The sequence below is a fragment of the Pipistrellus kuhlii genome, unplaced genomic scaffold (genome assembly GCF_014108245.1).
Source record: "Pipistrellus kuhlii isolate mPipKuh1 unplaced genomic scaffold, mPipKuh1.p scaffold_m20_p_8, whole genome shotgun sequence".
Lineage (NCBI taxonomy): Eukaryota > Metazoa > Chordata > Mammalia > Chiroptera > Vespertilionidae > Pipistrellus > Pipistrellus kuhlii.
The window spans coordinates 62,932,582-63,004,670 of NW_023425584.1; the positions used below are offsets into that span (position 1 = coordinate 62,932,582).

Here is a 72,089-nt window from a genome sequence, read left to right on the forward strand (position 1 = left end):
GAAAATATGCCCTATCATTTCAGGGTAACATAAACATGCTTCTTTCTCGTTTGTGACCACATGGAGTGGTTGCTAAGAGGACTTCTGGTTTCTAGTTTGTAAAATTTCCACTATTCAAATTGTCACCCAACAGCCTGCTGCTTCCCTTACTAACCATTTAAGCTCTGCAATGGTTGGTTAAATAAAAACCCATGCATCATCTAGAAATGCATGCTGTTTGGGCTTTATTTCACTAACTTTACAGAAATTTTTCAAAGTTGTATGGGGCTTTCATAGTTCTAATTTATCTTAGATTTGTGAGAGAATTTTATAATATTTCACTCCTAAGCAGCCTATATCAGAACAATTTGACAACCCAAGGTCCTGGTTAAGTCTTAGTTAAATATGCTGGTAAGAATACTCTAATGACCCTTGCTCCTTTGAATATTGATATAAATTCCTTGGCTAATGGTTGTATATTTCTTTTAATAGAGTCTTGGATTATCTATTGTATATAGAAAATCTCCTTAAAAGACTTGCAATTAGCAGAATTAGTCCACATTTAATTTCATAATTGTACACATGAATTAAACATATAAGAAGTATGTGATGGTTTATTATAATTTAACCAAGGAAAGTTTTCATCTAATTTGGCCAATATAAAGGGAGGGAGAATTTATTTATGTTTTAGTTGTACTTCAAACCTGTAGTTAATTCGAACAGCAATATCAGACCAAATTTAGCATTGTTTAAATTGAGCTGATGATCCCCCATCCACACACACACACACACACACACACACACACACACACATCTCATGTCCACATAGTAGCATAAAATAAGACAGAAATGTAAGCTTATTGTTTTTAAAAGAGATGTAATGTTGTCATTAAATTATTTTGCCATTAAATCTCTATAGTTGCAGCAAAGATATTTTTATTCTTTCTTCCTTATTTGCAATGCTTATACTGGTCTATAAACAATCCATACCTAGACCAAGGGATTTATAAGGATATTACACCACTTATGTTTCATCCTTTTGATATTTGAATGTTGTTAATCCTGATCTTGTGTTTCTATAATGTATGCTTTTAAAAATATATTTTTGTGATTTTTTTAAAAGAGAGGAAGGGAGAGGGTCAGAGAGTTAGAAATATTAATCAGCTGCCTCCTGCACATCCCCAGTCGGTACAACTGGGTACATGTCCTTGACTGGGATCGAACCTGGGACACTTCTGTCCACAGGCCGACGCTCTATCCACTGAGCCAAACTATTTAGGACATAATTTATGCTTTTTTTATACTAAATCTAAACTCTCTCTCCCTAAGAGGTATTATAACACAAGTTGAATTTATTATAATTCATCTAATAAATTGCTAAATAAAGGAAATTCATGGCTCTTTTTTCCTACCCTTTTTTTGGATGGTTTTAGATATTTCATATCTCTTATGATTTAAAAAATTAAAATACCATTGAGACCCTCTGAGGGAACACTCTGAACTCTCTGTGACAACTGCAGAAATTTGGCAAGTTACACTTGTCTCCAAGTGTCCTCAATTTGCTGCTCTTCCACCGTTAAACAACCATAGATGATAGAGATTCCACCTCATAGGACCGCCAACATTTTTCTTTAGATTAAAACCAGAATTTCAGTTCTCTAAAATGACATTTTGTCATAGAAGACTTTCACAGTTTGAGTTGGGACATGAGAAACAGGATAGCACAACAGCCACAGGTGGCCCTCAGGCAGGAGAGAGAAATTCTACATCCTGAAGAAAACCTAACAACATGCCTAACCTGCATGCCTTTCTCTTCAGATAATCCAACTTCAGGCTCATAACCAAAATGTATATTCACTACTAAGTAAACAGGAATGCCAATTTGTATTGAAAGTACACACACACCCTCCCCCCCCCCCCCCCCGCACGCACACACACATCGTTATTGCTATAAGCATTTAACATTACTATCCAATCTAAACAAATAATCACAATCCTATCAAAATTTTCAGGAAAGGATGTTGAAGACTGAGTTAGGGAGCAAGAGGACTAAGCCAAGGGATTCCTCACCTTTCTAATGGGTAATTGGAATCCATACCAGTTTCCCTGTGAGGTGTTTTTTCTGATGACTCCCAGTGAAAAGAATTATTTGAAGCTAGGCATTTGATGAAAAATTAGAGTTTAATGGTTTCATATTATGGATTAAGATAAGTGAGCAGGTGAACATATATCAAAATAGCAATTAAATAAGTAAAATTGTATTTTAATCAGATACATCTTCTGGAATTTTAGAATTTTTTTTAAGATTTGATGAAGACTTTATTTGGGAGCTCAGGGGTGTTAGCAACAGAGTAGTTTAAATTCCCAACATATTGCATCTTAAGCATCCTCTATTTTTAATACCTCCATAGTTATAAATCATTCTGTGATTTGCACCATAAACTTAAAGCCCTGGACATTCTTTCCTAAGCTCTATTGGTTATGCCATAATAAAACCAATCTCCATAATACTGGCAAATAAAGCATCTGCAAGATTGTGCAAATAAAATTTAAAAAGAAATAGATAATGTATTTTGACATGGAATCTACACTAATAAAAGAGAAAGATGAAAATTGACTGTACTTCCATGACACCCGTCAATCCACCAGGAATGAGTATGAAAATTAACCCAACAAAGATGGTGGGTTAATTTGCATACACAGGCACAGAGCAAAGACTGAAGACCGAAGGCTCCCCTGCTGCCAGAACCAAGCCTGAAGGCGGAAAGCTTGGCTCTGCTGGGACCCAGGTCCCAAGTGCTGGAGGAAAACCAGCGCTGGCAGCCAGGGGAAGGAAGGACTCTTGCATGAATCTTCATTCAAAGAGCCTCTAGTAGGTTCATAATATATGTACTCACAAATTGAATTAACAGTGAACTGAAAATGGAATTTAAGACTTTCTGACTGCCAGTAATACTTTTAATACATATATCAGTCTTGTAAATTTTATTGACAAGTGTTCTGGCAACATTATCTTTGAATTTAACCAACTAGTATTTTTGGTTTGAGAATTTCAAGTATCTGAGAATGTACAAGCATAGGTTAGAGTTAACAGAGGTTAGAAGCATAGGTTAGAAGTTGTGACATTATATTACTTACTGAAAATATTTCTTGGTACCTTAAAGAAATAATATTTCCCACATGTACCAGCGATAGAACTTGCATCCTAGGTATGTGCCCTGAGAAGGAATTGAATCCACAACCAACAATGATCCAGCCGGCTGAGTCATCTGACCCAGAGCAAGAATAATATTTTCTGGCACATGATACATGTATGGAATTCAAGTGTCCAACCACCGAAAGTCAAATCGCCTTCTGTCACCATGTATTTGTCCCCTTTTCCACTTTACTACTTTCATGTCTTTGATCTTTTCTTTCTACATTTTGGTTGATATTTGTTATGCTTATGCTATGTAACTCTGGAGTTGAGCCTCCACCTGTAAACCAGGAGGTCATGTTTTGATTCTGTCAGGGCACATGCCTAGGTTTTAGGCTTGATCCCCAATAGGGGGCATGTAGGAGGCAGTCCATCAAATATTCCCTCTCATCATTGATGTCTGTCTCTCTCTCCCTCTCCCTTCCTTTCTGAAATAAAAAATACATACTGAAAATAAATAAATAAAATACATGAATGCAATAATTGTAAATTTACAAGACATTTGCTTGATGCCTTTTAAGTGATTACCGTATTTTCCGGTGTATAAGACGACCCCCTAATTTTACAGTTAAAAGATAGGTTTAGGCCTATATTCGCTGTATAAGACTACCCCCCACTTCCGAGGCAACACCAGTTCTTTTTGAAATAGACTGCCTCTCTGACTCTGGCCAATCTGAGCAGGCTTTTTACTAGAACACAGTGTCGTCTTATATGCCGAAAATACGGTAACAAGCTACCATCTCACTGATCCTCACCATTTTGGAGTACTCAGATAAGAAAACCAAGGATTGGAGAGAGATCACCAGCACTGCTGTTTGCTTACTCATATCTCTCAAAATGGAGATCAGGCTTTAAAAACAAGGCCAAGTAACTCCAGAGTTTGTAATCTTAACCAATATGCTTCTGTGATTACAAAATACATAATGAATATGTCCTGATTCTATACTCTTGATGTCAAATTTTAAATTCATTGATGTTAAAAAAGAATATCACATAATTATGAGTAGTCAGTATACTCCTGTTAACCATTTTCATTTGGATATGTTCTTAAAGGAGAACTTTATAAAAAGTAAAATGCCCAATTCACTTATATAGTTCACCTAATTTAATAAAATATTCATTGCATTCAACATTATCTTAGCACTAATTAAAGATCTTGGTTCTGTGAGATTAGGTAATGAAAATATACTTTTTTTTCTTCTTTGATCTTGTTCTATCTATCAATAAAAAGTGAGAAAAACCAGTTACACTTGCAAGTTATTTTCACCTGAGTGCTTTTAGCAACATTTGAAAATAGAATATAAGTGCTGCAATTTAAATTCCTTACATAAGTTCTATTTACCTAATTGTTACCAACTGACCTAAATAAAATTTCAACTTTGAGTTTTAAAGTGCATTTTACATTTTCTCACCTGTACAGTTGGGTGCTGTATTTTTGTCTGTTTTGCAAGTTTGGTGAAAAGATAAAAGTTGGTGCCTATGTTATATAAATTGATAGATAAGCATATTGAATCCAAGATGGATATTAAAAAGTAAAATTTTAATTTATCTGAAATTGTTCTTTTAACAAGAGCAAGTAAAAGTAGAGAAATGTAAAAATTTCATTGATTTTATTTTCAAATATAACTGGGATTAAAGATATCCAAGAATAAGTTAACTTTCCATAAAAAAAAAGCATCTCTGGGTAATAATAAAATAATTTAAATTTAGAAGATAATATAATTTATGAAAACCTATGGTTTCATTCAACATCAATTGAATATTCATAATCATTAGTTCTCTGTTGTTGATGTATCAAATTGGTACCAATTTAACACTTAAATCAACAAATATTTATTAATTTACAGTTTTTTAGTTTTGAAGTCTACCAGTCTTACTGAACTAAATCAAGATATTAGGAAGGTGTATTCCTTTCTGTAGGCTCTAAGAATAAATTTTCCTTGCCTTTTCCGGCTTAGAGAAGGCATCTGTATTCCTTAGCTTGTGACCTCTTCTTCCATTTTCAGAGCCAGCAATGTTGCATCTCTCTGACCCCAAATCCCTCAAATGCCCCATTCTTTCACTTTAGGACACTATGATTACATTGTTCCTACCTACATGATTCAGGATAATCTCCCTATTTTAAGGCTAGTTAGAAAATTTAATTCTGTTTTCTATCTTAATCCAATTTTGCCAGTAACATACAGATACCAAGGATTAGAGTGTTGACATCTTTGGGGACCATATTCTGCCTACCACAAAAAAAATATATTCTTGGTTTTAATTTAAACATTACTGATTCTAGATTCTTTATTCAAGCAAAGTGACAGTTATTACATGTTGTCCTGGAGTCATTAATTATTTCTATTTAATTTTTATATATAACTGATTAATGAATAATCAACTAGTAGAATACTTCATGATGAGCATGGCAAGGTAAATGGAGAGCTTGTAAATATCTCTTAGATGATCCTCAATATTTTCTCTCTGGGCTTGTATATCAATCAATTTTGAAATTTTTTTTCTTTATTGTTTAAAGTTTTACATATGTTTCCTTTTTCCACAATTGACACCCCACCCCACCCCTCCAGCCATTCCCACCCTGGGCAAGCCCCCACCACCTGTGTCTGTGTCCATTCATTATGCTAACAAGCTTTAACAGTGGCCAAGACACATAAATAGAGAGCATTTCATAGGATGCTCACCACAGTGGAGAAGGAATGGAAATAAACTATAGACCTCTCTCTTTCTTGCTCTCTCTACCTGAAAAAGATTTTTTAATGTTGACATTAGAGTCTTTATCCTGTGGGCCTCTAATGCCCCAATTATGCTGAAAGGACTTGCTGTAGACGTTTTCCTTTGGGCCTGCACTCAGCCGCTGAGGCTGGGGGCAGGCTTGCCCTTTCCTCTCTGGGCCTGTGCTAGGCTGTGGAGGCTGCAGGCCAGCCCCCCAGTCCCTGTCCTTGTCTGCTCTGGCTCCGGGGGGCCTGCCCAAGCCATGGTGTGGTGGCTCAGGCCAGCCCCCCTGTCTGTCTCCTCCACTGCACCTGTGCTCTCAACCTCCTCCTGTCTGGTTGTGACAGTTACAGTGTCCTGGTCCTTTGACTCATGGAAAATTGCTTATTTACTTTTTAGTAAAGATCAGAGGAAAGAAGAGAAGGATAAAAATTTGAAAAAAAAAAAAAAACAAACCCAAAAACAGAGTGCCTTAAATCCTAAACCATCTCACAAAGATAGGATAACTGACAGACTTCAGTCTTTGTAACTAGATAAAGAAGAGTTTTAATCTGATTTTTCATTTGTCACTAGTGTTGTTTTGAAAAATTTGCTTAAACTTACTAAATTTCACTTTCCTATAATATACTACAAGATTATAAAAATATAGATATATACTACAATTGGCTTTTGGTATGTCATCTCACCAATCTATACCTTATGATGCTATTAAATAAATAGACCTTGATTTTCAGAATAATTTGGTTTGAAAGCAATAAGTTCTATGGGAAGAAAGCTCAATTTTATTTTTTAAATATATTTTTTATTCATGTCACCTATTTGTTTATAGATGACCACAATTGTTCTATTGAATCTTCCATGTAAATTTAAGTGTTTTTATGTGTACAAATTTGCTTAATTTTTACAACTACTTTTTATCTCATTTAAAAAACAAAATAAGCCAAGACCTGTTTGGCTCAATGGTTAGAGCGTCGGCTTGGGAACCGAAGGGACCCGGGTTCGATTCCGGTCAAGGGCATGTACCTTGGTTGCGGGCATATCCCCAGTAGGGGGTGTGCAAGAGGCAACCGATCGATGACTCTCATCGATGTTTCTAGCTCTCTATCTCTCTCCCTTCCTCTCTGTACAAAATCAATAAAATATATTAAAACAACAACAACAACAACAAAAGCAAAATAAAACAATAACAAGAAGTGAAAAAAATTTAAGCTTAGAGAGTATAAGTAACATGCTCAAGATTATAGATTAATAGGTGGATTTAGATTTGAATTCATGCAGGCAAATCCTAAAGCCTTCCCATGCTCTGAAATACATATTTACTACCTCTCTCTCTGCTCTTTTGAACCCTGACCATTGTTATCACCTGGGTATACATTTGAACCATATCAGCACTGTGGTTGTATCCCCCCAAATTTCTGATACAATTAATTTGGGATAGAACTGACATTTTTGTTTTTTGTTTTAAGCCACCTGGTCATTAAATATGAATCTGGCATTGGGAGCTATTGCTCTAGATGACAAATAGTGACATAAAATAGACTGACGAAATATATAGGTGACTGTATGGAGATTCAGAATGTCACATAATCAATTCTGTGAACTACTTGTATACCAGGACAAGTGAATCAAGTTTAATTAGTTTAATTAGCGCTTACACAAGCTTTCAAAGGCTTTACTGCTAACTACTTTGGAGTCTAATAAGACAAAATTCTTGTTCTACCTAAGAACATAGAGGAAATCACTGGCTGTAAATTTCTTAATGATTAAGAAGATCTTAGCCTGTCAATCTGTAGAGTTAATTACTTTTTATTCATGCATTCAGATTTATTTCCCAAATAAAATTACACTAATGTCTAGTTACATGGAGACAAATGTGGGAGTGCAATTTAAAGTAAAAATAAGGTCTAACTTTTCAAATAGATTAAAAGCAGGAAGAGGATGTGATTAGCACAAAAACTTATTCTTAGATTTCTTAGGTCACTCATTTGAGATTTGGATCATTATTTTCTTTTATTAAAATATATTTTATTGATTTTTTTTTTTACAGAGATGGAGGGAGAGGGATAGAAAGTCAGAAATATCGATGAGAGAGGACCATCGATCAGCTGTCTCCTGCACACCCCCTACTGCCTTTGATTTTAATGGAACCTGGGACCCCTCAGTCCACAGTCTGACGCTCTGTCCACTGAGCCAACCAGTTTTGGCTGGAACATTATGTTCATACCTCCTTTAGTCTTGTTTATCCCTGGAAATGGGCCCTATACTTAAGTATTTTTCATGGGAGTATAATTTGCTTAAGTAATTTCTTTAATTCCTTTTCTCGGTGTTGGTAACCACATGGGGCATTGCCTAGATGGGACCATTGGTTCCTCTCCTGCTCTTGCTGATAATCTGTGCACCTAATTTATAAGACTCATTACCCTTAAAACCAATAAGTGATCCACTGTGTTTTGAACATTGCATAGACTTAGCAGTGTAAATGATTATTTGCCAATTTGCGTGATCTTCTTTTATTTTGTCTATTTTATGGGTTTTTTTAAAATGCATATTATATATTACTTCTCTTAAGCTGTTATGGCTCCACCCAAAATGTAAGCAATTATTCTACTTTATTATCATCCACAAGCTCTGCCTCTAAGTATTTTTATACCAAAATTATATTTTAAAACATGGTTATGATCATGTTCCTTGCATGCTGGAAAAAAATAATTAGAGAGGGATGCAGAAAGTGCTAACCAATGTGTGTTGAATACTATGTAGAGCATTTTCCAACCATCATAATATATTTTCTTTCTTTTGCCCCATGTATTTCTAAGTAACCAGAAAAAAAGAATATTTAATATTCTTATAATGGATCTAGCATTGTCTGTTCACTATGCAATTGCTCATGATTTGAAATATCCTTCTTTATCTATCCACTTGTTCAAATGTTATGTAACAGATTAAGTCTTCTTGGATTATAAAAAGAAATTTTTCTCTTCTTTTGATATACCCACAAAGATATTGCTCATGTGTTAATTAGTGTGCATATATGTTACTGCTTCCTTCATTAAATTTTAAGCCCCTTTGAAATTCAGCATCTTACATTACTCATCTTGCAGTTTTATTAAGGTTTATCATTCACAATAGGAATATTTAAATGCCTGTTCAACTCATTTGATTACAACTTATAAACTACATTCAGAAATAGTGTTTGAGCTGTTACTTGGGTATCATATGGTTGATACATATAACATTTTAGTGTACATTAAAATAACCTTTTCATCTGTAAAATCTATGACAGAATGGTGCCTTGATATTAAACATTTTTTCATTCATAAATTAATGGAGGGCTTCCATGAGAGAAAATAATGTATATTTGATAAAATATATGATAACATTATAGTTTAAGTTTAAATTCAATTATCAGTTACAAATTTAATTTTTAATTTATAATGATTTATTTAAAAGAACATAAACAACACTGTGTTAAATATTACTTATAGATTGAAGAATCTACTTTGTGAACATCAACTAAGAATGCTTTTCAACTAAACAATAAGTAAACATAAAAATTATAATTGTCGTCATATGAAATGTGACAAAATATTGATTGCAAATTATATATTGAGATTGGCAAAGCCTAAACCATGAGAATGATTTATTTAAAAAGACATTTTGTAAATATTTCCAAATGATGAGGAGTAAGATGTTTTCCCTGATAATTTCTTTTATGTTACCAATTAGATTACATTTCCATGAAAGGCTACTGTCAAGGAAAAGAGGACAAAACACTGGATGATGAATGCTGTAGGCATTTTTACTTTCCAAAAGAGAAAACATTCTGAATAGGAAACTCATAAATTTAAAATGCCCTTTCCTCCTGCAGAAATTTGATAGTTGAGAATGATTTGTGTATTAGGAAGAACCTCTCTATATCTAGTGGCACTTCATATTTTATATTGATGATCCTAAAAATGGATACATGTACTCATACCCCGATATGCATTTTTTAGAATCTCTATACAGTATTGTTGGGGAAAAATAATATCCGCTGACAGAGTAAATATATTTCTAGGAATAGTATCAATGGTTTCCCATTTATTTCACATTTCACATTGACACTTACATGATGCTGAATCTATAGAAAGTGAAAGTGACCAATGGGTGCCTCAGCAGTTTAGACCAGCTTTTAATAACCTCATCAACTGCCTGAGGCATTTCTCTTTTCTGATGCTCTGCAAAGGCAAACTGGCTAGTAATCTCCAAACAGAGCTCTGCAGGCTGCTTCGAATTATAATATATACAGGGATTTGCAGGGCCTAAAAGCAATCCTGTAGATAGTTTAGGTAGGAGAAGTATCCAAGAGATAATAAGAGCTGAATAAATGGTAATTTCCATTGTTATTTCTGTTTTATTTTCATTGATATTCCCATAAAACTGATGGTGAGAAAAGAGTCCTGGAGAACAGTCTCACTCTAATTCTGGGACACTTGTCACTGGTTAAACAGGACTATGATGGACCATGCTGTCATTAAATGTCATCTGACATGTGACAAGTGTTAACACTTGTTAGTGCCAAGTGGAGGTGGCACTAACATGATCAATAAGAAATAAATGGCTCTGTGCAGACACGTGTTATCCATTCTATAGTTTTAAAATATAAATTTTTCTATATGTTTTATGAAATCTTGAATATTTCAAACCGTTTTTGCATTAAGTGGTTTTTAAATATAGCGAGGTGATCACTTAGATTATTAATGGGTATCGTAGTTTGTATTCAGTGCACCTCTGGATATAGTTATTGCAATGTCAATCCATTCCTCTGATTTTTTTAGCTGAATATTTTTCTGGAAATGAAAATGCTTTAAGCTAGGGTGATCAGACATCCATTTTTTGCCTGAAATAGTCTTGGTTTAAACCTGTTGACATGGTGTCCCATATGGATTAGTAAGTACTGTTCTTGGTTGTGAATTGCTTTCAATCAAAGTCTTACTTAAAATACATTAAATGAAACCATAAATATTTTTAATAGACTCACATTGGTACATGTAACTTCTGCCTTGATCTCATTTAGGAGTATGTAAAAAAAAAACATGTGAAGATTGCTCTCATTTTAAATCATGATTAAAATTTAAAGATAGCCAAAACTGGTTTGGCTCAGCAGATAGAAAGTGAGCCTGTGGACTGAAAGGTCCCAGGTTCGATTCCAGTCAAGGGCACGTACCTTGGTTGCGGGCACATCCTCCGTAGGAGATGTGCAGGAGGCAGCTGATCAGTGTTTCTCTCTCATAGATGTTTCTAACTCTCTATCCCTCCCCCTTCCTCTGTAAAAAATCAATAAAATTCATTTTTTTAAAATTTAAAGATAAAAGATGAATAGTGAAAAATCATCTATTTTCCCTCACTTTTCTGGACATAATATTAGCAACTTTTAAAGATACTCTTGGAATAGATAGATCTTGCTTTGACATCAGAAGCCAGGGACAGTTAATTTCTTTTTGTCTTTAGGGTTGGAGGGAGAAGTATTTATCTTTGCTGCCTCTGTAGCCAGTTGTAAAGTGGCCCATGTTGTGGCCTGTGAGATAAATAGCACAACCAGTCACTTAGCTCAGAAGTACAAGTTGCAAATCATTTGATAATTATTTGTGAAATATATGGATGAAATAGACCTTGAGCAGTTCTTACTATAGGGGTTTTAAAATTTTATTTTAGTATGTTAATATTTAGGTACTTATTGTCTTAAGTTATTATATCCTTCAAAAACAACAATATAAATTAAATATTACATAATGGATTTAAGTTCTTAAAGACAGTTGATGAAAATTTGTAATGGATCTAAACCTTGATACCAATAATCTACCATGAGTGTTATAGTGGTATTGCTGACTATATTAGGATCAGAGGACATAAATATGCTGGCAAAGCATCAGTATCTACTGCAAAATTTAGCAAATATTTCAAAAAGAATGTGCTGGGGATAATGACTTAACACCTGTAGGTGTAGAAGGTTTAATTAACTCATCACTCTATGGAATATGAATCTTTATTTAGATGAAATAAACTGTGCTTCAAATTGATTTTACTAATTTTAAATTCAAGTTTTCTTATAATCCTGATTAAAATTGCAAGAATAGTTGTTAATATGTTCCTCCATTAACAGTTGAACTTTGTAAACCTTGCAAATATATCAGATTCATTATGTTTGATCAGATGATTCAAATTGAAAAGCAGTAAGTTAATTTCAGATATGTATGAATTGATTTTATATGGCATTATTCATTTTAAATATTTTTAGTGTGATTCTTTAAATATGGATTTAAAATTCAATATTGAAGATAAAATAATTTGCTTTGATGTTTATTGTATAAATAAATATTTTTATTGAATACTATTTCTATCAAAAATTGATATCCCACAAAATTAAGTATCTAAAAAGTGGAAATATCCTTGGAATTCACAGTTGCATCCAAACAGTTTGCAAAATTTTATCAATAGAAAAAAAAGACAGGATTTTCAAAATTTGTAGACACACATACAGGAATAATTCTACTCCATTATTTTGTGACAAAGCTGATACTGAATACAAATTATTCTTAAGCATGCCACAATGGTGGCTTTCTCTCTGCTGATAAAACTTAATTTAACAAAAGTTTGAATATTTAAATAACTACTTTTATATCAAACATTCATATAAAAATATAAAACTATTTTTTGTAAATTAGTACTAAAATTTTTTACAGTTTGTACAGTCAGTTGAAACTAATCAAATTATTCTATACAGAGATCACAAAAAATTTCACTTTTGAAGTTTTGTGTGTTATAATTATTGAAAACCATGCTTGAAATGCAAAAGCATTGAAAATTATCTCCAAAAATCAATAAAAACTGAAAAACAAACAAACAGGGATCATATAGTTTTATTTTTTTAATTTTGAAGTTCTAAATTCAGTCTTTGAAATGTCTACAATTTCAGTGAGAATCATTTTTATGGAACTTTTGTGGAGCTATTTTTAATTAGATAAATTCATAGTCTGTACAAGAATGGAATTTTTATAGATTAATTCTACAAATGCCTTGATTCTTCATTTCTCCCTATCCATGCATTTTGTAAGGTATTTTGGTAGCTTCTTCTATCCAAAGATAGGCTTATCTTATGACTTACTTTAGATAAATGGCCATGGAAAATATGTCATTTTGCCAATATTAGCCTAGGCCTCAAGAGGTTTGGCATACTCCTACTCTCTTAGAGACCTTCCTTTAGAACAAGTTAGTTAGAGGATTAGGGACATTATATGGTAGAGTTGAAGAGGATGTTTTGCTCCCGCAGGAGACATCTGAGACCAGCCAAATGATGAGATGAGCAACCACAGCAAAGATCAGCTGAGCTTCAGACAAGACAAGCAGAATAGCCAAACATCTCAAAGACTTGTGATGAGTTATTGTTTTGAACCACCGAGTATTGGGGTTATTTGTAACACATCAAATAACTAACTAAAGAAGATAAAAAGGTTCACTATTTATAGTGCCTTACTTCAGTGAAACATTCAAAAGATTCATAAAAACTTTTATAGAGTATTGATTTGGATAAACATTTCTTAACAAATGGATAAAAAGAAATTGTCTGTGAAAGCAGTGGGGTGAAATGTTCGCACATTTCAATCATTTTAAATATGTGGAACCAAAATGGAGACTATTTGCCAGAATGTTCTGAGTTCACCATGTACATCAATATCTAAGAGAGAACATAATTTAATTTAAAGAATTGGGACCTACAAAGAGGAATCAGTTGAAAGAGACATTAATTTCAATGAGTATCCTAAAAATAAAGCTTGAAAATTATAGACAATTTATGAAATATATATATATATATGGACTGGAAAAGATACAATATTCAGAAAATATAGAATCAAAGTCCATTATAGCTAAATGTGGGAAGCCGTGTTCCGTGGGGCCCGAGGGCAAGGATGGAGCATAGGGTAGGGACGCCTACCTGCTCTCCTGCAGGGGATTGAGCACAGGGTAGGGACGCCTACCCGCTCTCCCCTAAGCCTTCAGGGTTAACCAAGGACAGGGCAGACCATAGCCCCATTGTTAGAGAGTGCGCGTGATGCACGACTTATCTGGATGTTCTCAGCTAGGCTGTTCTCAATGATATCTAACCAGACGCTTGCTCTATGTATCTTTTCCAAGAATGTCTTGAGGGGCTGACGGGCGGCCTTGTCCTGGGAAAGGGGCACTTGGAGAAATGCCCAGAAAAGCCTCATAAATGTATGCTTGCAACTAATAAAGTTGCTGCAGTCTCATCATGGACTAGCAGTCCTCCTGAAGTCCCGCTTTCTCTTGTCTTTATTTCTCTTAAAACCTCCTAGCCCTACCTCCAGGACCTGTGATGCCGGCTGGATCCGGTAGCTAAAGAAGTAAATACATGAATACCTGAATCAAAAGAATAATTTTGATGCTATTATTTAATGCTCAAATAGCCATTAAAAAGCCCGTTTTTATATTTTTAATTTTTAAGACTTTATTTTTTAGAGAAATTTTAAGTTGATGGAAAACTGAGAAAGAAGTACAGATAAATCCCCCCAAAATTTTTCAGTGCCATCCCACTGCTACTAATACTTGAGTTTTCCCATTGGGTTTCAGACTTCATAATAATTTTCTTTAAGTTATGGAGCTCTGGAACATGCCTACCATTCAATTAAACCTCATTTCTCTCTATCACATTGAACTATCAGCTCCAGCCCTTTTATTTCTTCATGTACCCTTTTTTCAGTCCTGTATTTGAATGCTTCTTTTTCCTAGTATCTTTATCCTGCTCCCTTATACTAGTACAATAACCTAATTTATTTCATCCACGTTTTCAACTTAGTTTTTGCTTTATATTTAAAACCTGTTTTTTAAAACTTTCATTTCCAGGATAAACCAAACTTGGTAATGAAATATTGTCCTTTTCTATATGTTCAAATAGCAGAACAACAATTTTTCCAAATATTTTCTAATCAGTTGGGTATTGCAAGTGTATTTTTAAATTTTTAATACCTAGGTCTTCAAATTTGCAATTATGTGAATATCTGTAAGGCTTTTAGTGATATCCCTATTTTAATTTATTAAATTATTTGTTTATTCACTTTTTTCTGAATCAGTCTCACAAGAGTCAACAGTTTTTAAGTTTTTGTTGCTAATACAGAACTTTTGGGTTATGTGACATATTAAATATATTTTAAGGTAATTATACAATATTTATTGTAAGTCATATGGTTAAAATTGTTGATGGAAACAATGTAAATGAGGCTATGTTTATACTAAGCAATTGTTTACTTTTTTATTTTTTTTATTTTTAAATATTTTTATTGTTCATATTATTACAAATGTTTATTTTTTCCCCCCACCATTGCTCTCATCCACCAGGTTCCCACCCCACCCTCTGCCCTTTCCCCACACCCCATTGTCCTCATCCATAGGTGCACAGTTTATTTTCAGTCTCTTCCCACGCCCCCCTCTCCCCTTTTCCCCAAGAATTGTCAGTTCACTCCCCTTCCATACCTCTGATTCTATTATATTCAACAGTTACTATTGTTCATCAGATTTTTTTTTAATTTCCTTGGTTTTTAGATTTACTTGTTGATAGTTACGTATTTGTTGTTCATAATTTTTTTCTTTGTTTACTTTCTCTTCTGAAAGAACCCCCTTCAGCAATTCATATAATTCTGGTTTGGTGTTGATGAACTCCTTTAGCTTTTTTTTTTATTAGTGAAGCTCTTTATCTGACCTTTGATTCTGAGTGATAGCTTTGCTGGATAGATTATCTTTGGCTGTAGGTTCTTACTATTCATCACTTTGAATATTTCTTGCCATTCCCTTCTGGCCTGCATGGTTTCTGTTGAGAAATCAGCTGACAATCGTATAGGTGCTCCTTTATAGGTAACTACCTTCTTTGCTCTTGCTTCTTTTAATATTCTCTCTTTGTTTTTTGCTCTTGGAATTTTAAGTATGATGTGTCTTGGTGTGGTCCTCTTTGGATTCCTTTTGTTTGGAGTTCTGTGTGCTTCCTGGACTTGTAAGTCTAATTCTTTCACCAGGTGGGGGAAGTTTTCTGTCACTATTTCTTTCAGTATGTTTTCGATATCTTGCTCTCTCTCATCTTCTGGGACCCCCATAATTCTGATGTTGGTTCGCTTGAAGTTGTCCCAGAGGTTTCTTACATTATCTTCAATTTTCTGGATTCTCTTGCCTTCTAGCTTCTGTGGAGGAGTGTCTTCTGGCTCTTTATGTTCCAAATCTTTGACTTGATACTTGCGATCTCCCCTTCTGTTTTTAGGACTCTGTAAAACTTAAAATGATTCTGGTTCCATAGCTTCCTGCTGTCCACTGCACACTTGCCTGCCCCATTCTTGATTTTTTTTAATGTCTGTTTTTATTAAGATATAGTTCACATACTATACAAGCCACCTACTTAAAGTATTCAATTTAATAGTTTTTAGTATCTTCACATACCTTTTAATGTTTTTATCTCTTCTTTCTCCTGCTCTTTTTATTAGGCTTTCTCTGACCTACTTCTCAACTAAAAAGTCGTTTTATTAAGAAGCTAATGATATGAAATGACTTAGTATTGCTATTGGTGAAATGCCACAAAGAACCATCCCTAAGTAAGCTAGAATGTGCTACACTGGTGGCTGTTATCACTTCACTTTATTAAAACTTATATAGGCTAAGGAATAGGAGTAATAAAAGGATGTCTTGAGTGTAATAAGAAAATATCACTGGATACATTTGCTTCCAGTAGACTTTGCATCCAAATTAAAAGTACTAAAGGGAAGTTCAGAGTCCCTTTATATTATCAGTAGTGGTAATTCTTGTGAAACTGAATTTCATAAATGCCTGCTCTGACTTTACCTTCCATAATAGATGAAGTAGATAGTACTAACTTTACAGCAGTTTGAGTTTTTATAGATTCCTGAACACCATATGGAAGTGTATATAATATGGGCGGGTTCACATTAGATATACTATTCATGCCCTAGATTAATGAAACAAATCAAAATGAATCCGTGTTTCATATGAATTCATAATTTATAGGTTGTTGATAATTTCTAACACATTTCATATGTGATACTGAATCTGCATAATAGAACATTTTAATATAGGCAAATACTAAAACACTTTGAAAAGTCTTGTAGCCTAAAGATTCATTTGACTCTATTTTGCATTTTCTCCAAAACAAATCTGCAAGTGATAAGACAATGACACCTTAATCTCTACCGGATGTCTGTTATGTATAGTATAATGAAAAAAAACAAAAAAACAAGGAGAGAAATATTTCTATGATTGGAAGATACAGCCTTATGTTTTTACATGTAACCATCTAGAACTAAACCTTAATTTCAGAGTTAGCCTAATTTCAATAGGAGTTTTAATTTTTCACTAGAATAATAGAGTTAAGTTGTTAGAGAGATCAAAACTAGCATACATATTAATGATACATTTTATTCTTCGTCATACAGAGTTTTACCAATAGTAGAAGGCATAATTTATACATTGTTTGTATAAGGTCTTTTTGTGGGGAAGTTTGTATAAAATGGAAAAACAATGATATATAAGCAGCATTATTAGAAATCCAAGTGGTCCCTCTAAAAATAAACCCACCTATTAAATTGTGTCTAATGCACGAAACTAATTCCATGTGGGAAAAAAGAAAAACAAACACAACTAAACAGAATACATTTTAATAATGTACTAATATGCATGCTAAACTAATGGTGAGTATGTATTCATGACCATCTCTAATGACTCTAAATTATTGAATTAAACACTAGACCTAACTTATGGTATCAGAATGTCATTATCCAGTCTGACTCTTGAAGCTTCTAGCCCTTCTTTAAAATGTTTGCTCAGAAATATGGGTAGTGGGGCAGATTAATCCTCATTTTGTTGATACTACTCTAGACAATAAAACAGAAGTCTCACACTATATATTTAGCTTTCTTCTGACCTTCTCATTTAACCTGATATAAACTGTATCTTTATATCTATCTATCTATCTATCTAATTGCATATGTTTATCTATATCTCTAGATACACACACCTATATAGATATATAGATATACTAGAGGTCTGGTGCACAAATTCATGCACAATTGGGGGTCCTTGGCCTGGCCAGTTATTGGGGCCAATCAGGGCCACCTCGCCCAGTCGAGGGGGAGGGACCACTGGGAGTTTGGCTGCCATGGGAGATTGTCTTTGGAAATACACTGACCACCAGGGGGCAGCTCCTGCATTGAGTATATGCCCCCTGGTGTTCAGTGTGCGTCATAGCGACTGGTCGACCTGTCATTCACTTGGCCAGTCGTAATGGGCACTTAGGCTTTTATTTATATAACACATATGTGATGGGGAGTTACTTAGAGAAACTACCATTATACTTCAAAGATATACAGAAGGAATAAAACAGGAAAAGTCATTTGCATACAAAACTCACGTACACACATAAAGTGCACATAATTTGCTCTTCTTTTTAAAACTATGGTTTCTTCTCTTCTTGATTGAAATCCTTGTTATCAGGGCCTGTTGCTACCTCAGCATTATTATGCTGTTGTTGTTATTATTGTATTATATTGCATTGAATATAGCATCTTAATGTGAATGATCAGATAACCAAAATTTATTGCACCAGTACATAACCAAAGTTTCATTCTACAACTGCTTTTATCCCAGAAAATGGAATAAAGCTATTTTCCAGAAAATTATATTCAGGCAATAGTTGTTGGAAATCAGATATAGGTTAGGGTGAAAAACACAAAAACTAATCCTATTCCTAGTTAGCTCATCCCTTCAAAATCAATCAGGTTTTTATAAGCAGAAAATATGGGAAACAAGAGAAATAAAATGTAATATTATATGAAGCCATTATAATAGACCCTAGTGAACACAAGTGAGTTAGACTTGACCCAATGGGGAATTTCATTGTCTCATCTAAATCAATCGTAATAACATAAAAACAAGGCTTTTGGCAGCACTGTGTATTTTTCTGTCTTACCAGATGGACCAAAAGACAACTTATGTATACACAATATGAAGAAAAACTGTAACCTTTACACCCGTAGTAAAAGGAAACAGAAGGTATATTTGTCCAGTGACTAGTAGGGAAGGAGGAGGGAGACTGCTCTAATAGAAGCCACATCTTGGCTTGCCATACTGAGGTTCTTGATATTGACTCAGACATGGAACATACATGACAGCACATTATTAGCCATTGTGACTCCTTCACTAGTTAATACAAAAACAAAACCCAAAACCTTGACCTGATCAGTTCATAAAAATGTTCTTCCTTCTCAGCAATGATACACAACATTGGGTTAATGTCTCCTCTGATTAACAACCTGAAAAACTTAATAGGCAATCTGTCTGCATTTCTCTCCTACAAAAATTAGTTGACTTCTGGTTGAGAGTGAATGAACTTCTTTACTAGCCATTTTCAAATATTATCTATAACTGAAACAATGAAAAGTTATGGTTAGTAAATAATTCTTAACTATAATCCTCTCCAACTACCTAAGGACATTTTATACCTAAAATATCTTAAGTCTTATTGATCAACTTATGAATTTTTCTGTGAAATGGTCATCAAAACTATTTTTTTTTAATGCAGGTATCAGCAGCTATTAGTTCACATTTTAAAAGGTGAGAGGAAAGAACTTAGCAAACCAGACTTCTTTTTTTAAAAAAAATATATTTTATTGATTTTTTACAGAGAGGAAGAGAGAGGGATAGAGAGTTAGAAACATCGATGAGAGAGAATCGTCGATCAGCTACCTCTTGCATATCCCCTACTGGGGATGTGCCCACAACCAAGGTACATGTCCTTGACCGGAATGGAACCCGGGACCCTTCAGTCCACAGGCCTATGCTCTATCCACTTAGCCAAACTATCCACTGGTTTTGGCCAGATTTCTTATGAGAGTTGTAAGTACCTACCTTTTTTATAAAATAAAGAGGAACATTATTTGAGGAAAAATATTTTCAATTAATATTATCATTAAGGAGGAGCAATAGAAGCATGTCATATAAGCAGCACTAGATCTAAATTACTAATGCTGCATATTTTTACACACACAGGCACACGTAGAGTTTTCTAAGAGAAAGAGGATCGTGACATTTTTATGTGTATTTTCAAAGCCCTAAAGTACCTCAGGAGAAAAGAGGAAAATCAGCATCACTAGAAAGTAACATGCTGGCAGCCTGCTCTCAGCAGCGTGGTGGAACCTGAGGATGCCATTGCCACATCCCAGTGATTACCACTGAAGAGTTGAAGAGTGCTGGTGCTGAGAATGTTTCTTCTAAACATATTGAATTGCCTCAAGCTAGCAAGTTGTTTAATGGCATATTGAATCCATATGTTAAAAAAGTAGGAAATTATTTAGAAGAGAGCAAAGCTATAATTATCTTTTCTGATATCAGCCAGCATATTGTAAATCATATTTTTTCAAGGTTATAAATTCTCCACACAATACAGCTTAAGCCATAGCTTCTGCTTTTTTTGATGAGGATAAACCAGAAATAAGTCAATATGAAGTTTCAATAAAATTTCTTCTTGAGCCGGAACCGGTTTGGCTCAGTGGATAGAGCCTTGGCTGGCGGACTGAAAGGTCCCAGGTTCGATTCCTGTCAAGGGCATGTACCTTACTTGCGGGCACATCCCCATTGGGGGGATGATCTCTCCCATCAATGTTTCTACCTCTCTATCCCTCTTCCTTCTTCTCTGTAAAAAATCAATAATATATATATATATATATATTTTTAAAATTTCTTCTTGAGCCCTGGCTGGTTTGGCTCAGTGGATAGAGCATCAGCCTGCAGACTGAAGGGTCCCAGGTTCGATTCTGGTCAAGGGTACATGCCTGGGTTGCAGGCTTGGTCCAATGTGCAGGAGGCAGCCAATCAATGATTCTCTCTCATCATTGATGTTTTTATTTTTCTCTTCCTCTCTCTTTTTCTCTGAAATCAATAAAATTATATTTTTAAAAAATGTCTTCTTGATTACTTATGACATCATCTTTGAGGCTTTTTCAATCGAAGATTCATCGGCCCATCCCAGACCCAAAGAATCAAAATCCCTTGTGTCTACAGCTCCAGAGTTGGGAGTCCAGAACTCTACCCACAAGCAAATAGGGGTTTCTAAGGAGCCACTACATTGGATGATCACTATTTGCAGAACACAGGGCAGGTGGTCAACTTCAGAAAAGACTTAGACAGAGTTGCTTAATAAAATGTTGCTTAATAGAATTCTGTATGCGTAGGTCCAATTTAAAAGAAAATCTTTCCTACTCTTAAAGTGATTATGGTTGTGCCATCAAAGGAAATAATTGCCAGATCTTTCCTCTGCTCTTCATGCACCACCATGTTTACTGCAGAATAAAAGGAAGCATAGAAAGCTGTGCGCGTTCTATTTGGAAGCACGACCCCTATCAATTTTTAAGAACACACTTAATTGGCTCCTCTTGGTTATGTTTCTTTTCCCTTGGGGCTTTCAGGTTAAAAGGAACAGAGAACTGCAATCGACGGATCTTTTAAAAGGAAACAAAAAACAAAATACAGAACAAAAGCTGGGAACAGGAAGTATAGGGAACTCTTTATTAACCACTCAACTGTGCCTCATGAAATTAGAACAATACCCCTTATCTTTCCAGATAAAAAATCTTATTGGTACCAGAAAAATCTAGTAACCTAAACAGCAGCTTCAGGGGTTCTGTTTTCTTTAAATTTTCTCACGACTATGAAGCAACTGACAAGCAAGGGAAGACAGCTGTTTCCTAGAGATTTAAAAACTTTTTTTTGTTTCATTCTGTAGATTTGCTTTATCTGCTACTGACTCTACTGTCACTACTCTGGGTTTTATAGGCTCCTTCTATGTCATATCCAAAATTTCTTGAAATAAGTTATATTGGGTCAATTTGATCTTAGTCAAAAAGAAATCAATTAGTGGAAAGCTATCTCTGTCAGATCACTCCAGGGCACACACAGGCCTTTCTCATGTCCGGTGTGTGGCTGACTAGAGATGACAACAACCTCTCCAGAGTTCACCAGGTAACTCACGTCCATAAAACCTTCAAGAAGGTTACTTTGGTTTATTTGGGGAGTGGGTGTGCACTTAGAATGCTATTGGTTTAGGTTTACCCATGAAAAGAAAAGGGGCTGAAACAAGGGTGAGAAAGAGAAAGAGCAGAGAGAGAAAGAGAGATGGCAGTGATGCTTTCCATTATTTAGACAACTTATTCTGTAGGGGGGAAAAAATCCTTCATAACCAGGGTGGAGATATAGGTGGTTTGTTAGCTATCCAGCACTTGTGATTTAATAACATTATTTATCCTCTGTGTTCAGTACTTTGAGTTGTAAATATAAAGTTTTCCAACATTCCCTGTGGTTTAGAAGAGTGACTCAGGATGCTATTACATCAGAGGCGTTGGAAATTTCAGCAACTATTACATAGCAGCAGAATGCCAGCTTTTTCCAGCAAAGAGGTTGCTTTCTTCGAGTGACAACTGTGGTCATGATAAGAAATGTTCATGTAGTTAATATGTATTGCCTGACCCTATTATTTCCTATTTGGTCCCTGGTAATCTTTTGAAACCTGAGAGATACTTCTGAGTAAAACCTACAGAGAAAAGAATTGTGATTTTTCACAAAAGCCTTCAAATAATAGCTTTATATCCTAACTTGTATAAAACTTGAGTTGTGATTCCAGCAACACACTCCTTAAATCTTGTGAGCAACCTGTGGGGGAGAAGACTTATTAACACAGTCACATGATGGTAGGTAGCTGAATGTTATTATTTTATTTCCACTTAGGACCAATGGCCAAGGACCCTCTACCTATTTATTATATGTCCTACCTAGAAAGAACGAGACTGGAGATTATTACCAGTATGATCAAGAAATGAAATGTATCTCTTTGTATATTGCGGTTTTTGTGCTTCCCAATACAGAAAAAGCATCCTATATAATTGACGGACCAGTCACGATGAAGTGCACTAACCACTAAGGGGCAGATGCTCAATGCAGGAGCTGCCCCTGCATGCAAGTCCTGATGGCCCAATCCAGGCCTGCCAGCCAACCTGTCAGTGTATTCCCCTGACTGGCAGGCTCTGATCACCCAATGGGGAACAGGGAACAGGGGTTGGGTAGCGGCAGACATGGGCGACTGGCAGTGGGGGGTGGGGTCAGCAAGTGGGTTGAAATGGCCAACCTCTTGGTTTTTCCCCCTGGCTGGCAGGCTCCAACCACCCAGTGGCAAATGGGGGGAGGGGAGGTGCATGCATGGCGGCAGGGGGCAGGCCAGCCTGCTGGCATTCTTTCCATCAGCTGAGACACAGACATGCCCACAGCTGCAGAAGTTTGCTCCTCACTCCTCCCCACCTGCTCCCTGAACTGGAGGCAGAAGCCATCAGCAAGGTAGCAGGCTTTGGTAAGATGGGGTGTTAAGAAACCTGTCTCCTGATGCTGCTGAATTCTAACCCCATTCAGAATTCCGTATTCTCTGCTTAAGACACATGATCTTACCCTCCTCAGTGGTGATGCGATCTGAAATCTAATGAGACCTGTTTGTGGGATGGGTTGTCACACCCCAGGACTGTGCAAATAGAATCCTCCAGTGAATAAACACGGTGAATGTTCAGGCCTGACCAGAATGACCCTGATATCGTCACAGGCCCCCTGGAACTCTCAGGCATTAGGCCCACACCCCATCCCTTACCTGTAAGAAATTCCATACAAAAGCACGTTCTGCAGTGGGCCTCCACCAGGGGGATCACAGACTCCTACATGGGCTCCAAGTACATCCTGGGACGGGCCCACCTCAGGTGCAAGATGACGAACAAGGAACCGGGGTGGGTGGCATGGGAGGCCGGCCGGCTGTCAGCAGCCAGGAAAGATGTTCCTGATCGATCGCAGGCCAGGCCTAGGGACCATACTGGTGCACACATTTCATAAGCTGGGCCTCAAGTTTTCTATATTACTTATTGAAAATGCTGGTTTTCTTTTAATTTCCACTTAAGGACAATGGCTAAATCTTATTTATGTTAATATATTTAATGTCAGTCACAGTGTCTACCACAAAATAGAGTCATAAAATAGTTATTCCCAGAATAGATGGGCTAATGAATGAGTAGATGGATGAATGAATTGGAGGGATTCATTTAGTTTTTCCTCTCTCAGTCACAAGATAGTTTACAACATGGCTTCTCAAACTTGAATGTACATGTGAATAATCTGGATATCTGGGAAAAATTCATAGCTAAATTGGTGGCTCTAAAGTTGGGCCTCACATTTCTAGTTTGTAACCATACATGATTATATGATGTTGATACTTTAGGTGCACTGAACCATTTTGAAAAACAAGCTTGAAAGTATTGTTGCAAACAACAGATTCCTTAGTTTGGATTTTTTTTTAAATATATTGAGCAATGTATAATATTTAAAATGAGTGCTATGGTCCACTGCATGACAATATTTACACATTTTTTATTTGTTAATTAAATATATGATGTAGATGGCTGCTTTACAATCAAGTAATGCTTCAACATGGATCTGCATTTTATTTTTTTAAAGCATAAAAGTAAATATGTGCATTCAACATAATATTTATTAGTCTGCATAAAACATATTTAGTGCTTTAAATTCTGTTAAACAGCTAACTTTGTAGTGTTTTCTGTGGAACAGGGGAAATCCTGAAACAAAACAAATCTATGAGGTCAAACATATTTTCATGATAAAATTAAGATTTTTTTTTTACCACAGAAATATTTTTTATAAAACTAAGATGTAATTTGCTTTTTTTTAATTTCATTGACATTGTGTGATAGTGCAAAAGCTGGAAACAAGGCATCAACTGTACTAGTCACTGGTTTCTTGGCCACCATGTACCCACTGTTTAAATAATGCCAGTTTAAATAAAGAATGTCCATAATGAAGAGTTGAAGTTACATTATCTTAAATCTTGGCCTCCAGTATATGCCTTTGGAATATTCTATATGATGAAAGGGGAAGGATGCAAGGATGCATATGACACATTTTCTGCATAATGAAATGCAGTGTTTGTCTCTCAAGGGAAAGCACTTGTGTGTTTTTTGTTTTATTTAGCAAATCAGTTACTATTTTTCATAGAATACAAGTTAACTTCAACGAATGTCAAACTTTGACTTTTCTGATTTGGGTGTGTGGCAGACATTTTCTTGAAAATAAATGTCCTGAGTCTGTTATATCAAGGTAAACAATGGGCAGTATTTGTTGCCAGTGATAAAATTTGAGCTTTTCTAAGAAATCAGATATTGGGAAAACTGCATCAGCCACTGCATCAGTGAATTTGACAGGTTACTTGTACCTAACACTTTTCAGGTGAGAAGGGTGGTGATATTTTAAAATGTGGAGTCTTTTTGTAGTTGTTGTTATTGTATAATAATATCTGTCAACATTTGGAAGATCTGAATAACACAGAAAGCAATATGTTCTAAATGACCAATGCGTTGTGTAGAGAAATGATGTGTGATAAAAGATCTGTTCACAAGAAAGACCAATAGACTTTAATGTAACTCAGTACAAAAAGTTTGTTGATGATGTTTTAGATTACAAAGTGAACAAATATTGTTTAATAGCACCATTTGTCAAGAGATTGATTGTGCAGAAAATACAATTCTCTGCTGTGGTTTGATGGCTCAGGTTAGAGCATCATCCTGCACAAAAAAAGGTAGTGGCTTTGATTGGATTCCAATTCAGGGCACATACCTAGGTTGCAGTTAGAATTCATAAGGGAGGCAACTGATGCTTCTCATATCAATGTTTCTCTCTTTCTAAAATCAATACAAACAGCCGAAACCAGTTTTGCTCAGTGGTTAGAGCATTGGTCTGCAGACTGAAGGGTCCCAGGTTCCATTCCGGTCAAGGGCATGTACCTTGGTTGCAGGCACATCCCCAGTAGGGGGTGTGCAAGAGGCAGATGATCGATGACTCTCTCTCATCAGTGTTTCTAACTCTCTATCCCTCTCTCTTCTTCTCTGTAAAAAAATCAATAAAATATATTTAAAAATCAAAGCAAATCAAATCAATACAAACATATACTTGGGGGTAAGCATTTAAAAAGAAACCCATATAATCTATAGTTTCAGTATGCCCTGTTACATGAATTCATCTAAAAATTTAACTCTCCTATATAATAAAGTGGTAATATGCAAATTGACCATCACACCCTTACATAAGATGGCCGCCACAAGATGGCCAGCAAGGAAAGGGAGGGCAGTTAGGGGTGACCAGGCCAGCAGGAGAGGGAAGTTAGAAGTGACCAGGCCTGAAGGGGAGGGTAATTGGGAGCAATCAGGCCAGCAGGAGATGACAGTTGGGGGCAACTAGGCTGGCAGGGGAGGACAGTTGGGGGGGGGGCAGGACTTCAGAGGAGGAAGGCAGTTAGGAGGGAACTGGGCCTGCAGGGGAGGGCAGTTAGGGGTGACCAGGCCAGTAGGGGAGGACAGTTAGGGATGACCAGGTTGGAAGGGAAGGGCACTTAGGGGTGACCAGGTCTGCAGGGGAGGGCCATTAGAGGCAACCAGGCCAGCAGGGGAAGGCAGTTGGGGGTGATCAGGCCTGCAGGGGAGGACAGTTAGGCATTGATCAGGCTGGAAAGGGATAGGTTAGGGGGTGATCATGCTGGAGGCAGAAGCAGTTAGGGGCAATTAGGCCAGCAGGCAGGCAAGTGATTGGGAGCCAGCAGTCCCGGATTGTGAGAGGGATGTCCTACTGTCAGTTTGGGATTGATCCCACAGAGATCAGGCCTAAACCAGCAGTCAGACATTGTCCCAGTGGTCCCAGATTGGAGAGGGTGGAAGCTGGGCTGAGGAATACTCCCACAGTGTACAAATATTGTGCACTGGGCCTCTAGTGATTAATAAAATAATTCAAATGTTGCTTCTCTGCTTTTTGCTACATTATTGTCTTTGAGGTACAGCTTGACTTAGTAAAATGTCTGAGTCTTCTAAGCAATACTACATTATTTCTAAGCAATACTACATTATTTCTAAACTAAGTATAACTATACATTTCATATAGTTATACTTAGTTTAGCTTTCAGTCACTGTAAGTTTATTTGCAAATATGTGAGTGGGTGTTTGTGTTTGTTTTTATGTTTATTACAGTCACAGGCATATGGATTGATTCTATAAAAATTGTAAATATGCATATGACCATGTAATAAAAGATGAGCAGTAAATAAAAATGAGCAGACTTATTTTAACACTAAGTCAATATTTTCTCTAGTTAAAAGTAATTTGCTTATTAACCTAGCTCTTCTGTGTCTTTTAAAATATAAAAACAATTCAAGTATTTGTTGTTGCTATGGTTCAATTTAGAATCAAATGCAAAATATGCATTGATTTTATGAATTCTCAAAAATATTGATTTTCTCTTCTTTTCAATATTACCATGGTCCAGGCATTTTAGAGTAAAAATGAAATATTGGCATAAATTTTCTAAGACTTAGTATCTAAAAAAAATAAAATTTGAGTTACTTAACTTCTTCAAATGTGAATTAAGTATAATGACATTGAGCTATCCAATATAATTATGTTTTGATTTTTTGAAGATTATTATCCTATATAATAAAAGGTTAATATGCAAATTGACCAAACGGCAGAATTAATGGTTGCTATGATGTGTACTGACCACTAGGGGGCAGCTGCTCAATGCAGGAACTGCCCACTGGTGGTCAGAGTGCTCCCACAGGGGGGAGCGCCACTCAGCCAGAAGCCCTGAGCCTGAGCCGGCTTCACAGCCACCAGCGCAGTAGCTGTAACGGGAGCCTCTCCTGCCTCAGCTGCAGCATTAAGGACCTCCCTGAGGGCTCCAGGACTGCAAGCAGGTGCAGACTGGGCTGAGGGGACTCCCACCCCCAAGGAGCACAAGGGCCTCTAGTAATCTAAATAATTATAAATGAGTTGGCAGAAATTCTAAAGATATTTGGATCCCGGATTGTTTAGACAAATGGATTGCAATTTCGTATAATCTACATTATGATTACAAAAGTCTACCAATATAAGAGAGTAAAATAAATGAATCATTTCCTCTTTGTTTTACTCTAGAAAACAGGTCAGAAAACTTTTAAAATATAGTCAGTAAGGAAACACATTTGTATTTGTGGGTCATGCAATCTGTGTTGCAACTACTCAACTTTGTTGCAGTACAAAACAAACACAAGAAATGAATGAATGGGCGAAACCGGTTTGGTTCAGTGGATAGAGCGTCAGTCTGCAGACTGAAGGGTCCCAGGTTTGATTCCGGTCAAGGGCATGTACATTGGTTGCGGGCACGTCCCCAGTGGGGGGTGTGCAGGAGGCAGCTGGTCGATGTTTCTCTCTCATCGACATTTCTAGCTCTCTATCCCTCTCTCCTCCTCTCTGTAAAAAATCAATAAAATATATTTTTTAAAAAATAAAAAAAATAAATGAATGTTTGAGGTTGTGTTCCAATACAACTGTACTTACAAGAACAGGTTGTAGCCCAGCCAGAGTGGCTTAGTGGCTGAGAGTCAACCCTTTGAACCAGGAGATCACGGTTAGATTCTTGGTTGGGGCCTATGCCAGGGTTGTGAGCTTGTCCTCGGTGGGGTGGGGGAGTGCAGGAGGCAGCTGATCAATGATTATCTCTCATCATTTATGTTTCTATATCTCTCTCCCTCTCTCTTCCTCTCTGAAATCAACTATATATATATATATATATATATATATATATATATATATATATATATATATATATATATATAATTTAAAGATAGGTTGTAGGCCAATTTTTCCCAGGAAATTGAGCTTATTACTGGCTCCCTGGAACAAACAAATAAAAAGTACTTTAGGAAGAGCTTGGCTTTATTAGTCATTGCTATTTTTGGCATTCTTCCTGGTGGAAGGGAGGGAGGGAGGGCGGGAATAGAGAGAGAGAGAGAGAGAGAGAGAGAGAGAGAGAGAGAGAGAGAGAGAGAGAGAGAGAGAAACATCAATGTGAAAGGGACACAATGACTGGTTGCCTTCTGCACACACCCCGACTGGGACCTGGAATTGAACCTGCAAATGAGGTATGTGCCTTTGACTAGGAATCAAACCCGTGACCCTTTGGTCCACTGCCCAATGCTCTAACCATTGAGCAAAACTGGCCAGGGCCTTTGCTACTCTTTGGAAGTGATACATTTCATGCTTATGACAGTTATCAGGATTTTGAGAATATCTGATAGGTGTTGAGTGTACCTGACCTTACCTTTATTTTCTTAACTGTCTTATTTTTATCTGTAATGCTGAGCTGCCTTCCATGAGGACAGTTGCATTTTGTTTGTTGTTGTATCCTCACTTAGTCACTCTTTTGGATGGTTTGGATTTCTGGTGATGGGTTCAAAATCCCATGAGGATACTGCTTCTTTACTGGAATACTCTTATCAATTAAATAAAGAAAAATAAGCAGGACTTCTATGAGTTTCTGTGTCTTTGGTCATAATAGAACCTTATTTCATAGTGTTGTTCTGAGAATTAAATAAGATGATACTTATTGAGCACTCACAGCACTGCTGTTCTATCAATTCAATAGAAGTTACTCTTTACTATTAACAAGCTACAATTATATTTTTAAATAAACACTAATTGAATTAATGTGGAGGGTTTCTCATGGTGTTTTTAATTACTTTCGTTTATATACATGGTAATATTTAAAATTAAGAAAACAACAACACATTAGGCTCTTACTGTGTTAATGGTAAATTTAATTCTACTTGATTAGAATTATAAAGGAATCTTGAATTTATTTCTCTTCCATACAAAATGTTGACTTTTTATTCTTCTAATTATTTATTGTGATACTCTAATTGCTTTAAAGTTCCACTTAAATAGTTTTTAATTACTATTATCTTATTCACAATGATACTTAAAATGAAAGATAAAACCTACAAATATCGGTTCATACTCTCTTAATGGGAATTTGAATTGTACTTGTTTATTATTATAAGGGAAAGCTACATTTATCTACCTATTATATATGTTTGTTGTGGTACTGAAATTGGTTTAAATTTTTCAGTTAATTAAAAGCTATGGAAATAAATAGTACTTCATATAATCTATTATCCAATCCTTTGTTTAATAGATGATATTAAACACTTTCTGCTGTATAAGTTCTTTTTTTCCACCTTCTTACCTCCCATTTCTACCATTCCCCCCCCCACTGTGTGCTATGATAGATGGGCAGTGTGGACTCCCTTAACTGGATCCTTTATCCAAAGGCAACTACTGAGCAAAAGATAAGAAGAAAGGGTGAAGGGGTGGGGGGACAAGAGATCAACCAAAGGACTTGTATGCATGCAGCAGTTCTAAGACATCAACCAAAGGACTCTACAGCAGCAACCCACAGGTTGAGAACTGCTAGCAGGGTCGCTTAAGACCATCGGAAAACATAGATATTTACATTATGATTCATAACAGTAGCAAAATTACAATTATAAAGTAGCAACAAAAATAATTTTATGGTTGGGGATCATCACAACATGAGGAACTGTATTAAAGGGTCATGGCATTAGAAAGGTTGATAACCACTGCTCTACACAATCCTCTATTCTTCAAGTTCAAGCACAGGGAACATGTGCTTCCTTCTTCAGGTCTGGGGAGAGATAGCTGCTTCCACTTTTATTAAATTATGGTACTACCCTATGACATGTGGTTTTATTATACCCTACCACAACTTTGTAAATAATCATTTTATTGATTCTCTTCAAATCGTCCCAATTTGAATGACACTTATAGTTCAATTTTCAGGACACTGATGGCACACTTTATCTATATATATAAAAGCCTAAGTGACCAAACAACCGGTTGACTGGTTGCTATAATGCACACTGACCACCAGGAGACAGATGCTCAGTACACAGGATTGGGCTCCCACCTGTCTGATCGGGCTGAAGCTGGCTATTCAACATCCCCTGAGAGGTCCTGGATTGTGAGAAGGCAAAGGCCAGGCCAAGGGACCCCACCAGTGCACAAATCCATGCACTGGGTCTCTAGTGTATACGTAAGAGAAGAAAGGTTTTGAGAATAGGAAATACTTGTCTTTTACCCAGAAGCATTTGGGAGAACAGCCTACAAGAGAAGTCTTTCAGTTATAATTAGTAAAATCTTTTTAATTGCTTTCATTGGTAACTCTGAAAAAAAAAAAAAAGAATACAGCACTGCTTCTCTATGTATTATATTACACACATACACATGCACACTTATACAGCACATACTGCCTGTGGTTACAGGAGGGCAGTGATTAAAAAAGGGACTCTTGCTTTCTGGGCAAGTGCTATTCACAAAAGGACAGCCTCTGTTCAACAAAGCCAGGCTCTGAATGATACTAACATTCTAGCCCTGAAGAAACGAACATCTAAGCTTTCAGCCAGAGCCAATTAGGCTTCCAGAACTAGATAGGAGACTCCAGGAAGAAAGAGAACAAAAGCTGACTGAATACTTGTAAGGAACTCTTCTCAGAAACACACAGCAGTCTCTAAAACTCACAGAGAACCGCTGCTGAAGTTCAGGAGACCTTGGCAGAGATGATCCGCCAACACCAGAAGAGCAAACCCTGTAAAATCCACAATAAATAGTTTTAATAAATGACCCTGAACAGGAAGCAGGAGAGTCCTCTCTATTTCTCAGTGTCAGTGGAAAAGTAGAGAAAAATGGCCCTGTTTTACTGCCTGTATTAACCAAAAGGCTTACTATGAAGGTGAATGAGAGAACAGCTAAGTTTCCTTAAAAATGTTAAGACCTGGCCCTTCCCAAAGTGCTGGAGAAAGTGCTGAAGCACTGCCTGGACTTTTCCACCTCAGGAGGATCCCTGGGTCCTGGCAGCCATGATCCATGAAATGCAGAAACGGGCCCAAGAGCTTCCGCAGAAATACAGCAACACTAAAGTTTGCCAAAGGCACTGCCAGACCTGCACTTGAACTTTCAAAGGCCTTTAAGGTAAATTGTGCCAAATTCAAAACTTCTGACACCTTTCGCCTCTGCCAGATTTTTGCTCTGATCCCTAGATGTTTTTGCAGCGATCAAATATTTCAAAATGAGGGTCAAGTTTGAATCAACTCTACCCTTAGATCAGGGGTGGGGAAACCTCTCTTCTGCCAAGGGCCATTTGGATATTTATAACATCGTTCATGGGCCAAGTCAAAATTATCAACTTAAAAATTAGCTTACTACTGTATATTTGGTCATATAATTAACTCACCCCTTGACAGGCCAGATGTTCCCCACCCCTGCCTTGGACACCATAGAATCTGGCTTTGGACTCAGTTGTGGATTCCTATTGAAGGATCATCGAAAGCCAGAAGTAGTTATTAGAACTAACACTTACAAGAGTGGTTGTTGGTCATCGCTAACATCTTCTGTAGGTTTTACCCAAAGATGAGAAACTTTTAACCGCCCAAAGTGTTATGTTCTTTAACACATGCTGCCTTTATAAATGCTTCACCTGATCATAAACATGCCATTCTTGTTCCAGATACAATTGCTGCAATTTATGATCATTGGGACCATCTTCTAAAATTCTTTTTGTTAGCTTGTGCTCTCCTGCTACTACCGTGTTTCCCCGAAAATAAGACATCCTCCGAAAATAAGACCTAGCACATGGAAAGATAAGTCATCCCCTAAAAATAAGACTTAGCGCAACTTTGGGAGAACAAATTAATATAAGACACTGTCTTATTTTCGGGGAAACAGGGTATTACTCTCTCCCACTAAATGTGAAATAGGCCTTACCCATCATGTTGACTCTTTATCCTCTCTGAACTTAAGATGTAAAAAAAAACACAAAAAAAAACGGTTTTATTGTTTTGTGTAACTTATTATTTCAGCAAATCACTTACTAAAGAGTTAAAAGAATGAAAATTAAATAATAATAAATAAATTTACCCGTCACCATTTCCTAGCTGTATTTGGTTGAAAAAGTAAGTCTCTGATCTTTTTCAAAAAGTGAAGAAAAATAAGACTATCCATCTCATAGAGATGTTATGGAGATGAATAGAAACAAACCTCTAAAACATGTAGTAGAACTAAGCTTACAGAGAAAACCTAAATAAATGCCAGCCATCATATCACTTTATTAATAGTATCAGCACATACTATATAATAGTAATATCATTATTTTCATAAAGTGAATTGAAATAGAATCAAAGGGATTTTTTTTGTTCCATTTTATTGAGTTTGTTCATTTGAACTGAGAGTATTCAAATTTTGACTGTTAAAACTTCTGCTCTTTAATATATCCAGGGTTCTTAAAATACCTGACATTTTATGCACATTTTGAGGGAATGTATATTATTTGGGCTAAATGAAAAATAAATATAGCTGTATACAAATTAACTGAAAGCATGTTTTAATATTTTAAAACCCCATTATCTTCTAACAGAATCATTTTGCTTTTGATCAGTAATGATTGTCTTGTATTTGCTAGTCACAAAGATTTATGTAGTTAAAGAAAATGGCAATTTTGAATGCATATATATATATATATATATATATATGCAAAATTTATAAAATAGCTGTAATTGTTTTAAACAAACTCCACTTTGATAAAATCTGTATTTTCATATACATAAGTGAAAATTGAAAGGCAGACACATTCCCCCAAATTAATTTGTTTTAAGTCAAAATGGCTATGTAAATTAAGAAAAAAAAAAAAATATATATATATATATAATGCACTAGAAAGTCTCCAAAATATATTTTAAAATTTCTAAACTTGATGAAAACATTTCTTTTAAAAATATGTTCACATTAAAAATAACAATTTCCCTTGTTTATAGTCATTCCAAAAAGTTTGAGGTTATATCTCATTGTGATTTTGAATTAAATTCTCCTGATGATTAGGGATATTGAGCATCTCTTTATGGACCGTTTGGACATTTGTATGTCCTCTTTGGAAGAGTGTCTATTCAATTTCTCTGTCAATTTTTAAATTAGTTTTGTTATTGTTGTTTTTCGTAATGAGTTGTTTATATATGTTGGATACTATTCAATACATAGTTTGCAAATGTTTTCTCACATTCTGTATGTTGCCTTTCATTTTTTTTTTTTTATCATATCTGTTGTTCAAAAGTTTTGAGTTTGATATAGTCCCATTTGTTTATTTTTGCTTTTGTTACATGTGCTTTTGGTGTCATTGCCAAAATGGCACTCTTGTACATGGTTATGGTTAATAAATAATATTAGGATTAATAAGTAAGATTAGCAGCCATGAAAATTAGTATGGGAAAAACAACCACCACATGATCCAGCAATCTCACTCTGGGAATACCCAAAGGAAATGAAAACACGGTATCAAAATAATATCTGCACTCCCTTGTTATTACAGAGTTATTCATAATAGCCAAAATATGGAAACAACCTAAGTATCTGTCAACAGTTAAATGGATAAAGAAAATGTAATATACATACACAATGGAATATTTATTTTGCTACAAGAAAGAAGGAAATCCTGTCATTTGAAACTACATTTGTGAATCTTTAGGGCATTATTCTAAGTGAAATAAATCAGACAGAGGAAGATAAATACTATAGATATCACTTATGTATGGAATCTAAAATATGTCAAACTCAGAAAGAGAGAGTAGAATGGTGGTTACAGGGGTCAGGGGTGAAGGAATTGGGGAGATACTGTTAAAAGGCACAAAGAGTAATTTAATGTACAACATAGTGAGTTTTGTTAATTATACTGTGTTATATACTTCAAAGTTTCTAAAAAAAGTATATCATCAGTGTTCTCACCAAAAAAATAAAATAAATGGTATATGATATGATAGAGGTGTCATCTAATGCTGCTGTGGTAATCATATTGTAATATATAGATGGGGCAAAAGTAGGTTTATAATTGTTCATATAGAAAATAATACAAATAATAAATAATAATAAAAGAATGTACTCTATTTCACATACTCATAACTTTGAACCTGCTTTTGTGCACATTCAACTTATACAATATTATATATCAATTATATTTTAGTAAAAAATAATTTTCCCTTGAAAAAACAAATCACTTGATTAACTTAATCTAAAAACAAAACAAAACAGAAAATAGAATAGAAATGAAGAAATAGAAATTACTTTCTATTCTTGATATCAAGACACTATATTATCCAAGCTCAATCTTCTCTTCTAATAATGTACAGATAGATGGATACATACATACATACATACATACATATAGATTTCTTTTATTCATAACCCTAATAGACTATTAGTATGAATCTCCTCATTCACTTGACTGTATCATTTGAACCATATGGTGCTCATTGGAATTGCACTTACATTGCAAGACAAATCTCTTGATCTTTAGTGTGCTTTTTAGTCCTTCCTTCCTCCCTCCAGTATATTTATTGACAGTTTTCCTAATCTTCACATGGCTTCTGGATGAGGTTTCAATTACTCATCTGTATACCTGCTTGAAATTATGCCACAGTAAATATTAACTGTACAGCAAATGTGTGCACAAAATGAAAAAACCCACTTATTTGGTAGGTGAACTGGCGTATTGCATCTTTTCAGAATCCATATCCAAGCCTCCTTCTAATTTACCACAACAGCAAATGTCTGTTGCTCACTGACAAGCTCTTCAGTGGGAAGATGAGAATGACTAATGTACTGCATAAAATGCAGACATTCAAATGGGAACTATATTAGAAAATGCATCACCATCCTGTGTTTAATTATTTTTTTTTCTATTCCAACAGTCACTGAATAGTACCTCCAATCACACTGATGCCCATATACACTAGAGAGATGATGCCTTAACGTCTCTCATGTGCAGCAGAAAGAGGGTGTTATTTTATCCCAATAAAATCAAGTGCTGCCGTATTGTATCTCATTTTCCAGTTCCATTTTGCACCATTTATTTATTCATTTACTTACTTATTTAGTACTTTTTACTTGAATTTAGGGTGCATTCACACAGGATGCAAATATTAATACATTGGATGGGCATTATTAATGGTTGCTTACACTTTCACAACTGAATCTGTGGGTCAGTGTCCTTCATGCTGACTTTTGTTGTTGCTGCTACATTCTCATTTTATTCTGTTCACTGAAGCAGCTGACTTATTTAGTTATATTAAGCAGCTGTTGTGCAAGGGCAGCAGCTGTTTTGCATAATGTTTATTTACATTGCCATAATGTAATTTAAGAGGCTATTATGATTCCATTTTTTAAGGCCAATCTCATATTCCTTTGTAGATTCTGTGGCAATGAACTTCTCTTTGTCAGAGCCTAAAGTGATAAAGTAACCCAAATGAAACCATGATATATGCCTTTGTCTTTATTTTATGAGTTATGAACAGAAGTGTATAATGTATTCTCCAATCACTTAGTAATAACTTATCTGAAAAAGTGCGAGGATTATAAAACATTCAGTACAATAAACTATGTTTAAGCACTTGGTAGGACACAGCGTTTCCATGTTTCTTCAGCTTATCTCTGTGCTTCCTTTATTTTCGGCTCCTTGCTTGGCATGCCTTTCATGTGGGTTGCACTTCACTTTGAAACCCTTAGCTTGGTGCGTGAGAGGTTACTGATGGGCCAGTTGATTCTCCTGTAATCGTGATCAACTTAGTCCCCTGGGGGATGAAGCTGAACTTGTGAGAAAATGTATGTGGGTCCTCATTCTAATGAGGAAGATGCCAATTTTGTGAACTGTACTATGGAGACCCCCACGTAGCAAGACTCTCAGGGAAGTGTCTGGCCATCAGATAAAAAGGAACTGAGATAAGAACAACCTGTGAGCAACTTAGTCCTGTCAATAATCAGATGAATGAGTTTAGCCTGGAAACTGGTCTTTCCCTGGTTGAGCATTGAGATGATGGCAGTTCAGTGAACCACTTAGAGTTGTTTTTTAAATTCTTTTTATTTTTAAATCTTCAATCCTTACCAAAGGAAATCCTTATAGAGAGGAAGGAAAAGGAAGGGAGACAGAAAGAGAGAAAGAGAGATCAATTGGTTGCCTTTCATATGCCTCCACCCCCGAGGGGAGATCAAACCTGCAACCCAAGTATGTGCTCTCCCTTCTCTCCCATCAACTTAATCAAGAACATTTACTATTGGAGTGAAGTAAATGTGCTGTGAAATATATATATACCCCAAAAATGTATGTACACTTTAATAGCTGATAGATCAATTTTGAAAATCAAATGTATTTTAATAAATAATACCTTATCCGGGACCAGTTTGGCTCAGTGGATAGAGCGTCGGCCTGCGGACTGAAAGGTCCTGGGTTCGATTCCGGTCTAGGGCATGTACCTTGGTTGCAGGCACATCCCCAGTGGGGGTTGTGCAAGAGGCAGCTGGTCGATGTTTCTCTCTCATCGACGTTTCTAACTCTCTATCCCTCTCAATTCCTCTCTGTATAAAATCAATAAAATATATTTTAAAAAATAAATAAAATAAATAAATAAATATCTTTATAATTATTCAAAGTATGTGTGTACATATTTATTTGGAGATTTGTGTACATATATAAAATAATCAGTTATAATACTTCTTAACTTCCATTGTGGGTTTCATGCATGTGCTAATTTATAGCATATACCTTAAAAACATATTTCATAAGTGTCTTTATATTACCTTTTAACTTCATCACAGATGACAAGCTCTGTGTAATTTTAATCCTTAAAATTTGGTGAAATGAGTTTTATGGTTCAGTGTCTTAATCAATTTTGATAATAGTTCCATATATATTTAAATTTTTTTTTTACAGTTCTTGTTGAAAGTATTTGTATGTCTGTTAGTTAAAGTTTGTAACTACACTACCAAATTTTCTATAGCCTTAGTGATTTGTTTTATTAATTGTTCTAACAATAATTGGAAATTATATACTGAAGAATTTCACAGCATTGTGAATTTGTCCTTTCATGTTGGAATGTATTAACTTTTGCTGTGTTACATAATGAACTTAAACTGCTGAATTGAACATTATATCATCTATTTATTTAATATTAATATAGCTACTCTAGCTTCTTCCTTGGTAGTTTTTTGTATTATTTACTTTTGCTCCTTCTTTTATCACAATGTTTTGTATTTGGCTCTGTGTTTAACTTTGCTTTTTGTAGGCAGCACATTATTGGTTTTACTTTTTTTGCCTAGTCAAATATTACTTTATCAGTAAGAACATTTATTTCATTTACATTTTGTATAATTTTTGATAGATGTAGGTTAAATCTATAGTCTTATTTTGTTCTTAACAATTTTCATATTTATATTATAACTAGAGGCCTGGTGCACAAAGTTCGTGCATGGGGTGGGGAAATGTCCCTCAGCCCAGCCTGCACCCTCTCCAATCTGGGACCCCTCGAGGGATGTTGAACTGCCTGTTTAGGCCCAATCCCAATACGATTGGGCCTAAGTTGGACATCCCTCTCACAATCCAGGACTGATGGCTCCCAACTGCTCACCTGCCTGCCTTCCTAATTGCTCCTAACTGCTTCTGCCTGCCAGCTTGATTACCCCCTAACCACTCCCCTGTCAGCCTGATTGTTCCTGACTGCCCTCCTCTGCAGGCCTGGGTACCCCCCAACTGTCCTTCCCTGCAGGCCCGGTTACTCCCAACTTCCCTCCTCTGCTGTCCTGGTCACCCTAACTGCCCTCCCCTGCATGCTTGATCACCCCCAACTGCCCTCCCTTGCAAGCCTGGTTCCTCCCAACTTCCCTTCCCTGCTGGTTATCTTGTGGTAGCCATCTTGTGTCCACATGGGGGCAGCTATCTTTGACCACATGGAGGCAGTCAGCTTGTGTGTTGGAGTGATGGTCAATTTGAATATTGCTTTTTTATTAGATAGGCTAGAATCCTGGTGCACAGCTGAGGGCTGCCTGGTTTGCCCTGAAGGGTGTCCCGGGTCAGGGTGGGGGCTCCCCTGGGGCATGGGGCAGCATGGGTGAGGGGCCTTTGGTGGTTTGCAGGCTGGCCACATCCCCTGGCGACCCAAGCAAAGGCCCTGGTATCTGGGATTTATTTATCTTCTATAATTGAAATTTTGTAGCCTTGAGTGGAGGCCAGGGCAGGCCAGTGTTGCAGGAAACTTGGCTTCCTCCATTAGGCCTCCCTGGACCTGATGGGCGAGTCATTTTAAGACAGCTATTAACCGCTATGAAGTACGGTAGGAACATTTTTTTTTTGAATCATATGTTAATAAAGTTGGTATTTGGCTGAGAAAATAATTTATACTCGTAGTCTTTCAGCATTCTTCCAGCTTCCAACTTTTCTCTCTCTTTAGCTTCTTTAACTTCCCCCCTCACTTATGTTGTAAAATTTTTCTTCATAAGGGCAATAATCACTGATATATTCTAATAATTGCCTTACCCTTTAGAGTCTATGAGATTAGTGAGAACATATAAAATACAGATATTTTAAAATAAGAAGTTTCATTTTAGGTGTCATGACACAACTCTTGGTCTTCAATTTATGAGTACCTGGTTGAAAATATATTGTTACCTGAGAATTGCATGGATTGCCTTTCTCTGTTGCTGTGGGACTGGTGTGCTTGGGTGCTCCTGGAATAAGCATTTCTGGAGACCCTGGGAGTATGAGATGTGGTAGAAAACTTTATTTGCATAGAATTATATCCCTGGGTTTTAAAAGTCCCATTTCCCTTAAACCAGTCCCGGAAGAGGTGCAGCTGGGATTCAACAGAGCCAAAAGCAGAGCCTGATCCAGAGTTTCTGTTTCATGGTGGAGTTGAGTCCACCTAGCATCAGACTAGTTACAGTCCATTAGTCCATTGTATGGGATCCATGAGCCAGGCATTTGCCCCCATTCAACAAGGGAGCCAGGAGTCCAGCATGCTAGAGAGAACAAAAGGCAGGAGCAAGAAAGGGAACTTCTTTGTGTAGGAGTTTATATATCTCAGATTGCCCTTGCAGTGGCTAAGGTCATCCTTGCCAATGACCTGCTCCCTGGTGTGACCAACACACAATCATCTTCCCAACTTCTCCCACAACTCACTGGGCCTGAGTCTATTTGGCCCTCCCATTCCTTCTTTTCTGTTAATTGGTAATTGAGTTAAATGCAATGATATCATTATGACATCCATGCCATAGATTGGAATATGAATATAGTTATTTTCAGGTTTTACTTGTGGAAATCCAACAATTAGTATGATGTGGTGCTATCCACTCTTCAGTGCAAGGTAGGGCACTGCAGTTTGTACCACTGACAAGTTGCAAAGAATTGTTGCATGTTGAGTCATCTTAGATTTCAGAGGCAACACAATATATATTAAATGTGCCTTTTAGACTCATTTATCAAATAACTTGTAAGATTGCCCATTTTGAGTGTGGTCAGAGAAAAAAAATACTTGTAGATTTGTGTAATTAATAAGTTATTTAACTTGGTTATTATTCTGCCTACTAATGCTTTTAATCATATTAACTTGTTTCATAGCCAAAAATGTGGGCCAATGGGCTCTACATATATGGGTTTTGCTTACTACCATGTTTCCCCAAAAATAAGACAACCTCTGAAAATAAGACCTAGCGCATGGAAAGATAAGACATCCCCTGAAAATAAGACCTAGTGCAACTTTGGGAGAAAAAATTAATATAAGACACTCTCTTATTTTCGGGGAAACAGGGTATCACATTATTAATGAAAAGAAGCTAAAAACATAGATTAGAGGAATCACTTATGAAAAGACTCAGTTATGGAATTGGATGCATGTATTACCCTTAATACAAGGAATTCAAATGACAGGATTCAGTATATTCTTGAAAAAGCAATTAGTATATGATATTAACTTTTCTTATAGCCACAATATAATATATCATACAAATATTAGGAGAAAAAAGGCATGAGATGGAACATGCCTTTTTTTTTTTTTTTTTTTTTTACTATTAAGCTGATAATCCAATTGTAGAATTCTGGCTTCCACAACCTTGAGCTGTGCTGGTTTGTAGCCTTTATATCTCTAAGGATAGATATTTCCACCAAGGAAAACCAATTTTATTGAATTATAAGTTGGAACTGCCTCCTAACCATTGGGGAACCTCATATCACAAAATACAATGGGAAAGAAGGATGTTACTCTACTGGGTAAATTTAATTCCGATAACCATGGGGAAATTGAGTTATTACTAGATATTTAGGTCAGTTGTTACCTAAGGCTCTTCTTTGTACTTTCCATGCTCAATAGTAGGTCCACAGAGAACTCCACCTTTCCAAAAACTAAATTTGGGTCACCCCTCTAATAAGGACACCTTTAGCTGAGATTCTGGCTGAGAACAAAGGAAATACAGAAGTTGTATATATCAGCTTTAGTCTTGACACCAGTTACTCAGATGAAGGATTTAATACCTGTAAGAATAGTTAAATGGAGCAGTGATTGAATTTTATGAACAATAAATAAGAAATAGCACATAGAAAAGCTTTGAGTTGGAAGCATGATTAGTGTGTCAAAGAACAATAAGAGAGCAGAATGACAAATGAACTGAGAGAAAGGCTTGGAGGGACAAGTTCTAAAAGATAAAATTAGAGCTTTGTAGGTAATGGACACTCACATATACCATGACTTGGGATATATATTTGTAAACATTGCCAGTACCTCAGATATTCTAATACAGATACTCTGTAATTGCTTTAACTTTACCCTAGGGACATAGTCATACTAGTATTCAAATATATATGTAGCAGAGTATTTTTTGCAGAACTGATTACCACAAAAATACAACCAACAAGATATATGGCTGAAAAAATATTGTACATCTATTAATGAAATTCTGCATAGAGATATAAAGAATGATGATTTCTGAATTATCTAATAATAGCAAAAAGATTATTAGGTGAGAAAAACAAAGTACAAAAAGGCATGCTACCATTTTTTTAAAACATGTTTAAGCATACACACATGTATGCATAGACATCATTCTGGAAAAAAATTAAAAAAGTATTAATAGTTTTTACTCCTTAAGTGATAGAGATTCTTTTCCTTTCCTTCTTAGCTGTTAGAGTTGTTTACATATTTTAGAATTATTCATTATAGCAAAAGAAAGTACCAAAATTTTAATAAAATAAATAAATTAACATAAGATATTATGAATGTTATGTTTTATATTCATATATATGTTTCCAGATATATATTTGGATACCTGGATTCTCTTTCTATTTTTTTTCTTAAAATAAATTCCAATAGCTTTTTACCTTTTGGTTGGATATAAAATGGGTACTTTTCTCCTGACTTGGAAAACTACTGGTTAACAAGGAAAATGCATTTTGAGATACCTGAAATTGTAGGAGATTTTAAGAAACTGATTCAGTGTCCTGTTACATTGACGTGATCCTGAATTGGAGCATAATTTATAGTTTACATAAAAATCAATGCTATTGATGATGGACAAGATTGAAGAAATCCACACAGAATTGGCTAAATTTAATATTCTTTGCTGACAAATTTACAACCATGTGCCAAACAGTTTTAGAATACAAACAACAATAAAAAGGTTCAAACCAAAAGAACTTAATGTTTGCACAATAATTTTCATAGAAATCTACTGAGCTAATCCCATTTTATAGTCAGCAAATAAAATATAGTATTTTTCATATTTTATAAAATAAAATGTATAATATTCCAATCATATTTAGATGTTCAAAATAACTAGAGTTATATCTAAACATATGCTTCTGAAATTTACAAAGACATTAATAGGTAGTTCAAAACCTTTTAACTGGCTGGCTATAAAGTACAGAGTCAGTATTGAGAGAAGGATGCAGGCAACTTTGAAAGCACAAGGAGATCAATTTTATGTATACACGTTGTAGAGAATTTCTAGTTACATTCTTTAAAGTTTTTTGCTCTCTTTTATTTTTCCATACCTTTGAAGAATATCTTTGAACCTTATTAAAAATGAAATGTGAATGTTATTTATTAGAATAAATGTAACTATTTTGACTAAGCACTAACTTGTATAAATGACTTATGGGCTTCAGATCTGCAACTTCACTTATATACTTTCATTCCTTTCCTTTTGGCATATTGTCCTTGGTTGTTATTGCAAGGTCTTGAACACACTATTTCTTCATAAAGTTGGAAGTTATTAGGAAGGGCAGTAAGTTATTTTCCATTGAATTGTACTTGAAGAGAATGTGACAATGCTTAAATACATTCATTTATATTCAATAAGTTGTGCACCATATTTTTTTATAAGTATTAGTTCTAGAAACTGTTTGTTCTGCATAATTGGAAACAAATTCAAATAAAAAAATAGCCTTAAAATAATTGCCAGCTCAATATGATATTAAGTTGTCCTGTTTATAACTTTCCCCCATATGAAAAATTTACCATTGAGAAAACCAATCATAAATAACTAGTTATATTCAAAGATTTTAGTATATATGAAAATAGTGCCCTTGTGACATTTTTGTGCACCTTGAAAGGAAATTAATTGGAAGGTGGCCAGGGGGTGGGGCTGGGTGAGACAGGCCAGACATGCCCTGGAGCCAACCTCCAGCAGTCCCTCCCCAGCTGGCTGCACCTGGGACGGTGCTGCAGCTGGAAGGGTGTCTGCAGAGTCAGCAAGGTCCCTTTGGCAGGTGGGGTCCCTTGGACTGGCCTGCAGGGATTGGACCAAAACTGCCTCTCCGACATTCCCAGAGGGGCCCTGGATTGTGAGAGGGCGGTTCTAGGGTGATGGAATTGGGCTCCCTCCTCTCTGATTCCCGGAGAACCACCGCTGCCAATCACCAAAGCTTGGCAGCTCCTGTGTTGAGCGTCTGCCTCCTGGTGGTCATTGTGCATCATAGTTACAGTTGGAGCATCTTCCCCCTGGTAGTCACTGCACGTTATAGCTACCGGTCAGATGGTCGGATGCTTAGCCTTTTATATAGAGAGATTCTGGGTTTCTATTTTGGGGCCTCTACTTTTCTAAGATATGTGAATGCTTAAATACATGTATCATTTTGTTTAAAAACAAACTGTATAATTGTAAATATTCTTTTTATCAAAGATAAGACAACATTGGAAATTTTGCTTTATCTGATAATATAGTTTAATAAACTTGAGAAAGAATTTAAGCTACACTTTATATTTATGTTTTGTATTATTGATACCATAAAATTGGTATATTACATATAGTAACATATTACTTTAATTGTTCTCTTCTGATTTAAGCATGCTATTTTAGCCATTTTAGTAAAGCCTATTTGGTGGACTCCTAGGTGATTATAACTGGTCCAGTAGTTATTTAAATCACACTTACACTAAGAACATTGCATAGAAATTTAAGTATGGCAGTAAGTGGATATCTAACATTTCTGTGTCATTCTCTGGCTCAATTTTACTAAGAAAACTCTCTTTAAACTTTGCATATACCATGTGTTCTGAATTGAACTACAAAATCCTATGACTGAATTGATCAAAAAATTTTAAAAAGTGAAAAATACAAAGGAAATCGCTTTGGAAGTGACTGCCAAATGATTTTTCAAATAGAAGACAACTTAATGTTCACATGAATCATGGGTTACCACTAAAGAAAAAATGCATTTAATTATTTAGAAAACATCGTTGTGATTTATCCTGAAAAAGTCTCATTTACTTGGATTTATTTGAATGATGTTCATCATTCTCAATTAACAATAGCATACAAGAGTGAGGTAGTTGGAGTGGTTCACCACAGTGCAGACAATTAGCGTATATAATGACTGCAGAGAATGTAAAATGAATAAAAACTGACTAAAATATACTGTACTCCTTATTAATACCCTGTGATGTCCATTCTAAAGGCTGACAAAGGTAAAAACTCCCCTATGTCAACTTTTTTTTGACCATCCTAAATTTTTTTAAAAATCCTAAATTTTTAACTTAAAGATTTACTGTTGAGTTTTAATTTTATACACACAAATGCACACGTGATCACACATAGGTAAGCCTCAAAGCAGCACTTTTAAAACACTTTTTAAAAATAAACATTGTATGTTACATGGAATTTAATTCAAAGCACTACCAGTTATACTAGTTAGTCGGTGATGCCACAGGTAGATCCTGCCTCTAGTGTTCACTGTGGTAATACTATTGATAGTTTGTGTCTCCCAATCCTGCGATGGCAATGCATAGTCCTGTATTTAAAAAGAAAACATTAAAAAAAAAAAAAAAAAGATACAAGACTTGCCAAAACCGGTTTGGCTCAGTGGATAGAGCTTCTGCCTGCAGACTGAAAGGTTCCACTTTCGATTCCGGTCAAGAGCATGTACATTGGTTGTGGGCACATCCCCAGTAGGGGGTGTGCAGGAGGCAGCTGATCGATGTTTATCTCTCATAGATGTTTCTAACTCTCTATCTCTCTCCCTTCCTCTCTGTAAAAATCAATAAGATATATTTATTAAAAAAGATACAAGACTAAATGTAAAGGGGAAGATTTACTTCAGTTCTATCATTCTGTGTAACCACTGGAGAATTTCTGTTTAACAATAAAGCAGTGAAATAGACTATGAAGGGCGAAATGTCATATTTATATATTAAGTAAAAATGTTTTTAACTCAAATATTTGACTGAAAAATAATTTTTTTACAAGTTAAAATTTATTTTTACTTGCTAATTTTTATAACTAGAAAGAAATATGAAAAAATTTATTTACATAGCTATTACTAAAAAGAATTTGATGTAATAGAAACAGTATTATTTAAAAAGCATGATCCACAGTTGGAATCAAATATGCTGGGAATACATATCACATAAAGTTAAATTCCTGGGTAATATATTTTGCCCTTTTTTCCTTTTTTCTTTTAAAAATAATTTTTAAAATTGATTTTTAGATAGAGTGGAAGGGAGATACAGAGAGAAAGAGAAACATCCATGAGAGAGAATATGTATTGGCTGCCTCCTACATATCCTTTATCAGGGATGGAGTCCTGAACCCAGGGGTTCATAGGTCAATGCTCAACCGCTGAGCCACCTGAGGTGGGTCATTGGGCCATTTTCTAACAATAATTCTGACTTATACATATATATTCTTACAAAACATACAAGAACACTTATTTTAAACTTTGTAGCTATTAGATAAAGAACCTAGAAAGTTCTTATAAATATATCAGTGTCATTCAGGGGAGACATAAAAAAGTTGTATTTAATTATCCTTGTAATGTACTTAGGAGATTTGCTAATGACATTGAATTCAGACTGAGTCACAGCCAATATTTATTTCAGTTTCAAATGTCCTTAATGTTATATTCAGAAACAGAACAATTAAAATTAATATGACCATGAACAATATACTATACCTGAGCAGAAAATTATAAACTGCACTAAAATCAGTAGCTATTTGCATAAGTAAGAAGAAAAAAAAGAGCAAGAGGATTAATGAACAAAGTTGACATCAGCCTTTTGGTTTGAGTTGCTGATTTAAAAGTTATGATAATGAAATACATGAAATTGACAATATTAATATATTGGCTTCCTGACTATATAACTCAAGCTAATTTTATTGAAGAATGTCTGTGATATTTTATTTCATACAGTGTTTATAACAGTCCTGTAATATCTATAAAGCTGACAAACCTGCATTTTTTGTTAAGGAAACACTGTATTTGACTAACCTGAAGCCATTACACATTAATTTGGTTGAGCCAAGACTAGAACCCTGTTCCTTTGACCCTCAGAATGAAGGGTTAATGCATCTAATGAGTATATTCCTTATACATAGTCAGAAGAATAAGGTCTTTTCTGGACTTCATAAATAAAAAGATCAAATAATATTAAAAAGGAAGAAATAAAGGCCATCACAAGAATGTTTGGAATATCAGAAATTCATATCAACATAAAAGTACTAAAGAGCTATATTATGAGAAAAAAAAAGTATGGAGCAATTTATTATTCTCATTAGTACATGTAAATCCTTCACAACTAAAACCAGTGGAATACAGATCCTTGTTAATATTCTAAATTTACTTATCCTATTCTTATTCCAAATAATTGTGATAGCTTATTTTTCTATTTATTTACTATAAATAATTTAACATATTATAAAAATGAGGCTATATATCCTAAGAATGAAACTTAACAGGAAAACTAAGTATGAGATTGACTGATAAACTACGTTACTCAGGATCAAACTCAAAGCTAGTACCAGTATGTAAGTAACGCTGAGTAAAAAACCTTGGATATAGCTCTTAATGCATTTCTTCAAGTAGAATCATGTTTAACTTCTGACATATACAAGCCAGATCCTAAACAATGAGGTTTTGCATCCCTGCCTAGTTAAATTAGGCTTGCACTTGATTACTTATTTTCTGAACCATTCACTTTATTTTCCTGATCCTGTTCCAATGGCTTACAAGGAAGGTACTATAGCTGTCTCTCTCAATTTTGAGAGGAAACTCTTATAACTACCAGAATTACCAGCCAGAAAGCAATCAACAAATGTTTGGTCTTCCAGAGACCGGCAAAACTAAGTGACTAAAAATTAAAAAGCAACCCAGTGTTCAGTGTGGCAAATTTAATGGCACCTCATAGAATCCCACTATAGTTTTGACAATCTTTTAAGTCTTAAGGAACATATATTGTTTTCTTTCTGTTAACTACAATAAAAGACACAATATAGGACAGTTTTCATAAAATGTGACTATTGCCCTTAAAAAAGTAACTTATATACAACTAATCATAAGTACTATAAATCTGCAAACAAAAATAACTTATACAAACCCTGATACATATTATAATATTGTATTGATCTCCTTGAAAATAATTTCAGCATAGTCTGAAGCAGTATCTCTAGAATTCTATATACATTAGGCTAAAAAGCTTTTTCTGTAGTCTGGTATAAAATGGGGATCAGGTTAGGCCACTTATTTTACATTTGTATTTGTTGACAATGATGATTGTGTTATTTAGATTTCATATTGTAGATCAGCAAGTTTAAACCTTCTTGATGTCATAGTACACATAAACTAATTACTTAAATTCTTCAGCACACTGAAAATATATATTTTTTGCTGATCTTACAGGAAAAAAAGTAGATATCATTTTGATTCCTTCACATTCTACTGTTGTAGTTGTGTTGGTTATTATCATTTTTTAATTGAAAAATCTAAGGCAAAGAGGTCAGGGCCCCTAACTAATCAGGTACTGCATGTTTTAAAAATTCTTGCCACATGCATGTGCTGTGGCACATGGGTTGAGAATCACTGTTGTAGATCCATTAGTTCTATTGAAGCTTTCTAGAGATGATTTTCATAAGCATAAAATTTTAAATGTCAACATAATTATCACCGATATTTATAATAGAAGTAACAATATAATAATAATATTTTAATATTGGGAAGTTGATGGAGATTACAGGAGGCTACTCATTCAATAGCAGCTACAAAAAGAATTACTCTTTAAACTGTCATTGTTTTCACCTATGTCTTATTTAAAAAATAGTGAGGCCATGTAGATGCATACATTCACACAAACATACATACATACATACATACATACATACATATATAGAGAGTTAAATCTTGCCAGGTGTTGTCAGTTGAATTATTGTTGCTGTCAATATTCTTAGTCTTCCTATTTTGTCAGAAGGAATATTTTTTTTTTGATAAGTAAACCTTTAAAAATCAAAATTAGTCTCCTTTTATGAGCATGGATTCTCTATAATATAGAGTGAAATGTATGCAAGTGACCTTCTAATATAATAAACAGTAAATAATCTTTTTCTTTAAATTCGCTTTATTGATCTTATTCTTCCAGCATATAATATAAAGTATTCTTAGTTGTGATAATAATTCAATTATGTTTATACGTCAATTTTTTTTCAAAGTCTGATATGTGAAAATGTATTTGTGTTCAGTGGTTGTAAAAGCAGAGACTATTTTTCCTCTGTTCATTAACTTGCAGTTTTTAGTCTAACAGCTTTGTTTGCCATGAATATCTCATGGAAGTTTTAATTAAATCTTTAATATCTAGTTCATAAAACCTCTGCAAAGAAAAAAAATTAAAAAAATTATAACACAAAAGAACATAGCTTAGAAATGCTATTTACCTTAGATTATTTTATAAGATAGTGATTTTTAGTCAGAGAATAAAGCTATAAAACTAATTATTTTATTTCTCAGTAATTGATTAAAATAATAAATGTATTCTAATTTTTTTATAAAGCCAAAACATTTAATTATTTATAAACAATGATAAAGCTCATTACTGAATTACTAAAAATGGAATTATAGACAAAAATTATTCCATAGCATTCTTGCCAATTAAGTATAATAACTTGACTTTCAAAAAATTTCAGGAATAACTCAGTATTGATTCTCTAGTCAGATTTGAAATAGCTTTTCTACCTCTAAGTCATTGGGTCATTTCATTATAAGGAAAAATTGTCAACCACTGACCATACAATTTGTATTCTATAATTGGCTACTTCAAAACTTTTTGCTCGGTTCATTTTTACTTGGGACTCCAGCCAGAAACTGACATCAAGAGGACACTTGTCCAGTAGTTTTTCTCCATCACAAGCCATGCCAACAAAATTACATTGTTTCTATACTTCATCAACAGAGAAAGACATATTGACAATGAAATTTCATTCACTTTTAACGATGTGCTTGTTTTCAGCATAACCATCAGTGGTCATAGAAAAAGTTACATGAATACTAATAATATACACTCCAAGAACAGTATATTATTGGTGTTTACATTTGTTATTTGCATTCTCTTTCTGTAACAAAGCTAACATTTTAATACAATAAACTTGACATAGAAATGGAAGATAGGCTAATGTAACAGGATGTCCTAGAATAAAAAATGCAAGTTATAAAAAGTTAACTTTTACTTTGTGGCAATATTTTTGTTTTCTTATCTCTATAAACCTCAGAATTGTCCTATTAAAAAAAGGAATATTTCAACTTTTTTACAAGCACAGAGATACTGAATAATTGAGACCCAGAGATACTAAATAATTTACTCAGCGTTACCCAACTTGTATGCCAGCTTCAAAATAGAGTACATCTCTTCATGAAACTACCATCCAAAAAGCAGAGATGCTAATAATCATGATTCTAAAGCAAACATGTCTATATACTCTTTCAAACACACAAACATAAAACACATAAATATTTCCATCCCCCAAAATGAAGTTATCTGAATATCAAAATGAAAACTACCCTGAGAACTTATAGTTTGACCAGGAACACTGAATTTTCCATTATCTGTCTGTTAACCTGACATGCAAACCTGAAATAGAACAAAAAAGCAATCACACAAAACAGACCCAAATTAAACACTTTTAAAAATTTGTTTTTCAAGCTAGTAAGAAATAAATTACAAATGTATTTTACTTTGATGGTTCCAATGCATGTCTTTCCCCAATGTTCTTTCTTTTTTTAATATTTGAAAAAAAGTTATTATATCAAGATAAAGGAGTGATAAAACTATAATATGAATGAAAAACTGAGGCATAAATTAATAAATTAGAAACGTTTGTTTGCTTCTAAAACACTCATTTTACTGCATACAATCGATTAGTAATATAGTGGAATAAGCATAGCTAAGCAGCACTTAATAAACATTATAAGCAATGCTGGCACCGGTTTGGCTCAGGGGATAGAGCGTGGGCCTGCGAACTGAAAGGTCCCGGGTTCAATTCCGGTCAAGGGCATGTAACTTGGTTGCGGGCACATCCCCAGTAGGGGGTGTGCAAGAGGCAGCTGGTCGATGATTCTCTCTCATCGATGTTTCTAACTCTCTATCCCTCTCTCTTCCTCTCTGTGAAAAATCAATAAAATATATTTTAAAACAAACAAACAAACAAAAAAACATTATAAGCAATGATTAAAAAGATTAGCTTAATACCTCTTCTTCCAGTCTCATATGGTGGCTGGATTGAGTTAAATAAATATGTTTTATCAAACTACAGTATTGTGAATGAAGGAGAGAATAAGAGCTTGATATATTGAATATAATCATGTTACTTTTCTAGGCTTGAAGAACCACAAGCTACATACTAATGTGTCTTGCAATTCCGTTCATCAGCTAAGCCAGTCTGCAAGAATCACTTCTTTGGTAATATTTCTCACAACAATACCTGTGAAGGGGTCCAGAATATTTTTTGTTAGGGTCTGCATGCCTGAATGTGTTTATTGTTCACAATTTTGAGAAATATGAATGTGCAATGTAATTCCCTAAGGAACATCTGTCTAGTCTGGTCGAATTAAAACAGTTTCAGTATTACCATGCTAGCATTTTTATTTCTGAGTTTTACTTTCATATAATTTACTGAGAATTATTTTCCTCAACTTTCATCCACAAAGCTTTGAATTTTCTTCTTTTTATTTATCTCAAAATATCCCGAGCAGTCATATAATAAAGCATTATGATATTATCTATTGTAAATCTGTACTTATTTTTTAGACCTCCTGCAAATTTATGAGATCCTTGAGAGCTTTCTCATCTTTTTTTTCTTCATTACATAATGGAATGTACTTATGAAAATACTGTGTCAGGACATTTTTTATGAGAATCATTATATTATTCCATTGTATAGACACGAACCTGAGCCTTATAGAAGATAATCCCATTGTCCACTGGTCCATAGCTAGGAAGGAGAACATCAGTCTTTTGTCTATGTTATATGTGATTTCAAATTCCACTTATGTTCCATTATTATGTCATTGCCCTTCCAAATCCCTTTGTGTGTTGTAAGTGTAAGTGTGTGGGATTAGGGGTTGGCGATGTTTATATCGATATTTGCCTATGTGTTTTGAGCACTTCTTAGTCATTTCTTACACTATTCTCACAGAGTTGAACTGTCACACTCGTACCTAAGGTTCTGTAATTGTTCTTGTTTCCTTTTAATATACCCATAAGTCATTTGTTATATATAGATAATATAAATATTAGATATAACTTGCAATGATACAATTTTTCCTGTATTTTATACAAAATAATCTGGAGAAATTACAAGGCTTATATACAACTCCAGGTCATCTCGAAGTAGCCTACTCTCCCTTGACCCTTGATCTTGGCCTGTTACCTTGCTTCTAAGCCACAGAGGCTGACATGAAATCTCACCTTATTCTGTAGTTACAAAGCACAGCCCATGCTCAGTGATGGAATCAGCAGAGAGAGTCCCTGATTTTGCCAGAATTTCCTTTTAGGACCTCAATAACACAACTTTGTAGTGCAAGTGAATTGAAGTTACATGAAGCAGACTTTGAAAGTGGGATTTGGGAGACAGGATAGAGTAAACAGATATATATCTTCTTTCATCTACCAATTGACAGTCTGGGTTTCAATAATTCCATATTGCTTTTCTGAAAACACCCTCAGAGGCCTCATATATTGGTCAGCTACTGCCACAATAAACCTTTCCAGAACTCAATATTTTACAGCCACCATTTATTTTTTACTGGGACAGCTGGGTTTGACTGCTCCAGCTGACTTTAGGTGGATGTGATCCTAGGACATGAATTGAGATCAGACCTACTCCAAGTTTGTTTTATTCATGCAGGACCAACAGGCAAGAGTAGAGCCTCAACCCATAGGCACATTTAACAAGCACATTTAAATCTCTTTTCAAAAATTTATTGAGATATTTTCATTGTTGGAAGTATCACATATGTCCCATTTTTCCTTCAATTCCCTCTACCCCTCTTCTGCCCCTTCCCCCAAGCCCCTTTACCACACTATTGTCTGTGTCCATGAGTTCTGCATATAAATTATTTGGTTAATCACTGGTGGCCCTCCCACCCCCCACCCCTCAGCCTTCCCTCTGAGATTCATCTGTCTCTCGGTTAATATCCAAATGGCCAAAGAAAAACACGTGTTCAAGCATAAATTCAATAGGTAGGGAAGCATACTTTGCCTCTAAAGTTAAGAATTTCAAGACATAAAGCAAAGGGAATGAGAGTAGGCATAGAATGAAGAACTGAAACCAATAATTCACTATCCCACAGAGAGAAATCACGTGTGTGTGTGTGCGCGCGCGCGCGCGCGCGCACGCGCACGTGCGCATGTGTAAAAGAGAGAGAGAGAGTGAGTGAGAGAGAGAGAGAGAGAGAGAGAGAGAGAGAGAGAGAATGAATTATCAGCATCATTAAACACCTTTTCTCATTTTTTCTCCGTTTTGCCATTCCTACCCATCTTATTTAACTGCTGCTTCTTTAGAATTTCATCAAAAATAAAAAAGCATTAGCAGTAAAGTTTTTGCCTTAGTCTCTATTTCCTGGGGATCATGGACTAGAAAGGCCAGTACAATAAATTATAAAGAGACCTAAGAATGGGATTTTTGGGTAGAGTTATATGACAATATGAGGGCAATATTTATCAATATGATTGATAAAGACGGTGTTTCAAACCACTAGTAGCCATATTTAGTAAAACTTGCATTTGTGTTTAATATAGATAAGATGAAGCTATAAGATAAACATATTGGAATAGTAAATACTTGGTGAACTTGATGGCAATGATCACTGTGGCTTTTGCAGATGACATTTGAAATCTTGCAGAAAGTAAACGATAGGTTTAGTGAAGCTCATAGCCAAATGAAAACACATTGTGAAGCACATGAGGCTTTTATGTGATCTTTAAAGAAAAGCTTAATATGTCCTTAAAGGAGAACCTCAAGAAACTGAAAATAAAGTAGATAAACAGAATCACTTCTGCAAAAGAAATTGTGTGCAGTCTTATGTCAAAATCAGAATGCTGATATGGAACAATAAAACTCTAACCTAGGATGAATGTATTTAGAAAAATTACTTAATTGAAAATATCCACCCTATGAGAATCACCCCTCACCCAACAGAAAAGACTATGGAAATAGGAAACAAAAATCCACTAGTTGTGACAGTTATGGTAAGCAGGTAAATCCTCCTTCATTCTCTTTGTTGCTTGACACATCTAGTTACTGGGAACATTATACCATACACTGAGATCTTAAATGCCACCAAGATCACCTGACTGGTAAAAGCAACCTTTTCTCCCTTGCAAAGCAGGAGGGAAAAGACTTGGACTGATTGATGGATAGGTTAAGGCAAGAGTTTAGTCAGTAATAACTACTGACAAAATAGTTCCACGCAGGGGTAGCCCTGAAAGACAACAATGAAGAAATGTTTTTCTGGTGAGTAGACATTTTATATCTTGTATTGAAGAAGCAAGCACCACAATACCTTTTCTTATTTAAAATATGAAGGAGATGTGTCTAGAGTTACAAAATCTATACTCACTCAAAAGCATACAGTGTGGCCAGTCGTTAACCTGGACTGGACAAGATTGAAAACTCATTGACAAAGAAATCTGAAGAAGATACATGTGGATAGATCTTTGGAAATGGGCAAAAAGACCTGCAATGGTATCTAATGGTAATACTTACCAGCAATTATACATTATAAAATATTCAATATCTCCTTGGCTCATGACTAAGGATCTCCTTTAAGGTATTACTAACCTCATTAACCGGAAACATTCAGACTAATGTAATGGTAAAATGGCCTTTTGAAAATTTAGCTACAATCCTGTGTGTCATTGGGCACTCTCTTTCAATTGCCGGTATATGGTATAATGTCCACAGTAACTAGATATGTCAGAGAGAATGAAGGAGGATTTACCTGCTTACCATAACTCTCTGTGACAACTAGTGGATTTTTGTTTCCTGTTTCCACAGTCTTTTCTGCTGGGTGAGGGGTGATTCCCATAGGGTGGATACTTTCAATAGCTGACATAGTGAGGATTCTATTGATATAGAAAGTATGATTTCCACATTACCACTGTGGTCTTATGCTGGTGAACTAGCACACAAAATAAATAAATAAATAAATAAATAAATAAATAAATAAATAAATAAATGATGCTGTAATGGATGGTAAGTGGACCTGTTTAGCATGAACATCTAGGGTTGCAGAGAGAAATATGCCTGGACCCTGAGGGACTAACTTATGTCTTACGTTTCTTCTGTGGCTTGTAATAACTCTAAAATGAGAAATTGCAACAACCGCTGCTCTACAAGTACAAGGAAACGGCAATTCTGTACCTCCTGAGGGTGAGGTAGGGCCAAGACTTAGGTTAGACAAGCAAAACACAAGGGATTATAAATATAAAGAGTACTCACTCTCCAGAGTCATTTTTTGTAGGACCCTAATAATGAATACCTTTTTTAGGTTTTGCTTTGTAGGAACCTCATTTGCCTCACCACAGTCCAGGTGTTTTGATTCAGATCATTCTTTTAGTCCAGTGGTTGGCAAACTCATTAGTCAACAGAGCCAAATATCAACAGTACAACAACTGAAATTTCTTTTGAGAGCCCAATTTTTTAAACTTAAACTTCTTCTAAGGCCACTTCTTCAAAAGAGACTCACCCATGCCATGGTATTTTGTGGAAGAGCCACACTCAAGGGGCCAAAGAGCTGACCACGGTTCTTGTCAACCAATTAGACTATCCAAAGTTCTGCATGAGGGCAAAGAAAAATCTAAAAAGTTTGTGAAGGAATTATGAAAATTATGAAAATCAGTTGTTATAATAAGACACTGCACCTCTCCACCTCTTCCCCTCTTCAAGAAGTGAAGACACATTATTGCAATCAGTATACCATGAGAGGGTTGACGGGATAAAAATGAAACAAAGACCATAATGGATTTCGCTAATGTGCCATTCCAGATGGTCACAGTTTTGCCTTCTTCCCCTCCAGGACTTGACAACTTGTCCTTCTGGTTCTAGTGACAATTTGAATTATTTCTGTGGTTACAGAAGCTCCTGCTACTGCACCTGTCACTAAAGTTGCCTCTAAAGTCTCCCTGGATGCCTACACTGACAAGGAGAGACCAGCATGCACACACACACTAAGTATACTAGACCCCCAGAATGTGACATGACATTCTGGATGACACAACCCCAAGGTGTGGGCGAGTTGGTATGCTGTCAGGTGAAATCAGTCTGTGGAAAATGGAAAGAAGAGGGAGGTGGAAAGAAATAATTTGAGCATCTTCTACATCTGTTCCAACTGCATGGTCTGAGGTGCTATGGTTTCAAAGGTCCTATCAGAGTATGCACTAATAGGATTGAGCATTTGTTAGTAATGAACATTAGTATATATATTAATATATATACTAGTAACAAGGTTGGTGATACATCTCCTGTATTTTCCTTTCTTTGCTTTTTCTTCATTTTCCCCCCCTAACTTCTTCCCAGTGAATCTCTTTTCTCACCCCAGTAAAACATTACCAGGAAACTTTTTCTTTGTCACTACGTCTTTTTTTTAGGGATCATAACACAGATAATATCAATCACTACCTAGTTTCATAGGTTGACAGCCTTTCCACCATGTTTGTCTTCACATGATTCTTTTGACAAGTAGCAAATAAATAAATCAACAGTATTTGAGGAAAAACGAGCTAATAAGCCAAACACCACAGCACTTCCCAGCTGCGTGTGTCGCTGCTCAATTAATGTCAGTGTTTAAGTTCTACAGAATGAGCCTCTGGTGGAGCATTACAGCTAAAGATGCAAACACATTGCTAATTGCAGCATTACTTCCCCCCGGCCAATTGGAAACTACATAATCATAAGCTCTCTGCAGCTCAGCTGCACAGGGAAATGTTATTTGGCCAAAAAGAAGGTATTTATTTGCTTGTTTCCAGATGAAGCATTTCCTCATACATTTAAAAGAGAAGGTTAAAAATAAAAATAATGAAAGCTTAGTAAGCTAACTTTCCACTTGGACCATATGGACAGGAGTTCTATTAACCTAAAAAGGGGCAATTTTCAACTTTTTCCCAGAAAAAAGAATGTTCTAGAAGTATGGAGAGATGGCTATTCTGTACAGAACGTCACCTTTTGTCATTAAAATCCAGTAATAAAAATTAAAAGTTCTAAAAGTTAACCTTCAAAGTCCAGACGTTTTTAATGTGTGTAGAGATTGGGTAACATTAAAAATGTGGAATTTAAATTGTGTAATGTTTGTGCTTTCCATATCTAAGGAGGTTTGCATTATGAAAGCTTTAATTTAGCAAAGATTGAACTTCTAAAATTGTAATAATATTATTTTGTAGACATATGCTGATCACTTATTGTGCTAAACGCTCTACATGAGATACCTCATATAGAAATGTTGCTGAAGACCTATATGAGATATGCTATCCTTTATCTCTACATTATTAAGTATAAGAGACTAATAGAGCTCATGTAATTTACTTTTGCATAACTGACAGAGCTGAGGCTCAATCTCAATGTCATTTAACTCCAGAATTTATGTTCTGTGAGTTGGATTTAAAATAAAATTGTCGATAGTCAGCCCTCTCATTAAATCAGAGAATCTTGATGTTCTTTCTCTTCCTTTTCTATGCCTAGCTTTTGTCACTGTAAAGCAATTACATGGTCTGGTCTCCATTGCCTGAAATGCTTTGTATCCAGCTGTTTATCCAAAGCAAAAACAAAAGCAACTAATTGGAAGGGCTTGCCTTGATTAACCCATGCACAGCACTTATTCTTCTCTCTCACTGTCTGTAGGATCCTTTTGTTTTGTTTTCTTCATATCACTTATTTCAATTGGATATTATTTCATTTATTTATTTGCTTTCCTCCTACTTTTTGTTTCATCACCAGAGCATAATAGCAGAGACCTAGACTTTTTTATTCATTAATGATTTCTCATGATCTATAAAAAATTTGATAGTTAAAAATATCTATAAATAAATAAGTGCATATTGTGTTAGGAACAAATAGTTGCTCTAAGTAATTCTGTATATTAAACAGTAGGCATACATTCAATTTAAAACAAAGAGCAATTGCTTGGTTGTGTACCCAGTATAATTTCATTAATTCAAAATAAATGTTAGACTTATAGAAGTTATGTTTTCATATAGACTGTCTTACTATCAATTGAATTTTCTCATTTTCTAATTTTTAAAGTAATAGTCTATTTTTTCTCGTGCCCAAGAGTCTTATCAGCTATACAGAAATATCACACACACACCCCCACACACACATACCCATATATTCTACTGAAACCACTTTCTAACTTCACAAATTAGTTCTTTGTGAAAATTTTTATTGAATTTATTGGTGTGAGTTGGTTAATAAAATTGCATACATTTCAAGAAGACAATTCTAGTATACATCTGTATATTTTATTGTGATTTCATCACCCTAAGTCAAGTCTCCTTCTATCACCATTTATCACTTCCTTATCCTCTTCTACCTCTCTTCACCCCCACTTTTCCTCTGGTAATCACCATACTTTCGTCTGTGTCTATGAGGTTGTTTCTTTTTTCCTTAATCCCTTTACCTTTTTTATCCAGCTCCCCACACTTTTCCCCTCTAACAGCTGTCATTTTGTTCTCTGTATCTAAGTCTGTTTCTGCTTTGTTTGTTAGTTTATTTTGTTCATTGGATTTTATATATAAGTGAAATTATATTATATTTGTCTTTCTTTAACTACCTTATTTCACTTAGTGTAATATTTTCCAGGTCCATCCATGCTGTTGCAAGAGGTAAGATTTCCTTCTTTTATACGGCCAAGTAGTATTACATTGTGTAAATGTACCACGGCTTTTTCATCTAGTCATCTACTGATGGGCCCATGGGCTGCTATCAAATACTGGCTATTGTAAATATCTCTGATATGAACAACATTCTTTGGAATTAATATTTTGGGTTGCATCAGATATATTCCCATAGGCTATTCCATTTTTAATTTTCTGAGGAAACTCTAAACTGTTTTTCTTAGAGGCTATACCAATCTGCATTCCCACCAGCAGTGTTCTAGGGTTCCACTTTTCTATACTGTTGTCAACTATGTTCTCCAGTTCATGGATTTTTCTTTTAATTTTGTTGATGTTTTCCTTTGAGAAGGCTAAAAAGGCTAATTCCAATGTAACCCTGATATTTGGGGCTAGTGATCTGAATCCAAGCCAGCAAGCTCAATATACATTCCTGATAACCTATAATTAAGACACTATCACCTTCCCAGATACTGGTCTTGCAGAACCTGTTACTGTGAACAGTGTTCTGCCCTGGAGGGAGGGTTGTTAACATTGTCACCAGGCCAGACCATCAGATATGGCCTGGAGACCCCCAACACCTGGGGGCCTTAGTGCAAGGCCCAAGAAGAGGACTGGAAGCATAATCCATGTATTTGGGAAAAGGACCACAGGGAGATATAAGAGTGGGCCCCATGCATGTTCCTTCACTCAGATTTGAAAGGTTGTTCCCCGAGTCCGCTGGCATATTAAACAGTGTCCCTCCTCTTCTCTGAAGCACCCCTGGATTTCTTTGGTTTTCTGTAACACCTTTGCTGTGCAAAAACTTTTTTTGGTCCCATTTGTTTATTTCTTCTTTTGTTTCCTTTGTCCAATGAAATACATCAGAAAAAAACAATACTACGAGAACTGTCTCAGATTTTACTGCCTATTTTACTTTGGGATTTTTATGGTTTTTAATCCCTTTTGAGTGTCATGCAATAAGATGGTCTAGTTTCTTTATTTTTCTTATTGAATAAACTTTCTTTACCCCACTATATATTCTTGCCTCCTTGTCAAATATTGACCATACAAATTAGTTCTTAAACTCAAAACAACAGCCTTTATTCACTTAATGTTCTTTATTTGTGTGTGTGTGTGTGTGTGTGTGTGTGTGTGTGTGTATGTGTGTGTGTGTGTGTGTATGTATGTGCAGGAAGAAATTGTTGCCAAACAACAAACTTTATATAAATTTCCCTTTTTACTTTTTTTTTTTTACACTAATGTCCCCTGACTTTCCCTATTTTCATGAACAAAATATATATGTAATCTTGTGGATATTCCCCACCAGGACATTCGGCAACTAAACAAACAAACAAACAAACAACAAAACACAGCAAGAATTAAAAGCTGATCCAGAAGCTAGCCAAGAAGTATGATGTCAGTTTTGTTTGTTTGTTTGTTTGTTTTTAGAGTTTCTGATCGAGCAGATCTCATAAATCCTGGCCCAGATTTGTAGAAGACTAAAAAGTGTCCTTTTTTGATGAACCACAATGAGACTATGTTGGCTAAAGTCAATTAAGTGAAACCTATGATCTAGGTCCAGTTGAATAGGGTATCTGACAGTATCTGGTAGCCAGGTGATGATATCGGACTGAATGCTGAGCTTCTACACAACATCCACTTAGCTGTCAAATTTTTGGTATCATTCCTCATGAAGAAGAGACAGAACATACAGTTTTATACAGGAAGAGCATCGTGGGAAAACCCCAGCTCCTGTACTAAAACACAATTTTATATGCTTTAGTAACTTGTCACTTCATTGATCTTGTCACTTCAGTTTCACTATATGGTTTTGATGTTGTCATTTCAGCTTCACTACATGTGTGACTGCATCCTTACTATGTTCCTATGTCTTGAGGTGAGAGATAGGGGAGATCACTAAGTCCAGGTGACAGATTTGGACATATGTCATACAGTCCTCCCATTCATTAAATTTTGCATGTAAGATTTTTATGTGATATTTCAAGAGATGTATCTATATAATTAAGTAGTATCTAAGTTATTATTAGATGGACATTCATTAAACTATTGAAAAATAGGCTAATTTAGTGAATGTCTAAGGATAGACATTTAGCTGTCTCCAAAGTGTCATAATTCCAAACACTCCTCTGTCTAAATGTGGTTTTGTTGTTGTAGTTGTTAATCCTCTCCTGAGTATATTTTTTCCATTGAGTTTTAGAGAGAGAGGAAGGGAAAGAAAATGGGGGAGAGGGATGAAACAGGAACTTTAGGGGAATATAGGCAGGCTTGGGAAATTTTTAGAATTGGGGTCCATGGAAAAACACAAGGTTATGGATTGGGAGAAGGTAAATTTCCATAACACAAGGAAGCTGGTGCAGCTAAATTTCCATAAGACAAGGGAACTGAAAGTAGCCAGAAAAGGTCTATATTTACAAAATAAAGAAGGAGGAAGAAAGCCCTGGAAAAATTGAAAGCCTGTGAAGGAGGAGGGCCTCAGGAATCACTATAGTAGCCAATTTGAAAGGGAACATTGACCAATCAGGGGGGATATCAGAACATGGGAACTGCAGCCTTTATAAATCATAGAAACATAAAGTCTGTGGGACTCTTTCCCTCTCCCCAGGTGTCTGTAATTGTTCTTCAATAAATCACCTTTGCTATACTACCCTCTGTCCGTGGATTCATTCTTAGACTTTGATGGACAAAGAATCCGGGTTCCAGTCCAAAAATTCCTTATCAGAGGGAGAGAGAGAGAGAGAGAGAGAGAGAGAGAGAGAGAGAGAGAGAGAGAGAGAGAGAGAGAGAGAGAGAGAGAGAGAGAGAGAGAGAGAGAGAGAGAGAGAAAGAGAAAAAGAGAGATTGATGCGAGAGAGACACATCAATTGGTTGCATCCTCAACACACCAAGACCAGGGCTAGGGATCAAACCTGCAACCCAGGTATGGCCCTTGACAGGGAATCAAAGATACTACCATTCTTGGAACAGACTCATGCTCTGAGCATCACTAGCCAAGGGTAAATGTGGTTTTTAATTTACCATCTGTTTTTAAACAGGGGCTGGCAAAAGTAATTGTATAGTTGTTCATAATGAAAAAGGCATAGAAGCTATATTCTTACAATAGCTTTATCAACTCAAAAGAGTATCACAATGGCACAGCAAACCTACTTTTGACCTCCCTGTATAGTGGAAATAAATAAGGAGACTGAGCATGTAGACTAAAACAATGGCAGAAAGAGATACCATATAACATCAACTTTGTTTTTACTATTTAATAATACTACCAACTGCCAGAACCGGTTTGGCTCAGTGGGTAGAGCGTCAGTCTGTGGACTGAAGGGTCCCAGGTTTGATTTCTGTCAAGGACATGTACCTTGGTTGCAGGCACATCCCTGGTATGTGCAGGAGGCAGCTGGTTGATGTTTCTCTCTCATGGATATTTCTAGCTCTCTATCCTTCTCCCTTCCTCTCTGTGGAAAATCAATAAAATATATTAAAAAATAATACTACCAATTTTACACAAGAAGGCCTCCAAATTAAGGAAATGAGACATACACATATATTAAATGCATAAGTATTATAAACAACCCCAAATCACACATTTTAGAATAAAGTAACCCCCTCAGTTTCCCAGAAAGACTACCTCACCACTAAATTTCTTGATTATAATCAATATGAGGGATTTGAATAGACTTAATTATTGAGGGATAGTTCCTTAAAGTACCACACCTTGTTTACTTTCATTCATTTCCATAAGAAATTAAACTTTACAGAGCATTGCTCATCAATGAGACTCCTGGGCCATACCACTTACTACTATCTTGGTAAGACTCAACTTTCCATTTATCCCTCAAGCATTTACCTTCCACCATGCTGTGCAAATTCCTTGCTCTGTCATCAACTTATTCCATCTGCCACTGCCATCATCTTCTTGCCCTAACCTAAATTTTGTTCTTTCCTGGTTATTAGTCTTGGCAATCAAGCCTTAGTTACCACAAGACTTGGAAGGGTGATTGGTGCTCTCTTTATTCTCATTGTCTTTTCAGATCTTTGTCTCTACCTTCACTCCCTAGTTCCTCAATGGAAACTATTTTTTTATTTCCATTGTTTTCATCAAAATGATGTTATTTGAAAAAGATTTCACCCCAGCTGTCCTGGCTCAGTGGATTGAGTGTCATTCCATCACAAAGAGGTTGCTGGTTCCAATCCATCATAGAGAAACATTGATGGTCATAACCTTGACCTTAGGAGTATTGCCATAATAATATATTATTTGTATTTACCATTTGGTGAGACCATTGATAATATGGAATAAAACACATTCATTAAAATGATGTCATTTGAAAAAGATTTCACCCCAGCTGTTTTGGCTCAGTGGATTGAGCATCGTTCCATGCACAAAGAGGTTGCTGGTTCCATTCCTGGTAAGGGCACATGCCTGCTTGTGGGCTCAGTCTGCAGTAGGGGGCATGCAGGAAGCAGCAGGTTGATGTTTCTCTATGATGGATGTGTTTCTGTCTTGTCTCCATTACTCTCTCTAAAAAAAAAAAAAAACAATAAAAACATATTTTTTTGGGGGGGAAAAAGATTTTCAAAAAGGCTTTGGTCAAAATCGCATATGCACATCAAATGTTAACGTTAAAAGACAGTTGCAAACTAAATTGTAAGATGACATTACTGAACTGAATCTAGTCAATTTAAAAAAGAATGAAGAGGAGAAAGTAAAATAAATGCTACAGAGAAAAAAGTAACATAAATGTGAAGTTTTTTTATATTGGTGGAGGAGGGTCAATGTATTGCTTAATGAGCCTGTGTCTACAATTATTCCCAGATAATAAGAGAGGTTTTAGAGGCACATTAATTTTTTCAAATCACTAACCACCTAATTTGCAATTAGGGGATATTTCACAAAAAATTGTAACAGGAGCTGCTAAATGTTTTTAGATATTTGTTGAAATTTGCACTGTAGAACTTTAAGAAAGAACAAAAAGCATGGTTTATAGATAATGATTATAACAATGCAAATGAATACAAACTGGAAAAAAATCCAATTTAGTAGATAAATAGAATATGTTTCTTCATAAGACATGGGAGACTTTTAAGCTCTATGATACTTCAAGTTAGCAAACATTTTATTTTATGATAATTTAAGTATAAAAATTATAGGTTTGTGTTTTGTTTTTTTTCTTTCTTTCTTTCTTTATTCCAACTACATTTCAAAGCACCACTGTATTTGAAAAAAAAAAAAGATTAGATATAAATACTTGAGCTGAGTAGAGATTTCTCAGGAATAATTTTAAATATACTACTTAGATTTTTAAAGCGTTAATGATAGTGCATGGAATACTAATATTTTTATAAGAACTGCTTAAAGAAAACTCAAAACTTAATCAAAGGATTCTGTGTGTTCTGCGATAACATTTTCTAAGGACAAAGAATAATATAAAAAGAGAATAAATAACTCATACTGTTTTCCTCAATTTTGACTTTTCCTTATTATTCTAGGCCAGGGCTTTAAATAATTTTAAACAACAGAATATTGCTTTTAGTTTTGGTATGAGGTGATGCCTATTAAAATATTAACTTGGTTTCAACCAAAAATGTTTGTACTGTATTACCAGTACTTTTCTGGTTTGAACTACCATAAGCAGCAGGTTTTTAAATCTTTTTAAAATGCTACTTTTCTAATACCTTTTTTAGCAGAGCAGAATCACTTTTATTTACTCTAATTTCTTCAATATTTATTTTGAAATTTTAAGAACACTTTGAAATTTATTTAAGCAAATCTACTACCACTTCATATTTACTGAGACTGAAATACAATTTGGATTGGATGGGTTCTCCTCTGTCTTCATGGTGAATATATTTTAGTTCAAATAGTTTTGAATAAAATATGCATAATGCTATCCAGTATCCAATAAAATGAAAATATTGGGATATTGGGTAACTTCTAATGCCTAGCACTGTGCTGTGGATATCCAAGAACTCTTGCCATTTGATAAGAAAGATTAGTATATGTAGTTATAAAATGTAAAGTGTTGTGATTAAAATCAAAAGCTCCAAAGTGACTGGGAAGCTTTACTCCTTACTTGTTTATTTATTCTTAGAAAAATTACAGTACTAAGTTTCAGTTCCCACTTGGAAATGCTAACAGGACCATTCTTTTAGGGTCACTTTTAAAATTAAAATAGAATTTATGGTAATAAAGTTCTTACTTACAATCCCTAGCATAAATTAAGTGCTAAGTGACAAGATTATCTCACTAAATTTTGTGCATTGAAAATTCAGTATTAATGTATCATAGATCCATGTAACTTAAAAGTTAAGTTAAATGTCCTGAACATAACATTTTTATTAAATAATGTATAAAACACTAAAGTCTAATTAGACAAAAACTAAGCCATCATTGGATTAAATTTGCTAACTTCAAGAACCAATTCTCAAATTTGAAGCATATGGCAATTTTTTTTGTATTATTTTCAGCTCCCAATTGAGTAACTGATGGTCTTTATTTCTAGTGTGAAGAGTACTATCTGACAACCTATTCAGGTACTGAGATAAAGATCTCTGACATTAGTTCAAATGTGTCCATTCCTGTATTTAAACATATGTTTCTATAAAATTATTTATTTATTGCATGTCATATGTCTATTCAGAGATATTACACATTAAATTTCCTCCAAAAATTGAAGCTTGCATTTCTTGTTTGAGTGTAGAACTCCAGCTAAAATACAGTATAATGGCTAAAGTTCTATACACTGAGTTAGTTGACTTCTTGAGGTTTATATTGGAGTCATTTAGCTATTCATACTCCTATTACAAAGATATAACTCTTTTCATCAGATGGCAGAGAGAATGGGACATAAATTTTGGTTTCTCATTACCATTTTATGGGATAATCTATAAATTCCAGTCACTATCTGGCCTTGTACTATGCTTTTCTCTTCAAAATTAACCTTAATTAATTCCCTGGATATATTTTAAGTGACTCAAAAAGAAAGGTAGAAAGAGTTTGGGGATTGGATAGTTTAAAAGTTTAGTTGATTAAAGAAAGGAGTAAGAGATTAAAAGACAAGATATAGTGTTTTGTGACTATGAATTAATCAGTTTGGGATAATTCACTGGGTAAAATTTTTCCAAATAGATTTAACCAATTAGCATAAATTCAATATTTTGATTGAAAATAATCATCTAAAATTATTTTAACACTATATTTTTTATTTAATATCATGCTTAATTCTAAACATCCCCAGATACTGCATATAAAGGGGGAAAAAGATATTCATCATAAATAAATAGTAAACATTTTTGAGAGATTATTATTATTATGACATTGGACTCAGTACATTACATCAATTACTTAATTTAATGGTTAAAATAACATACACATGGAATAATACTATTACCCTACTGTGATAATTATTTTTAAATTAATAGACTTTATATTTTAGAGCAGATTTTGGTTCGCAGCAAAATTCAGTGGAAAGCACTGTTTCTATATGCATCCTGTTCTCCTCCTACCCCTTCCAGCATGAATTTCCAATAATACCAACATTCGACATCAGAAAGGTACATAATTTTTAATTGATGGACCTATAATTACAGATCATTATCACACAAAGTTCATAGTTTAACTATATTAAAGTTCACTCTACATTCTAAGGGGTTTGACAAATGTATAATGTATATTAATATCATACAGAACAGTTTCACTGCCATAAAGATTATATGTGCTCTGTTTATTTGTTCCTCCCTGTAGATGTCACTTACTCCAGCATCATTTGTTGAAGAGATATATTGCTTCATTGTATTGCCTTTACTTCTTTGTGAAACATCTTTGAATATATTACGGGTATATATTTCTGGGTTCTCTATTTTTTTTCCATTAGCCTATTTTTTAAAATTATTTTGGAAATAATATAGCACACTATATTAGTTCCTGTGCTTCATTGTAAATCTTAAAGACAAGTATTGTCAGCTATCTAACTTTGTTCTTCTTTAATCTTGAGTTGTTGGACAAACATAATTGTATTTACTTCAGGTCTGGATACATTTTATTTTATTTTTCTTATTTTATTTCATTACCTAAGTCTTCCAGTATGATGTTGAAATCTTAGTGGTAAGATTGTTTCTGATATTGCTTCTTGCCTTTTTGTCTGGTAAGATTGCTGGTCTTGTTCTTGACAATAGCAGAAAAGTTTTGGTTTTCTTATCCTTAAGTGTGATGTTGGCTGTAGGGTTTCTGTAGATGTTCTTTATTACATTTACAAAGTTTCCTCTCCCTATTTTGCTGAGTGCTTTTTATTTATTTTTATTTTTTTTTTATCATGAATAGGTTTTGAACATTGTTATTTTTTCTGCATCTATTTGTATGATCATGTGATTTCTCATTTTTAGGCCCTTGATGTGAATTATATTAATTTATTTTTGAATGTTGTAACAACCTTACATACCTGGGATAAATAACATTTGATTATGTAATATAATTATTTTTATGCATTGTTGGAATCTATTTGCTAATGTTTTATTGAGAATTTTTGCATCATGCTGATTAGAGATACTGATCTGTAGTTGTCTTGAAACAGTGTTGTCTGGTTTTCAAGCAAGATTAATTATGGCATCATAGAATAGGTTAGAAAGTACTCCCTGGACTTCTACCTTTAGTAAAACACTTCAGAGAATTGGTATAATTTATTCCTTAAATAATTGGTAGGATTCACCAGTGAACTCATCTGGGGTTTGATCCCTTCTCTTTTGGAAAGTTATTAATTATTAATTTAAGATCTTTATTAGATAACCACCTTTCCAGATTATCATTTTTTGTGTGAATTTTGGCAGATTTATCTCTGAAGGAATTGATCCAGAATATCTATATTATCAAATTTGTGGTATTAATTTGTCTATAGTACTCTTTTATAATTTTTTTTATTGTTCTTGGGTTCTGAATGATGGTTTCTATTTAATTTCTGACATTAGTAATGTGTGTCTTTTCTCTTTTTTAAGTTAGTTATCCTGATTATAGGTTTATCAACTTTACTGAGATTTTCTCTGGGCTTGTGTACGTTTTCTTCCTCATTTGAGTAATGATTTGAGCGTGCCCAGTTTTTGCTAATTTCCAGTAATCAATTTATAGCTAGGATTAATGCTGTTAGATACAGACTGTGTGTGTGTGTGTGTGTGTGTGTTTTGTTGTTATTTAAAACTTGCATCTCACACAGTGCAACAGGGAAGTAAGCACAAATTGTAGTAGAGTGCCATGTATGATCTTATCTCCTGTGATAATCAGAAAATTAAAAAAAAAAAATTAAAAATAGTTGGAACATGCCGGGACCAGTTTAGCTCAATGGATAGAGCATCGGCTTGGGGACTGAAGGGTCCCGGGTTCGATTCTGGTCAAGGGCATGTACCTTGGTTGCAGGCACATCCCTAGTGGGGGGTGTGCAGGAGGCAGCTGATCGATGACTCTCATCGATATTTCTAACTCTCTATCTCTCTCCCTTCCTCTCTGTACAAAATCAATAAAATATATTTTTTTAAAAATATTTGGAACAACTTTGCTCTCTTGAGCAATTATCAGTACCACAAATTAAAGGGAGTACTAGTATTTTTCTGGACTGTATAACCCAGAAAGAAAATATCCTTTTATATGTCTGCTCTTACTTGCATTTAAAAAATTAGCCCTCTATTCTTTGTATTAATTAGGAATGTTGGCGGATACTATTAGTTATGCATAAAAGCCTTAAGACTTATTTTAGTATATTCATTTCCTCTGAACTTCTGGAGTCATGCAGGATGGTGCTTTAAGGTGGCATTAATGGAGGAGTCTTATTCCTGGTGAAGAACTATCCTTACAGGATTGCTTATGGAACCCATCTTTTGCAGAAGAAGCTTTCCTCAGACTTCACTCACTTTTGGAAAATTAGCGGATGAAAATGAGAAAGAAATATCAGAATTATTGAAGAGCTAAGAGCTTTATAGTAGTAAATTGTGCTGATATTGGTGGACAATTCCAACAATAAAGTGGGGAGTCAAGATGTGATTTGGGTCTTTGAAATATTATAAAATTTTGATTTAAAACTAGGCCTGACTCCAGGTTTTCATCTTCCAAGGATTCTGACTTATCGGCGAGCATGGTTAATGGACTATTAATTTATTGCATCCCTTCATGCAAAGATTACACATTTAAATACTTTATTAATTTTTCATTGTGAAGCACTGAATACAATCTGATTCTGCTCCGCGCGCAGCAGGCCACAGGAAAATTACTGCACTTCAATCCTACATAAATAGATACCCTTTGGTATTAAAATAATTTTCCTATCCTAATACCTACCCATAATGCTTACTTCACATTCTACTATTTGTTCATCTATAAAAATAAAAGGGTGATATGCTGATTAGACCGAATGTCCTTCTGGACATCATTCCGAGCGTCCTGACAAAGCTGGAGCCAGAGGGAAGCCAGCCCGGGTCCCGAGTGCCTGCTGGTGTCTGAAGGAGGAAAGCCCGTGTTCCTGGTGCTGGAGGGAAGCCGGTGCCAGCAGCAAGGGAAGGAAGGCCTACTCTTCCATGATTTTTTGTGCATCGGGCCTCTATTAATTCATAAAACACATTAAAATTGTCTTGAATTGCCATGCACCACTATAAACAGCATATTAGCATATTAAATATTTCTAAAGTGAAAAAAAAGTTCTATGTTTCTCTGAAATACTATTGGGTAATATATATATATATATATTTAACTACTAATTTTATGCTAGCTAATAGTTGAAGTAATTTAGCATTCTAGGTAGTGACTTCAGAAAATCTAGAATAAGATAATGGGGCCTATCAATGTTTTAATAATTATTTACATATATTAAAACTCTAATTTAATATTACTTTCACAATCTGAACATTTCTTATGTAATTTCTTTTTTGTATTTAATGTATTTTGTATTACAGATATAGATTAAATATCTCAGCTATGCAACAATAAAAATGTTTGACCTTAGCTTGTAAATATATATTAATGAAAGCAATAATAATTATGTATAGTTATATTATTATAGAATAATAATAACCTGAGAACTAAATCTTTACTATATATGTTTCACCTTGACTTGAATAAGTATGCCATGATACTCATCAAATACTGTCACTCTGGGTTTTAAATCATTTTTATCTCCCAGAGGATCTTATCTGCCAATATTCTATTAGAGGATCTGGCTACCTGAGACAGGTTTTCTCAGTTTGATAGATAATCTGGAGCTTCAAGACTATTGATTGAAGCTGCATTCAAGTAAAAAAAAAAAAAAAATAGAAGTGGAAGATACTTTTGATTATACTTCAACCTGTGACTTCTGCTCTCTGCCACCTTGAGTTCAAACAGCAAAATATGTTTCTGTCTTATCACCACAAACAGATTCTTCTATATTGACTGAAGAAATAAACTTTAAATCAGTTCCACCTTGATGACACTTTAAAAATCCCATTAAGAGTAAAAACAAACAAACAAACAAACAAAAAACTCAACTCTTTCTTTTTTATATTTTCATCGGAGTAATATAAATTACAGGCATTTAAAAGGGCACTAACATTTGAATGTGGCAGTGTACCTGGAAGTCTTTTGTTATTAGATAGGTAAAATGAGAACACTGATGTGAATTGTTTAAACCTATTTCAGCAGAATATAGATGAAACATAAATTTTTCTTATCTGATTTTTAGATAATTTACTGCTTTTATCTAACTATTTAACATATCATTCTAATGGAACACATATCATTCTAATGGATGTAGCGGACACCTAAGGCAGTGATGAGGCTAAATGCATTAGTATATACATTTATTTGTGCACTCTATTTGATTACAATCATAAGCCAAATAAAAGCCTTTATAATATCTCTGTCCCCTGACAAACAACATTTTGAAATGATTTCATAAGTATCAGGCTAAAAATGGAGAACTTAATTTAAAATCAATTTTCATGAAATTAAATGCACACCTTGTTACTATACTGTTAGATGAAATTTGACAAATATATACTTCAGTGTAGTGCTAACCCACAGATTTGAATGTTTCCATGATTCTGAAAGCTCCCCCCAAGGCTCTTTTCAGCCAGTTCTCTTAAACCTGGACCCAGGCAACATCTGATTAGTTTTCTATCACTAGAAATTTATTCCCATTTCTAGAGTGTAATAAATATGGGGGCAAAAAGTAGATACCCTTTTGTATATGTTTTGTCATCCAGCCTGTGATTTTGAAATCCATCTGTGCTATTGTGTGCATTAGGAGATGCTACCTTATTATCTGAGCAGTATCCTATTGTGTGGATCTGCACCAGGTATGTTTACCCCCTCAGCTACTGATGGACATTTGTAGTGTTTTCAACTTGGGGCTATTATCGTAAGACTGCTGTGGATATTCATATGCATGTATTGATGTGGACATGTGTTTACATTGCATTTTGATAAAAACCTAGGAGTAAAATTGCCTGTTCAGATGGAAATGCATATTTAAGTTTAATACAAACAGTCCAGCTCTTTTCTTGCATTTTTTTTTTCCATTTTATTTTCTCAGCAATAATGTACCATGGTTCTATTTTATCAACATCAAGACCTGTCAGTGTTTTAATTTTTAGCTATTCTGATGGAAGTGTAATAGAATCTCCTTGTGGTTTTAATTTAAATTTTATCATTGACTATGTGAGAAACTTTACATTCATATGTTAAATTCATATGTTTACTTTCAAATGTATCTGTTCAGAGTTATTGCCAATTTTTGTTGGAGTATATGTCTTATTAAGTTCAGTCCATAAATTTTCTGAATATAAATACTATGTCAGATATATACATTGCAAGTATTCTCCTTCAGTTTGTAGTTTGAATATCCATTTTTTTGTGGTGCCTTTCAAACATTAGTCATTTTTTTATATGTTGCTTTTCAATTTATCACTTATTTTTCTTATGGTTCATAACTGTTGTCCTCTAAGAAATCCTTTTCTATCTCAAGCTTTAGTTACAAAAATTTCCTATTAAATTTAGGATGCATGTAGGGTCAATATTTATGTATAGTATGAGATGAGTAGCAAGGTGAATTATGCTCTATATGAATGTTCAATTGGCTCTCGGGACTAGTGGTTGAAAACACTATTTCCCTCCCATGAAATGAACATGGCATCTATGTTGAAAATGAGTTAGCCATATATTAGTATGTTTGGTTGAACTTCTGGTTTATCTCCTCCTCTGGACTATTTCAATATTATCCTTATTGTTTCAGTTGCCATAGATTTATAGTAAGTCCTACAATTGATATTTCACATTTTACTTTTTATATTGCAAAAAAAACATTGATTTTTTTTCTGAATGTTAAACCAACCTGGTATTTCAGAGATGAAATCAACTTAGTCATTCTTTTTGAATATTGCTGAATTATATTTTCTAAAATGTTTAAAAGCCATATTTAAAACTGTGTATTTTCAGAGGAAGAAATAAAAAGAACAATAACCCCAATTGCATATAAAAATTCAGTGAATGGTAATGTTGCCTTTTCAAATCAGTACCAGAAGTGTATAATATTTAATAAATGTAGTTATACTCAGTAGCCACTGGAAAAATGCAGTTACATTTTCATATCTCATCTAACAATAAAATTATTCCAGGCAAATCAAATATTTAAAGTATGAATAAAGCTATTAAAGTTCAGTGAAGAAATATTGAAAGAATTTGTACAGTGACACAGATGTCACATATTAAAAAAATACTAATGTGAAAAGACAAAT

General features: G+C 34.9%; 1 long non-coding RNA gene across 1 annotated transcript; it reads right to left on the reverse strand.

Moving 5' to 3' along the window:
- Window positions 1-30,711: 30,711 nt before the first annotated feature.
- Window positions 30,712-43,768, reverse strand: LOC118711683. The gene is made up of 3 exons (XR_004985790.1): window positions 43,491-43,768; window positions 42,034-42,040; window positions 30,712-30,821 (listed from the first exon to the last, which is right to left on the reverse strand). It is a non-coding gene; the product is annotated as an uncharacterized LOC118711683 (long non-coding RNA).
- Window positions 43,769-72,089: the final 28,321 nt, after the last annotated feature.